This window comes from Anomaloglossus baeobatrachus, chromosome 1, assembly GCF_048569485.1.
Source record: "Anomaloglossus baeobatrachus isolate aAnoBae1 chromosome 1, aAnoBae1.hap1, whole genome shotgun sequence".
Lineage (NCBI taxonomy): Eukaryota > Metazoa > Chordata > Amphibia > Anura > Aromobatidae > Anomaloglossus > Anomaloglossus baeobatrachus.
The window spans coordinates 802,020,804-802,092,892 of record NC_134353.1 but is presented as its reverse complement, the minus strand read 5'-3'; positions in this window follow the sequence as shown (position 1 = coordinate 802,092,892).

Genomic DNA, 72,089 nt, shown 5'->3' with positions numbered 1-72,089 from the left:
GTTGTGCCAGGGTTGTCTATTGATTTGTCTCACTCTGCCATGCACAAGAGGAGCAACTGAATCAATAGCTGATGTGAGAGTGGCGTTGTAGAAAGTGGTGGCACTGTTTGTGTCGTGCACTGAAGATATGGAGGACAGTGGTAGGATAGAGTCAGAAAGGGTATGTATGTTGACGTGTGCGAGGTTTCTGCGAGGATGTGATACGTGCTGGACAGGAGGGGCAGGTGAGGAGGACAGGGCAGAGAAGGTCAATAGATGGTGGTCAGATAAGGGGAGAGGGGAGGTAGTGAGGTTAGATAGAGAGCAGAGACGGGTGAAGATAAGGTCTAATGTGTGTCCATCTTTATGGGTGGCAGAGGTGGACCACTGAGATAGACCAAAAGATGAAGCAAGGGAGAGTAGTTTGGAGGCTGCTGACTGGCGGGTGTCAGTGGGGATGTTGAAGTCACCCATGATAATAGTGGGAATGTCAGCAGAGAGAAAGTGTAGAAGCCAGGCAGAGAACTGGTTGATAAAGGAAGTGGTAGGGCCTGGGGGTCTGTATATGATGGCCACTTGGAGGTTGGAAGGAGAATAGATGCGGACAGAGTGCACTTCAAAGGAAGGCAGGACAAGGGAGGGTAAGGGTGGGATTGGATTAAAGCTGCAGTTGTTAGAAAGAAGGAGGCCCACTCCTCCACCTTGTCTATTGCCAGGGCGAGGAGTATGGGAGAAGTGAAGGCCACCATAGCACAGCGCAGCAGGGGAGGCAGTGTTGGATGGTGTCAGCCATGTTTCAGTGATGCCCAGAAAGGATAGATTGCTAGAGGTAAAGAGGTCGTGAATGAGGTCTTGAGGCCTCTCAGCAAAGGGGGGTACTGTCACGGTCGCCTCTTACTGTCACGGTCGCCTCTTGGTGAGGTTAGTGACAGGCTCAGGGTCTCTGTTATCATCCAAGGCCTTACACATTAAACATACGTTTTTCTTTAGATAGTTCCAGGGTTAATGTCTGTTTTTCTTTCTGGCTGCAAGCTCATTAACTCTGCCCAGGTGATTCCTCTGACAACCACTTACGACCTGGATAAAAATCCTCTGCTCACAGCAGAGGGTGCTGGTTATTCAGTTCAGTCTGAGCCAGGCCTTGAGGTGTGAGGAGGTGGTTTCTGTTGCTGTTACTACTACCACTGTCTATTGCATTGGAGTGTGTGAAGGTAGCTTGAGTTGTTACTACTCCTTTGTGTGTTTCCTCTCCCTGTACACTTTTTGTTGTCTCCTGTTGGTATTAAGTGTGAGTGAGTGTTACGGGGGGCTGTCTGATAATAAAACCTAAAGGAATGTCAGACAGTCAGGGTCCACCGTGCAAAGACTCTGCTGCAGACTATGGCAGAGGATAAGGGGTATATAAGTGTGCCACTGTAAAAACTAATTCCACAAGTGCAGAGTGCAATACCTCTGTTAAACTCACAGAGGAATATAATTAGAAAATAAAGCAATTCCTCCCTCACTTGGAGGGTGTGTGGAATGGTCTCTGTTAAAGATCACAGAGACAAAAGCAGTGAGTGTGAAATGGCCCCTACCTAGGTCCGTTCCTCTAGTGGTGCCAGGAGACGGACAGCAGCATAAGCCGCACAAAGCTCCTACCTGCGTTCGCTCCACTAGTGTGCGAGGACACGAACCACTAGATATGGCACCTGCCTAGGTCCGCTCTTCTAGTGGTGCAAAAGAGACAGACAGCAGCATAAGCCGCACAAAGCTCCTACCTCTGTTCGCTCCCCTAGTGTGCGAGGATACGAACAACTGCCAGACGCAGTATAAGGAACGTTACCCTAGCGGCAACGTCCACCTACGAGTAGAATCACAAGGCCCAGCCGGACCATGTGCCTCAGGCACCTGCCTATGTCCGCTCCACTAAGAGGTATAAGAGGTAAGGATACGGACTGCAGCCGAAGCTGTAAGGTATAAGAACGCTACCCTGCCGGTAGCGCTCACCTAACATAGACAGAGAGATGCCTAGAGGGACGTGCAAAGGGCGTCTACCCTCATGCATGAACCAAGAGGACTGAGCGCCGGGCGGCGTGCGTCAGGGTCTTATATAGACTCTGTGCCTCATCCAAGATGGAGGACACCAGAGCCAATCCGCTGCCAGAATGACAGCAATGACGTCACGCTGGCCTATCACCGAGCAAAGCGTCACAAGCACATGACCAGCGACCAATCAGCATAGAAGGTGTGAGAGACATGTGACCACGTGTCACAAGCACATGACCAGTGGCCAATCAGCTTAGAAGGTGTCAGAGACATGTGACCGCGTGTCAGCGATGATGTCACCCGCACATGTGCAATGGCTCCAAGATAGGACTTAGTCTCCAGCGCTTGCACATGTGCAGTAGCAAGAAATCCGGACATAGTCTTCAGAGCCACAGCAACCGTAACAGTACCTCCCCCTCAAGGGCCCCCCTCCCGGCGACGCAGGTAATCGGCAACTAAGTCGGGAGCATGGACAGCCTCCTCAGGCTCCCAAGAGCGATGTTCCGGGCAATAGCCCTCCCAATCTATCAAGAAGAACCTGCGCCCTCTAACCATCTTAGAACCAACTATGGCTCGTACCTCATAGCTAGAGCGAGAGGAATCAGAGGCAGGAGAGTGCACTTCACGAGCGTGAGGTAAAATAGCCGGCTTTAGCAGTGAAACATGGAATTTGTCATGGATCCTAAGATGGACGGGTAACTTCAATTGGTAGACTACAGGATTTACCTGTCGAAGAACCTCATAAGGACCCAGGAAGCGAGGAGCAAATTTGACAGAGCTCACTCTAAGTTTCACGTGTTTTGCAGAGAGCCACACAAAATCCCCCGGAGAAAAGACAGGAGCCGGGCGACGAAACCGATCGGAACCGTCTTCATACGGTCCTTAGCTGCTTGGATCGACTCTTGAGTCCGATCCCAAACCTCTCTGGCATTAGTTGCCCAGTCGGCCACAAGAGGAGAAGGTCCAGCAGCGGGAAACGGTACCGGTACCCTAGGGTGTTGCCCATTATTGAGTATGAATGGTGTCTGCCCAGTGGCCAAAGCCAGCGAATAGTTAAGGGCAAATTCTGCCCAGGGTAGGAGGGAGGACCAGTTATCGTGGTTCTCAGCAACAAAGTGTCGAAGGTATATAATCATGGATTGATTGGTACGCTCAACCAAACCATTGGTCTCCGGATGGTATGCCGAAGAGAGATTCAACTCAATTTGCAGAAGGCTACAAAGATCTCGCCAGAAACGGGAAGCAAATTGCGGGCCTCTATCACAAATGATACGATCTGGCATCCCGTGAAGCCTAAAGACATGCTTGAGGAATAGTTTGGCTAGTACCCTGGAAGACGGGATTCTCGATAACGGTACGAGATGAACCACCCGGGAGAAATGGTCCGTAATGACCCACACAAATCTATGTCCCTGTGAACATGGAAGATCACCCACAAAGTCCATGCCTACCACCTCCCATGGTCTATCTGGCACTGGTAAAGGATGCAAGAGCCCAGCCGGTCTCTGCCGTAATGGACGGTTGCGAGCACACAAGTAGCAGGAACCGACATATCTCTTGACGTGGCTGGCTAAGTGTGGCCACCAATACCACCTCTCCAGTAACTCTCGTGTCCGCCTAATACCAAAATGCCCACCCACCTTTGAGGTGTGGGCCCACGACAGTATATCATTCTGTCGATCAGGCGGCACAAAGGTCTTGCCCGGTGGGATTTGGTTTAACATCACAGGGGAGAGCGTATGAAAAACCCTGGAGGGAAGGATAAGACGAGGTTCGTCAATCTCTTCCTGGGTAGAAACTATAGAGCGAGACAGAGTGTCTGCCTTGTTATTCTTACTCCCAGACAGATAGTTGATGGAGAAGTGAAAGCGGGAGAAAAACAAGGACCAGCGGGCTTGGCGAGGATTCAGACACTGAGCGGTTTGTAAGTACGTCAGATTCTTATGGTCTATATAGACCTGGAAAGGATGTTTCGCTCCTTCCAGCAAGTGACGCCACTCCTCCAAGGCTAATCTCAGGGCGAGCAGTTCCCTATCCCCAATGGTATAGTTTCTCTCTGCCGGTGAAAAGGTTTTAGCAAAGAAGAAACACGGCCTTTTTCTACCTGCACCGTTCTTTTGATACAAGACCGCACCAGCACCCACTGAAGAGGCATCAACCTCCAAGAGGAAGGGCTTATTCTCATCAGGTCTTTGAAGAACGGGAGCAGTTGAAAAGTTTCTTTTTACTGCCTCAAAAGCCTGGGATGTCTCAGTAGACCAGACTTTTGGATTAGCACCTTTCTTAGTCAAGGCCACCAAAGGGCCACCAAAGTAGAGAAATGGGGTATGAACTGCCTGTAATAATTTATGAATCCTAAGAAGCGTTGCACCGCCTTCAAGGAATGAGGTTCGGACCATTCCAGGACAGCAGAGAGCTTCGCAGGATCCATAGCCAGACCCTCTTGTGAGATAATGTAGCCCAAAAAAGGCAAGGATGACTGCTCAAATACACATTTTTCGAGTTTAGCAAACAAAGAGTGCTACCTTAAACGGGAAAGGACACGAACGACATCCTGATGATGAGTCTCCAGATCAGGAGAAAAAATCAGGATGTCGTCCAGATACACCACGACGGAAGATAACAGTAAATCCCTGAACACATCGTTTATGAAGTCCTGAAATACTGCGGGTGCATTACATAAACCAAAAGGCATGACGAGGTATTCATAGTGATCGTCTCGGGTGTTAAAAGCGGTCTTCCATTCGTCACCCTCTCGAATTCGTACCAAGTTATACGCACCCCGCAGATCCAACTTCGTAAAAACCTGAGCTCCCCTCAGTCTCTCAAAGAGCTCCGAAATTAAAGGTAACGGGTATTTGTTCTTTATTGTAATTGCGTTGAGACCCCTGTAATCTATGCAGGGACGCAAATCACCCTCTTTCTTCCGAACAAAGAAAAACCCAGCTCCTGCGGGAAAGACAGACTTACGAATGAGCCCCTTCTCTAAACTCTCTCTTATATAGGTCGACATGGCCTCCGACTCAGGTATCGACAGGGGGTAAACCCTGCCTTTAGGTGGAACCGAACCTGGGATAAGGTCTATGGCACAGTCATACGGCCTATGGGGTGGAAGAACCTCACGCTCACACTCAGAACACCCTGTTTGGAGAACACGTCAGCGAAATCCAAATAGGGTGTAGGTATGGGAGAGAGATCAGTTGATGCAACCGCAATGACCTTAGGTGGTAAGGGAAGACATCGGGACTGACATTTCGAACCCCAACTAATAACGCTGTCGGACTCCCAGTCAATGTGAGGAGCATGATTCCGAAGCCATGGGAGACCCAGAAGGACGTCGTCTATACCCTCAGGCAAAACAAGAAAAGAAATCTCCTCTATGTGACCTTGAGGCAGGGAAAGGTGCAAGGGAACTGTCCTCAATGTAATGGAGTCAGACAACATAGTCCCATTAACAACACGGACAGGAATAGGCGCCTCTAACATGATAGAGGGAATATTGTGTCTCTTTACAAATCCTGAGGACACAAAAGTCCCGTCAGCTCCGGAATCCACAAAAGCCATAATAAGCCATGTATTCTCAGAGAATGAGAGCTGACCTGGGATACTACACTTAGAGGGTGCAGAATACGTCTCTAGTAACCCCCCTCTAATGGTTACTAGGCCTGGGAGTTTCCCTGATGACTAGAACACTTGTTGGCATAGTGCCCAGCCTGACGACATACGTAACATATAGGAGGACCAGACTTGCGTAGTCTGGAGGACGTATGACCTACCTCCATAGGAGTGGGAGATGTTTCAGATGCTGAGGAAGATGGTAGTGGACCCTCAACAACTGGAATAACCCGATGCTTAGGGCGTGAGGAAGAGACCTCGAGTCTACGTTCCCTATGGCGTACGTCGATCCTCGTTGCTACTGTGATCAAGTCCTCCAGAGAAGCAGGGACCTCACGAGTAGCAAGGGCATCCTTGACATAGCCTGCCAACCCTCTCCAGAAGATAGGAATCAACACCTTCTCTGGCCAATCTAGTTATGCCACCAGAGTTCTAAAAGCAATGGCATAAGAACTAGTGGATAACAAACCCTGAGATAGATCTAAGAGTCTCAGGGCCGCATCATGGGTAACCCGCGGACCCATGAATACTGCTTTAAGAGCATCAAGAAAGTCTTGATGTCTCAGAGTAACCACATCAGAGCGCTCCCATAAGGGAGTCGCCCATTCTAAGGCTTTGTCCTGAAGTAAGGAGATGATAAAGCCTACTCTGGACCTCTCCGTAGAGAAGCGAGAAGAGTTGACCTCTAGGTGTATCTGACACTGACTAATGAAACCACGACATGATCTGGCATTGCCAGAATATCTGTTTGGCAGAGCAAGTCGAGGATCATGTGCAGATGTCACCATGGTCTGAGGTTTATCCTCTATACTCTTGAGCCGCGACTCAAGTACTTGTATGTAATGGTGTAACTGCAGATATTCTGCCATAACTGCCAGACCCTTGGCTCAGTCCTAATGTTACGGGGGGCTGTCTGATAATAAAACCTAAAGGAATGTCAGACAGTCAGGGTCCACCGTGCAAAGACTCTGCTGCAGACTATGGCAGAGGATAAGGGGTATATAAGTGTGCCACTGTAAAAACTAATAGCACAAGTGCAGAGTGCAATACCTCTGTTAAACTCACAGAGGAATATAATTAGAAAATAAAGCAATTCCTCCCTCACTTGGAGGGTGTGTGGAATGGTCTCTGTTAAAGATCACAGAGACAAAAGCAGTGAGTGTGAAATGGCACCTACCTAGGTCTGTTCCTCTAGTGGTGCCAGGAGACGGACAGCAGCGTAAGCCGCACAAAGCTCCTACCTGCGTTCGCTCCACTAGTGTGCGAGGACACGAACCACTAGATATGGCACCTGCCTAGGTCCGCTCTTCTAGTGGTGCAAAAGAGACGGACAGCAGCGTAAGCCGCACAAAGCTCCTACCTGCGTTCGTTCCACTAGTGTGCGAGGACACGAACCACTAGATATGGCACCTGCCTAGGTCCGCTCTTCTAGTGTTGCAAAAGAGCTGGACAGCAGCATAAGCCGCACAAAGCTCCTACCTCTGTTCGCTCCCCTAGTGTGCGAGGATACGAACAACTGCCAGATGCAGTATAAGGAATGTTACCCTAGCGGCAACGTCCACCTACGAGTAGAATCACAAGGCCCAGCCGGACCATGTGCCTCAGGCACCTGCCTATGTCCGCTCCACTAAGAGGTAAGGATACGGACTGCAGCCAAAGCTGTAAGGTATAAGAATGCTACCCTGCCGGTAGCGCTCACCTAACATAGACAGAGAGATGCCTAGAGGGACGTGCACAGGGCGTCTACCCTCATGCATGAACCAAGAAGACTGAGCGCCGGGCGGCGTGTGTCAGGGTCTTATATAGACTTTGTGCCTCATCCAAGATAGAGGACACCAGAGCCAATCCGCTGCCAGAATGACAGCAATGACGTCACGCTGGCCTATCACCGAGCAAAGCATCACAAGCACATGACCAGCGACCAATCGGCATAGAAGGTGTCAGAGACATGTGACCACGTGTCACAAGCACATGACCAGTGGCCAATCAACTTAGAAGGTGTCAGAGACATGTGACCGCGTGTCAGCGATGATGTCACCTGCACATGTGTAATGGCTCCAAGATAGGACTTAGTCTCCAGCGCTTGCACATGTGCAGTAGCAAGAAATCCGGACATAGTCTCCAGAGCCACAGCAACCGTAACAGTGAGTTTTGTTGTACCCCTGTTTGTCAGTTTTGTCTGTGGGGTTTTCCACTTCTGTTCTTGCCTTCCTCCGGGTGGTGGTTTGTGGAGGGGAGCCTTACCATAAGGGACAAGGACAGGAGACAGGGTGACATTGTGGGCCCAGACCTCATTACCATTAATCGTACCCCTGGGTAGAGGGAAAGTCTACGGTACACTTAGTCTTAGGGTCAGCATAGGGTTCCCATCCAGTCGCCCTCCATTCCTTTCACTCAGTGTGACAGTGATACAAGAATGGGAGACACAGCCAGAAGAGAAGTGGTTGAACAGGATGCGAGTGATTGGGTGGAGGGGGAGGGGTAATCAGATCATGACTGGTCAGGAGTAGGGCCAGGAAAGAGATTCAGGCATCTCCACCATCAGCAGTATCCCTGAGATTTGAGATATCATAAGGCCCCCTAGCTTGAGGGACAGCTAAGGAGCCCTGCTTTCCTGCTATTCCTTAGTCATCGTCCCATTATAGCTGACCACCACACTAGGCAATCGAGATGAGTTCCGGGATTGTTGCATCTAATGGATGTGGTAATCCAGGGTGGCTGCAGGCTGCTATTTTTAGCCTGGGGAGGGCCCTAAACCATGGGTCACCCAGCTTGAGAATACCAGCTCTCAGCTGTCAGTTTTATCATGGCTGTGTATCACAACTGAGGGACCTCATGCCATTTTTTAAAAGATATTTATTTAAATATTTATTTATTTATTTACTTATTTTTTTTAAAACCCCCATGCGGTTACTCTTATTTTGTTACACAGCCAAGATACGTCCATGGCTGGAGGCTGCAGCCTGTAGATGTATGCTTTATCTGTTCTGGGTATCATAATATGGGAAGACACTATGCCAATTTTTCCATTTAGTTATCTTTACATCAATCTACACACACACAGCGCTTCTGATTGGTTGCTGTCTCTCAGGCTGGGCGCGCTGTCTGACCGCAACCAATCAGAGATACCGGAACTGCCAGTGGGAGTAGGAAGCAGTGCATATGCATGAAGATAATGAGTGGCCAAGTAGAGTGAAAGGCCTGGAAGCAGTGTACAGCTGCGCAGAGACCGATAAGTATAAAGTACTTACTCTAATTAACCTATCCCATCTACCACCATTTGTAAGCGCCTGATTAGGGTCCCCATAGACTTATAAGGAGACTGGCATCCATCCAGATATCTGGGATCAATTACAGGCCCGTACCAGGGTTTTGGGTTTTTTGTTTAACCCGGTTGGACCCGCTGATCCCGAGTATCTGCAAGTTCGCCCATCACTTTTGACTACAAATCAAAGTTTCCTGTAAAATCTTCTTGTTTTGCCTAATTCAAATTTTCACAGATTTGATCATCTTTATTTATATTCTTAATCTGTTTTTACATGGTCTCAAAAAAAGGAAATGGAGACATGTTCAACACTGTTCCAATTTGTGAATCAAACTTGCTTATTCAAATGAATGGGTGAACATTTCAAACACACAGCACAAGGATACCATCCAAGTTACATCCATGTGCTGTGCATTAGAAACAATCCAGTTAGTAACATGTTTAGATGCACCAAGATTTCAATTAGGATGCAAAGAAAATGCCCAATCCGTTGAAAGGTATAGGTGGTAGAAAAAAGTTTCTCTAAGGTCACAAAATGGCCCACTTAGTATATGCCAAGCAGTATCCAGAGGCACCTCAAAACATCTGGAACAACAACACTTGGACAATGAGTAATTCGGATAATAAATCAGAGTAACCATAAATACTATGTTTGCAGAATAATTTATAAGACTTGAAGAGAAGCATATCAACATCCCTTCAGGGAACCATATGTTTGGATCTCTGCTATTTCAAAGGTGTATGCACTACAGAAACATAAAGAATTTAGTATCAATTGATGGCAGCATGAATACAAAATATTAAAAAAAAAAATAAGGAGGAGAATTCATTATGAAGTACCATTGCACGCTAGAACATGACCATAATCCACAACCTAAAGCCAGGACACTGCTGCATTGTAAAGGATCTGAATTGGTTATTTCATTGAGACTACATTGGCACGACCATATTTTCAGTCCGAGTGCTGTCTGTGGAAAAAACTGACCATACTTAGACCAATGTTATTCAATTGGGCTGTCCACATGACTTATTTTTACTCAGACCTAATGTCAATATGAAAAAGATTGCAGTGGAAGAAATAGAGGAAAATCTTCGGCACTGCTCACACACATTTTTTTGGATCAGTGTATAATAACCCTCCTGACAACTGGTTTCAAGGTGTTCCACTTCATAAAATCATGGAAATGTCCAAAAAGAAAGGAAAATAAAAACAAGTGGCACTCTTCATTCATAAAAGTCCAACTATTTAATGAAAAAATGTTTAAAACAGGCAAAAGGAAGCAGGGCATATCGATACTACAGCCGTTTCGCGCAACAATAAGCTTCAATAGGTCCTGGCTCCATTGAAACGAGTTGTTGTGCGAAACAGCACAAGTCCTGAAATGCCCTGCTCACTCCCATATGTTTTAAACTTTTTCTCATTAAACTATTGGACTTTTACAGATGAAGAGTTCCACTTGTTTTTCTTCTTTCTTGATGGACATTAAAAAAATTTCCATCAAGCAGCTGTTCTCTTCTATATTTTGGATGAAACTTTCCTATTCATATCTATGGGTGCACAAAAAAAAATCAGATCCCATATAGGTCAACCATATCGCATCTGAGAGTTATGGATATATTGCTAATATTAACATAGGAGAATGACCGAACCTAAACTGTAAAGCCGAACAATGAACACAGACTTCCAGCACCCACCCTCTGTGTCCGCGTCTGTGGTTGGTTGCAGTTAGTTTGCTGCATAGCAGTGTAAAAAGAAAGAAAGAAATAGTTAAAACAAATGACGTAGGCTCACGCCATATTTTGATAGCCAGCAGCAGGCTACAGCCCCTACCTGTGGGCCTTACTGTGGCTGTATGCCAAAATAGAGGGGGAAAAGACATAGAGTTCTCTCCATTTTTGATATCCAGCCATGGTAAAGCAGACATGTGGGGGCTGGTATTATCAGCATGGGAGGCACCATGGATATTTGACAACCCGCAGCCTAAGAATATCAGCCTGCAGCCGCCCAGAATTGTTGCATCCAATAGATGCAACAATACAAGGCTTTACATGGCTAACCCCAATTGCCCTGGTGCAGTGGCATTTGGGGTAATATAAGGGGATAGTGACAGCTCACAGCTGCTACTAAGCCCAAGATTAGTAAAGAGAGGCGTCTATGAGACCCCCGCCTTTACTAATCATGTAAGTGAAAAGAAATAAACACAAACACAGAAAAATCCTTCATTTGAAATAATATACACACACCCTCCTTCACCCTTTTATTAACTCACAAAACACCCTTGCAGATTCGACATCATCCACACAAAGTCCCATGATAATTCTGACACTGCTACATCCGGAGCCTGGAGACAGAGAGAAAACATGTCCGCTCTCCACAGGCTTCAGGAAACATTAGCAACAGTGGGTAAGCCTGGGTGTGACCTCCACTGAACTAAGTGACGTTACCAGCCAGCAGGAAACTCAGCTGTGAGCAGGTGACATCACTCAGTTCACCGGAGGTTACATTCGGGCTCCCCCACTCGAATCAAGAATCGAAAATCGAGTTACATCACCTGGAACGGCCTGCCATTTTCTGCATAGAAATTCATGCAGCTGCATTCTGATTTCCAGAGAGCAGCAGGCCATACTGGGTGATACGACTCGATTCTCGCACAAGTCACTCGCAAGTGTGATGCGACAATTCTGGGCAGCTGCAGGCTGGAGCTGTTATTTTTAGGCTGGTTGGGGCCAATATCCATGATGCCTCCCATCCTGATAATACAAGCCTGCATCTGTCTGCTTTACTGTGGCTGGATATAAAAAATGGCAAGGACTCTATGTGTTTTCCCCCCTCTGTTTTGATATGTAGCCACGATAAAGCTCACAGATGGAGCTGCAGACTGCCATTGTTGTTTTGCCCTCACTGGCTATCAAACTATGGTGGGAGCCTACATATTTTTTTTAAATTAATTATTTATTTTTACACTACTATACAGCAAACTGACTGCAACCAATCATAGGGTGGGGGCGTGTATAGCTGTCTGTAACCAATCACAGACACTGGCACAGAGGGTGGGTGGTGGAAGCAGTGAGAATTCAAGAACCTTAATTAGCGGGCCCATAAGAGAGTCTGACTGCAGTGTGATCCTCTGGGAAACACGGTATGTATAACTATCCTGCTATTACTACCATTTAACTTCCACCACAGCCCCCTACTGCTTAGTACGACCATTTTACAGCCCAGAATGTCACGTTCCCATTGACTTGTATGAGCTTTGTTCGTTCAGGGTAAAGTTCAGCGTCAAGTTTCCTCGCCGATCCTGACTTTTCTTTTCTGATGCTTTTTCAGTGAACACGATTATCCATGGGTTCACTCATCACTACTCATATATAATAATGGATGTCATATGAATGACAATACAGATGAAAAATAGTTGTTTTTTTTCTGGATGAAAAGCGGATGATTTTTTTATGCACTTGAAGTGGCCGCGGGTAAGACCGCGGCTGAGTTCCCATAATCTGCGCCAACAAAATCCCCACGCTCAGATTTTATGCAAGGGTACATTTCTTTACTGGTAAACATTTCAATGACACACGCAGCTGGCTTAGCAGCACACATAATCAGGGTTTGCTATCCGAGTCTCTAACTTCGGACACACGGCACAGAACACAAAAAAACAGCAATGATAAACAAGAATTCTGTCCCTGACTTGCCCTATGGGTTACATTACCAGTCCAAAACACAAGGAGGAAGGGCTCCCACGTAGCAGGCCTGGACTCTGGGTAAACGGCGGCGACTCCAAGGAGCAGAGATGGGGAAATCTTCAGCCCTCTCGCCAGAGGACTAGCATACAGTCTCTTGGAATGGAGGAAGGAGACGGTCCGGAGGTCCCTTGAATCCAGTATCACATCTGCAGCAGTTCTGGCAATCCCTCACACTTCAGCGATGAGGGCAGTCCGAGGCAGGTCTGCTCTGATACAGCTCCAGTGGCTCAGTGAGCTTTTTCCCACACTTTTTTCCTGTACAACCAGTGTTTGTGGGAGGGGATCAGATTTTACAGTGTGCGCCCCTCGAGCAATTTCAGCACTTGTCCACAAGGTGGCAGCACCATCCTGTGTAATGTCAGTCTCCATGTCCTTTTCAGACAAAAAACAGTCAGAGCTGTTCGCCTCATTACACACTCATGTGAAGAAATCGAAAAGTTATGACAGGTACCCAAACATGAACCAAAAAACGTAGCTGAAGATTTGTCATCTACTTTATGTAACCTTTGGATTGCGCTAATACTCTAGGAATGGATGAGAACATAGCCTATATTGTGGTGCAATAGGTTCATTATCATTACACAATGGTTTGCATGCTTTCTTTGGTACAATTTACTGCTGTGATGTATTTTCCCAACCTCTTTTGTAGAACACTATTAGCTTAATAGTGTGTGCAATTCAGCAAATAGTATAGAAGCAAATTACTTTTACCTTTAACAGATAAACATGAAAGAACAGCCTTTAAAACTAGGTGAAAAGCTTACATTTCAATTGGAAATTTGTTTTACAGTACTTTCATAAAATGTATTTATTTAACCCCAATCTATTACTGATGACCTCAATCTTAAGTGGAAAGGAAAGGCTTAGTCTAATGCTCATTCCTCCATGTTGTGGGATTTTGGTACTTTTTAGAGCTAATGGTTTCTATTTTTGTACTGCATTGTACATTTCATATTCAAGGAGGAGTTTTGCATGGTTTTGGACCTTCTTAAACAATAGAGGTTGTCGGAAAAATATCTGCAGCATAGCGGAAATCAGTGGATGTGATTACAAGAGACAGTATTACCATGTAATTAGAGTAGGTGGAATGCATGTGCCTACTTGAATGTCTGAAACTTTCCTTAAATGTTTCTCTTGCTTTCTTGTGGTATAAACTAAAAAATAAATTTAACCCTTTTTATTGGGAAGCATTAGAGATCTGCAGTTTGGGTCTATACTTGCCTGCAGAACAGTTGTGAAACCCTCGGTTAGTAGACTTTGATTTCATTTGAAATTATGATTCGCACATGCACTGAAGGTGCAATCACATCTGCCTCATTTTAATCTACAGTAATGTGAAGCCTGTTTCCCCTGATAAATAGTTTAAAAAGAAGGTATTAAAATCAGGACACACATCGTTGAGATATTTTTAAACCTTCTTAGTGATTTTCATTATTTAGTGTTGAACACTTTGCATTTTAATAGCTAGAGATACATTTACAAAGATGATATTACAAATCCTGTATTGGGACAAGAGTTTGTCTGCACAGTCAGGTTTGTATAAAACAGAAAAAACTCTTGATACTAAGTTAAGCCCTTATTAGACTGGCGAAAAATGGGAATAAAATTGCAATGTCGTTCTTAAGATAGCGATAATCACAATGTGTAAGAGCTGCTAGTTATCATTAGATTATCGTAAAATCAAATCTTTCAACTTGCTTAAAAATTATCGCTTGTCAGCATAAAATTTCAACGTGTACTAAAGGGAACCTGTCAGGTGCAATATGCATCCAGAACCATGAGCAGTTATGGTGCATATTGCTAATCCCTGCCTAACTTTCCCTTTATCTAGTAGCAGAGATAAAAAGTTGTTTAGAAAAAGTATTTCTAAAGATCCTTTATAATATGCTAATGAGCACAAGGACTAGTTGCAAGTGGTGTCACATGTTATTCAATGCAGCATCACAAGCGGTGATGTCCGTACATGCATTTGCTGTTCCCACTGATCTAAAGTCCTGGCGCTTCCAGTCATGTGCACTAGACCTCTCTGAAGCCGGGATGCGTACACCTGGCTTCATACTGCGCATTAACGGAAGTGCCAGACGTGCAGATCAGCGGTGACAGCAGACACAGGTATGTGCATCACCACTGGTAATGATGCATTGAATTGCATGACAGCACACCCTTGTGGGCATGATACCCTGCTGTTAGGACCGGGAGGACGGGTAGGCCCAGGAGGTGGATCCACTGGGCTGAACACCTCACCGAGGGCGAGGTGCCCGGTAGCCGGAGCACTATGGGTAGCAGGACAGTCCGTTCAGAGGAGTGGAGTGAAGAAGTCCCTGGGACCACGGAGTCTCTGAAGGCAGTCCGGGTGACGGAGCTCAGGTTCGGAGGCCGAGATGATGGCAGGCAGAATCCGGAACCAACGGAGCAAGGAGGTGGGTCACCACACGGATCCGGAGACGGTAGGGACTGACGAGACGGCGGACAGTCACCGTTCATGGTTCAGGAATCGTCAGGACCGGTTGGCGAGGCAGGAACGACTTTACAAGAGAGATATGTGAGTACGAGGCAAAACACAGGAAGACCTGACTCCTAGCTTAGGAAACACGAAGAACAGGCCCCGCCCACTTGGAAAGGAACCCCCTATATACCCTGCACCTGAATCTTCAATATCCTGTTGGAGGACGCTGGCCCTTTAAGAGAGGGTCAATGACCGCGCGCGCGCCCTAATGCGCATGCGCAAGGCCTGGGTGCCAGAAGCCAGAGCAGGGAGCGGTGCACAGGAGGCAGGAGCGTTCAGCATCGCAGATGGGCGCCGGGACTGAGGATCGGGTTGCCTGGAGGATGCAGGTGAGTATGCATGGAGGCCGCGGAGCGGGGGACGCCTTGCAAAGGAGCCGGGGAGCGTGGCAGGGGAGACGGGGAGCGTGGCCGGGGAGCGTGGAAGGGGAGCCGGTGAGCATGGCAGGGGGGCCGGTGAGCGTGACAGTACCCCCTCCCCCACGCCCCCCTCCCCGCAACCGGGACAGGAAGGCACGAATTAGGGGAGTACCCACATTCTCCCGGGGTTCCCAGGACCTATCCTCAGGACCATACCCAGCCCAGTCCACCAGGAAGAACTGTCGGCCCCGCACGGTCTTCATAGCCACGATATCCCTTACCGCATAGATGTCATCGTCAGCAATAGGAGGAGGAGCAGAACTGGCAGCAGCGGAGAAGGGACCAAGGACAACCGGCTTGAGCAGGGAGACATGGAAGGAGTTGGGTATCCTCATCGTGGCCGGGAGCTGTAGCTTGTAGGAGACCTCATTGATCTTGCCAATGACTTTAAACGGCCCGATGTAGCGAGGACCCAGCTTGTACGATGGTAGCTTCAATCGGACGTACTTGGAAGCAAGCCAGACCAGATCTCCTGGAGAGAAACACGGAGGATCCAGACGCCTCTTGTCTGCGTGTCTCTTCATCCGCAGGGAAGCACGTCCAAGGGACGTCTTGACAGAGTCCCAAATTGTTGAAAAGTCACGGACTACAGCATCAGCAGCAGGGACATCCGAGGAAGAGGATACAGGTAATGGGACGGAAGGCTGAAGTCCGTAAATGACATGGAAGGGAGAGCTGGAGGAGGACTCACTGACGTGGTGGTTATGGGAGAATTCAGCCCAAGGAAGAAGCGTGGACCAGTCGTCGTGATGGGTGTTAACGTAGTGACGTAAGAAGGAGTTGAGTCTGATTGACTCGTTCCACTTGGCCATTCGACTGAGGATGGTAGGCTGAAGAAAAGTCCAGAGTCACTCCCAGATGTTTGCAGAGAGCCCTCCAGAAGCGGGAGGTAAACTGAGTTCCTCTGTCGGACACAATGTGTGATGGAAAGCCATGCAACCAGAAGATGTGCTGTATGTAAGCGTCAGCGAGTTCCTGGGCAGAGGGGAGTCCAGCCATAGGGACGAAATGAGCCATTTTGGAGAAACGGTCCACCACGACCCATATGACCGTATGTCCGGAGGACAAGGGCAAGTCTGTAATAAAGTCCATTGCTATGTGTTGCCACGGAATGGAGGGAATAGGCAGCGGCAGAAGATGACCATATGGCAGGTGTTTGGGTGTCTTGTTCCGGGCACAAGAGGAGCAGGCTGAGACAAAGGACGCGACGTCCGTGCGAAGGGATGGCCACCAATAGTGACGTATAATTGTATTCCATGTTTTCTTCTGACCGGCATGGCCGGCTATTTTCAAGGCATGGCCCCAGTGCAACACTTTTTGTCTGTCAGGTTCTGAGACATAGGTCTTCCCGGGCGGTATCTGGGCCAGAGAGACAGGAGCCACCGGAATGATTTTGGTTGGGCAGATGATGGGTTGGGATGTCTCCTCCTCCTGTTCCATGGGCACGAATGACCTGGACAAGGCATCTGCTCGCACATTCTTATCCGCGGGCCGAAAATGGAGCTGAAAATCGAACCTGGCAAAGAACAAGGACCACCTGGCTTGTCGTGGGTTCAGTCGCTGAGCAGACCGCAGGTATTCCAGGTTCTTGTGGTCCGTGTAAATGATCACGGGGTACACTGCTCCCTCCAGAAGGTAGCGCCATTCCTCCAGAGCCAGTTTGACTGCCAATAGCTCTCGGTCACCGATGGTGTAGTTGCGTTCAGGCGCTGAGAAGCTCTTGGAGAAGAAACTGCAAGTAACCATCTTCCCAGAGGAGGACTTCTGCATGAGTACTGCTCTGGCTCCAGAGGAGGAGGCATCCACCTCCAAGGTGAACTGTCGGTTTAACTCAGGACGGTGGCGGACCGGAGAGGAAGCAAATGCCCGTTTCAGGGAGCCAAAGGCGGCGTCGGCCGCAGGGGACCAGTCCTTTGGATTAGCCCCCTTCTTGGTCAAGGCAGAGAGAGGTGCAGTCAGGGCAGAGAAGCGAGGGATGAACTGACGGTAATAGTTCGCAAATCCAAGAAACCGTTGGATTGTATTCAGCACAATACCACCAAATAGTAAATCACGCCTAAAATGTAACTTTTAATAATATCTCTTTTAAAACTGCCTCTTTAAAATAACATAAAAGACACACATAACAAATAGCACCGCATGTGCCAGCGTATGGGAGGATGGGAAACTCTCAAAGGATAAACCAACCAGAGCTATCACTCATCCACACCCCATATATAGAACAAATGGTCCCGTTTAGTATATCATCACTCAAATCACTTGGGGAAACTGATAATATAGGGTAAGAGCAACCTCCCTTTATCAATATAAATCCCCTACCAAGGTATATTACGGCACCATTTAATAATACAGTGATAATCACCTATATAACAACTTTTATGAGAATATCCATCCCAGCATTCAGGGTGGCGTGGCAACTCACTCAGTCCAAAAATATGTGAAAGGAAAAAAGGAACAGTCTCACCCAATTCCCGTTGCTCAGGGATGATGTTCCTCTTATTACCACTGTTGAAACTCTCAGACAGGTTGGCCTTAACATGAATCCCCCGGATTTGACCAGGTATTTCCACAGGATCCAGACCTTATGCCCCCTTCTGATTCATAACCAAGCTCCACTCTCAACGCGTTTCCTTTGTCATCAGGAGAGCGGTGTATTATGGACCGTGCATGTCCTCACATAGACAGACACATGCTACCGAAAAAAGACCACATAGGTATAATTAGCAAAGCACATATACACTTACCGTTGGATTGCCTTCAGTCCGGAAGAAGGGGGCCAGTTGAGAATGGAAGAGACCTTCTCTGGGTCCATCTGCAGACCGGTATCGGAGATTACGTAACCCAGGAAGGGAAGAGAAGACTGCTCGAAGACACACTTCTCGTACTTGGCGTACAAACGATTCTCTCGCAGTTTTTGCAGTACCAGCTGCACGTTCTCTCTGTGGGTCTGGAGGTCTGGAGAGAAGACCAGGATGTCATCCAGATACACCACCACACAAACGTAGAGAAGGTCCCAGAACACGTCGTTCACTAATTCTTGAAAGACCGCCGGTGCGTTACACAGGCCGAAGGGCATCACACAATACTCGTAGTGCCCATCGGGAGTGTTAAATGCAGTCTTCCATTTGTCCCCAGAGCAGATGCGGACCAGGTTGTAGGCACCCCAAAGATCCAACTTGGTAAACACACGAGCTCCTCTAAGCCGATCAAACAATTCGGGGATGAGCGGCAGGGGGTATTTATTCTTCACGGTGATTTGATTCAATCCCTGGTAGTCAATGCAGGGGCACAGGTCGCCCTCTTTCTTCTTGACGAAGAAGAAGCCTGGCTCCAGCAGGAGAGGAGGATGAATCCCCTTGCCAGGTTCTCAGTGATGTAGGCAGACATGGCCCTTGTTTCAGCAGGGGACAAAGGATATATCCGTCCTCGAGGTGGTGTGGTTCCCGGGAGTAGGTCGATGGCACAGTCATATGGACGATGTGGCGGCAGTACCTCTGACTCCTTTTTATCAAAGACATCCGCGAAGGACCAATAGGCCGAAGGCAGTCCTGGTAGGGACTCCGGAACCGGAGGTCATCGGATGGGCTGTATGGCCCTCAAGCAGTTCTCGTGGCAAGAGGGGCCCCATCGGGTAATTTCGCCAGCGCGCCAGCTGACCGACGGTTCATGTGTCTGTAACCAGGGGAGTCCCAGCAGGATTTGATGAGACATATGCGGGAGGACGTAGAAGGCGATTTTCTCAGTGTGCAGGGCACCGATGCGTAGTACAACAGGCTCGGTGATCCAAGTGATGGTGTCAGAGAGGGGTCTCCCATCTACGGAGGCAATCACGAGGGGTTTGTCGAGTGGAGTAACCGGTACCAGGTACTTGTCCACCGTGGCCTGCTGGATGAAATTGCCTGCTGCCCCGGAATCGAGGTACGCCTCTGCCGTGAACCGCGTCTCTCCTGCTGTCACTTGCACAGTCCACGTAACCGGGTCTGAGAGACTCCCAGCACCTAGGGTGGCCTCTCCTACCAACCCTAGGCTTTGGAGTTTCCCGGCCTCTCTGGACAGGAACGTAGCAGGTGTGTGCCCTCTCCGCAGTAGAAGCAGAGGCCCTTTGCGAGCCGTTCTGCTCGGCGTTGTTCAGACTGCCGCAAACGGTCAATCTGCATGGGCTCATGGACAGAGACACCAGACGACGCTGACTGAAGTACGGCGGGCTTCTGCGGAGGAGAGGAATGCCGTATCGGACGTCTCTCACGGGACACCTCTTTGGATCGTTCCTGGAATCTGAGGTCCACGCGGGTGGCTAGTGCGATCAGGGCATCCAGGGTGGAAGGAACATCGCGGCCTGCCAGCTCGTCCTTAATACAACTGGAGAGTCCTTCCCAGAAGGCGGCGGTGAGGGCTTCATTGTTCCACCCCAATTCTGAGGCCAAGGTGCGAAAGCGGACGGCATATTGGCCCACCGTCGAGGTCCCCTGACGTAGCCTGAGGAGTGATGAGGCGGACGCGGCGGCACGTCCGGGTTCGTCAAAGGTGGTTCTAAACGCCTGCAGGAATTCCTGGATGTTAGCAGTTACAAGGTCCTCCTTCTCCCACAAGGGGTTCATCCAGGCCAGTGCCTCACCCTCTAGATGGGACATCACAAACGCCACCTTGGCTTGGTCGGAGGCAAACAGATGCGGCAGCAGGTTGAAGTGGAGGGAACACTGATTCAAGAATCCTCTGCAGGTCTTAGGATCTCCGGCATATCGGGGTGGAGAGGCCAAGCGGAGGTTAGAGGCTTCCGAGGAAGCTGCCACGGGAACCGCAGCCGTGGACTGTGCTGCAGAAGCCTGGGATGCCCGGGACGTGGCTGTTGCTTGCAGCGTGTTCAGGCGGGTATCCACTGAGGACATAAAGGCCAGCATGCGGGACTGGGTCTCGCGCTGTCGGACGAGTTCCTGCTGCATAACGCCCAGCTGGGACGCTAGTGCTTCGGCGGGATCCATGGCCTGTTCTTACTGTTAGGACCGGGAGGACGGGTAGGCCCAGGAGGTGGATCCACTGGGCTGAACACCTCACCGAGGGCGAGGTGCCCGGTAGCCGGAGCACTATGGGTAGCAGGACAGTCCATTCAGAGGAGTGGAGTGAAGAAGTCCCTGGGACCACGGAGTCTCTGAAGGCAGTCCGGGTGACGGAGCTCAGGTTCGGAGGCCGAGATGATGGCAGGCAGAATCCGGAACCAACGGAGCGAGGAGGTGGGTCACCACACGGATCCGGAGACGGTAGGGACTGACGAGACGGCGGACAGTCACCGTTCGTGGTTCAGGAATCGTCAGGACCGGTTGGCGAGGCAGGAACGTCTCTACAAGTGAGATATGTGAGTACGAGGCAAAACACAGGAAGACCTGACTCCTAGCTTAGGAAACACGAAGAACAGGCCCCGCCCACTTGGAAAGGAACCCCCTATATACCCTGCACCTGAATCTTCAATATCCTGTTGGAGGACGCTGGCCCTTTAAGAGAGGGTCAATGACCGCGCGCGCGCCCTAATGCGCATGCGCGAGGCCCGGGTGCCAGAAGCCAGAGCAGGGAGCGGTGCACAGGAGGCAGGAGTGTTCAGCATCGCAGATGGGCGCCGGGACTGAGGATCGGGTTGCCTGGAGGACGCAGGTGAGTATGCATGGAGGCCGTGGAGCGGGGGACGCCTTGCAAAGGAGCCGGGGAGCGTGGCAGGGGATCCGGGGAGCGTGGCCGGGGAGCCTTGGAGCGTGGAAGGGGAGCCGGTGAGCATGGCAGGGGGGGCGGTGAGCGTGACACCTGCTAAGAGGGCGGAATGAGTGCAGGAACTAATGCCCTTGCGACTAGTCCTCGCACTCAATAGCATATCATAGAGGATCTTTAGAAATACTTTTCCTAAAGATCTCTTTATCTATGCTACTAGATACAGGGACGGTTAGGCAGCGATTAGCAATATACACCCAGAACTGCTCGTGGTTCTGGGTGCATAGAAAACCTGACAGGTTCCCTCTAAGTCGCTAACACCTCATCAACACAATGCATTGGAGAAGTGGATTCACATAAGCACCACCTGTAAGTATTAATATCTTGGTCTGATCTTAGGCTGTAGTACATGCTTTTGTGAATGACTAGCTACTTTCCATTGACCGCTCCATTGATCTTTCGAGAAAACATTTGCTTTTGTAATAATGAGCTTGTTTAGGAACGCGATAAATATTTGCTTGTCAATCGCTATCATTAAAAAATCATACTGCATAATATCACCCTTAGGGATAATTCAGATGAATGTATTATCAGTACATCTGCTGTCTATGCAAAACTATTAACATGGAAGGCACACTGATTAATGCAAGTCAATGTGGTCGTTCACTTGAACGTTCTTACACATGGACCAATGGTCTGCATGGAAAAAAAATTGCAGTATGCCTACTTTCAGGCTGGAGTCACATTAGTGTATGGCAGGCGATGCAAGAGCAATCTATGCGATATGCCAATGACCTCCTGCTCGGGTTCTGAGCAGGAGGTCATGCTGAGCCGAGTGTCATGCAACTGTGACCTGATCTTGCAATCAGATCACAGCTGTAAAGGAGAGGGCGGGTGCTGCAGAGGAGAGGGAGGAGTTAATCCCCCATCTCCTCCATTGTCAGCCTGTGTGTATATTGCACTACAGTTGGATGACATCCAAGTACAGTCCGATGTTTCCCTCGCACTCATTCAATTAAATTGGTGCGAGTGACATGGCTCTCCCATGCTGCGATTTTTTTCATCAGACTGTTTAGAGCTGAGGAAACACACGCAGATCTGAGCTGCAGCATTGTCTTACATGTGGCCGAGTGCAATGCCAGATTTTCTCACATTGCACTCGTGTGAGTCATACCCAAGTGTGACTCCAGCCTAATCCATATTCTGGATCAGACTCACCCATTATAATATTGGGTTCACACGAACATATGCAAAATGATCCATTTTACATCCAGAAAAAATGACAATTTTTCATCTGTTTCATTCATCTGTGTGTTATCTATTTTATACATGAACAATATATCAAATAATAAAAGCAAGTATAATTGTTATGTATCCATAAAAATTGCATGATATATGGATAGTAGTCAATGTGTGATTAGTTTATTGCGCACCTGTTGTCTTATAATGGGCCAGAATATGTAGAAATGAAGTGCATGCTGTAATATTTCTACGTGCAGATCACCAATAGGTAAAACATTCACTGCATATACTTACATTGGTCAGTGTGCTGTTCATATATTAACAGATATAAGATTGCACAAGAACATTTTCAACATTCATCTGAACGACTATGTCAATGGGAGCTTAAAAATGGACCACATAGGAGTTGCCATCTGTATGTCATGCACTTTTCATGGATACATTCCAATTGTAAAGATAGGAAATTGTATATGACTTTTCTAATTTATTAAATTGTTCATATAGAAAACAGATCTCATTCAGATGGACAAAATAGATGTATGGATTGCATACGGACCAAAGGCACAGACACACAGATGACATACAGATTGCATGTAGATATCAATATGGATGAAAGATAATTCTTTTTTTCTAGATGTAAAATGGATAATTTTGCATATGCTTGTATGAACTCAGCCTTAAGGATTGCTCACATCTGCATATCAAAGAAAAAATTGCAACAATTTTCATCCAGAAAAGTGGGATGAGTGAAATCCGTCTGATATTCCATATGTCATGCAAGTACTACACGAGTGTGTGATTTTTTTTTTTCTCAGCAATTATTCTGCAATCATACACTTAAGTATTCTATGCTACAGATTGGTTAAAAAAACGGACGGCATATGGAAGGTCCGTGTGTCGTCCGTTTTTATTTCTTGCACACATAGACTTGCATTAGCGAGTCTGATACAAAGAAGTGACCGCAGTATGCTGTGATTTTTCATAAGGCAAGTAAAATCTGAGGAAAAAAAATCACAGGTCAGCACTGCCTCACAGAATGACATTGGTGAGAGTGCATTACAATATTTTATCGCATTGCACTTGGCATATATATGTTATAGGCAATGTATGAAAACCCGACATTCTATAGAATACCTAGGCAATGTATACAATCCCTGTCGTTTTCAGGCAAGGTATAAAATATCTGCGTTGTTCTATACTTTCCCTAGGCATTACATAAAATGTCTAGGTATTATAAAGAATGACAAGAATTGCTCAGGCAAAGTCTGATATAATGCCCAGATTGGAAAAGTTAGCCATTACATAAAATGTCTAGGTACCCAGATTGGAAAAGTTAGCCATTACTTAATATGTCTAGGTATTATAAAGAATGACAAGAACTGCTCAGGGCAAAGTCTGATATAATGCCCAGATTGGAAAAGTCTTTAGTAACAAACAGTCAAAAAACTAATGAAATAAGTAACAAACAGTCAAAAAACTAATGAAAGAAGAAATCCTACATGAACAACAGGATATCTTTACTGGGAAAAACACAAAGAAACAGAAGTGTCATTCCTATTAGTCTTTAGTAACAAACAGTCAAAAACACGAAAGAAAAAATGCAAAATGGACAACAGGATATCTTTGCTGGGAAAAAAAAAAGGAATCATAAGTGTCATTCCTGACTATTTGTTGCAGCACGGGAGGCTAGAATGGCATTTTAATGCTAAGGGCAACTGAGCCAGTGTCACAGATCTGCTGCTGCCTGCTCTGTCCACCTACTTTTGGATGCTAAGGGCAACTGAGCCAGTTTCACAGATCTGCTGCTGCCTGCTCTGTCCACCTACTTTTGTATGGACCACCCCTGTAGTATTCTACACCCCTCCTGTTTGTCATTTAGGTATTCTAAAGAATGACTAGGAAATGTATGAACATCTGATGTAGTTCACATTTTGACAACCCATTTCCGGCATTTTATACATTGCCTAGGTATTCTATAGAATGCCTGTTTTTACACATTGCCGGTAACATATATACTCAGATGTGAATAAATTCATAAAGCAATAGAGACTGTTTACCCGAATTGCCACAGGGCCCTCAAGCCCAGAGTGTCGGGTTAAGTGCTTCGGTCCAACTGTGATGCATTCACGCATTCGTTATTCTTATCCATGTGTTGTTTCTTTTTTAAATAGTCTGCATGGAAATCCGTGTGTCTGAGCCGTCAAACTGCAGGCATGTCCAACACTGATCTGTTTTTCGGAATCAGAATTACTCCATTAAAGTCTATTGGGATCCAAAACAGATTAAAAATGGAAGACATCGGTTTCGCATTCATTTTTCAACAGGTTTTGTCTAATACATTGCTAATTGTCAATAAAATTAAAAAAAAAAGTTTCAGACAGTTTACATTCTTTATTTATTAAAATGGATAAGAGAAAAACATATGTACAATGGCTGACACATGAGAGGAAATATGGCCACTTTTTATGGATAGAAAAAAGGAAACAAATTATTTTTTTAAATGAAATAAAATAATATCATAAGGAAGGGGCAAAACTCGCAATGTCATTAAAGCCCTTGTGGTGGACACAATCAACTCTCATTATCCATCTTGTTTCTAGCCAATTTGTTCTTAAGATTTCATCCACCTTTGTCTGGTTGTTCACCATCCTCAATGGCTGCTGAGGTATGTATAATGGCATGAACATCTCTCTGACCTGCACTTTTAGATGTCTAAAGGTGAAGCCAATGTAGATGAGCCTGCAGGGACAGGTGGCAAAATAATTCACGCATTCTGGGCTGCAAATGATGTGCTGCGTAATTTTACATTTCTTCAATCTATCACTTGAAGAAAATCCCTCTGAGGGTACAGAGGATATATGCTTCTGAGCCTACATCTTAGTTGGCAGATATTGGTTGAGTTATTTAGCCATCATCATGAGTGGAGGAAGACTCTGCCTGTGGCTGTTAACCTGTTAAATGAAACTCTCAATCAGCGACTTGATCGTGGACTGCCGATTAGTTGCCATGATAGCCAGAATCCTATTGAAGACACCCATGTCTGTCATTATGGCATTCCTGTGAAAGGCAGCCCGTGGCTGTTGTTCATAGAAAACCATGATTGTTGCTATGTACAATTCACCGGCTGTGTGGACAGTGCAATAAAATATAACCTTTATTATTAAATACTATTAAATCATTTTTTATAACAATTCCACACAATTTTGAAGCCTATCTGAAACACATAGTTAGAAATAACCAGGTTCAGATACAAGAATAGCAGGTAGACTGGTAGTTGTTATCTCAGTCAAAGCTGCTACAGTTAATTCTATAAAATATGTCCAGGCCTGAACAATAATTATGCTTATGCAGACTCATATATGCTGCTGCAACACAATAAGGCCACAAGACTTCAAAGCCTGTCCCTTTGGTATAGGGCGAACCATACACACCCCAAACTATACAGTCATGGCCAAAATTTTTGAGAATGACACCAAAATTATATTTTCACATGATCTGTTGCCCTGTGGTTTTTAATTGTGTTTGTCTGATGTTTACATCACATACAGAAATATAATTGCAATCATATTATGAGTACCAAAAGGTTATACTGACAGTTAGATTGAGTTAATGCAGCAAGTCAATATTTGTAGTGTTGACCCTTCTTCTTTAGGACCTCTGCAATTCTCCCTGGCATGCTCTCAATCAACTTCTGGATCAAATCCTGACTGATAGCTGTCCATTCTTGCATAAGCAATGCTTGCATTTTGCCAGAATTTGTTGTTTTTTGTTTGTCCACCCGTCTCTTGATGATTGCCCACAAGTTCTCAATGGGATTAAGATCTGGGGAGTTTCCAGGCCATGGACCCAAAATCTCTATGTTTTGTTCCATGAGCCATTTAGTGATCACCTTTGCTTTATGGCAAGGTGCTCCATCATGCTGGAAAAGGCATTGTTGGGCGCCAAACTGCTCTTGAACAATTGAAAGAAGTTACTCTTGGAGGACATTCTGGTACCATTCTTTATTTATGGCTGTATTTTTAGGCAAGACTGTGAGTGAGCCGATTCCCTTGGCTGAGAAGCAACCCCACACATGAATCGTTTCAGGATGCTTAACAGTTGGCATGAGACAAGACTGGTGGTAGCGCTCACCTCTTCTTCTCCTAATAGGCTGTTTTCCAGATGTCCCAAACAATCGAAAAGGGGATTCATCTGAGAAAATTACTTTACCCCAGTCCTCAGCAGTATAGTTGAGCGCGGTTCGCGGTTCGTGGTTCTCCAGTTCGCGGTTCGAGTGATTTTGGGGGCTGTTCTAGATCGAACTAGAACTGGAGCTTTTTGCTAAAGCTCGATAGTTCTAGTTACGTTTGAGAACGGTTCTAGCAGCAAAAAGCCAAGCTAATTACTAGCTGGCTTTCCGCTGTAATAGTGTAAGTCACTCTTTGACTCACACTATTATGAAATTTGAGCGTGTAGTGTGCGGAAACAGCGCATTCAGACTCTGCACCTTTGCATTGCACACTCAAACTCATTGTTACTAAGCCATTATACTAGCAAACACTGAGTAAACTTAGTGGCATCCTAAAAGTGGCTGTTGGACTTCCATTAGTGTCCCACTAGTGCAAATCTATTTGCAGCACCTCTGCATTGCACACTCAAACTCATTGTTACTAAGCCATTATACTAGCAAACACTGAGTAAACTTAGTGGCATCCTAAAAGTGGCTGTTGGACTTCCATTAATGTCCCACTAGTGCAAATCTATTTGCAGCACCTCTGCATTGCACACTCAAACTCATTGTTACTAAGCCATTATACTAGCAAACACTGAGTAAACTTAGTGGCATCCTAAAAGTGGCTGTTGGACTTCCATTAGTATCCCAATAGTGCAAATCTATTTGCAGCACCTCTGCATTGCACACTCAAACTCATTGTTACTAAGCCATTATACTAGCAAACACTGAGTAAACTTAGTGGCATCCTAAAAGTGGCTGTTGGACTTCCATTAGTGTCCCACTAGTGCAAATCTATTTGCAGCACCTCTGCATTGCACACTCAAACTCATTGTTACTAAGCCACTATACTAGCAAACACTGAGTAAACTTAGTGGCATCCTAAAAGTGGCTGTTGGACTTCCATTAGTGTCCCACTGGTGCAAAGCTATTTGCAGCACCACTGCATTGCACACTCAAACTCATTGTTGCTAAGCCATTATACTAGCAAACACTGAGGAAACTTAGTGGCATCCTAAAAGTGGCTGTTGGACTTCCATTAGTGTCCCACTAGTGCAAATCTATTTGCAGCACCTCTGCATTGCACACTCAAACTCATTGTTACTAAGCCATTATACTAGCAAACTATGCTGCCAGTTTAAGGGCCGTAGTTGCATTGTCAGGGATAGTTATTGTTGTTTATTCTGCTGTTAATAAAGATAGACCACCGCTGCAATCTACACCACCTCTCAATTTTTACTACCACATTTTAAGTGCACAATCTTGTCGCAATCAAAATGAGTGGCAAAATGGCAGATGCTGGTGGAAAGGGGAAGAGGCGTGTTGGAAAAGGAAAAAAAGGGTTTGTCCGTGGGGAAGGTGGCAAAGCTCCATTAACATCTGCTGAAGATAGACCATCTTCCAGCAAAAGTAAGATGTCTACTACTTACCGTGGACAATCCGATATGCTCCCTTTTTTACGGACACGAACAACTGCAACAAAGGTAGATGATGGCCATAAAAAGAAAATGCTTGAATGGATCTCAAGTTGTCCAACAAGTGCCCTCTCCGCCACCTCAACTACCGCATCCAAAAAACACCAGTCCTCTGAGTTGTCATCCCAATCACGGAAGTTAGCAATATACAATAGGAAGATCCACAATGATAAGGTTAAGTAGCTGGACCAATCACTGAACCAATAAAATAATCAGACATAAAACGTAACTTTTACTATTCCATACATAAAAATGAACTGTAGTTCATAGATGAGTTAAAACCAGGGTTCACAGTCGTCACAATGATTTAGACGATCAACCGGGCCAGAATATAGGGATATTGAGATCCTACACAACACGGACTGCCTCAGCTGGTTTGCATTCAAATGGACAATTATGCCAAAAATAAGCACTCTATCCAACTGAGAAAAGAGGTATACACACAAATAGTTTGTCACATTAAGAACCCCAATCATGGGAAACTGTCTCTGTGTGTATTATAGGCAGATTTTATAAACACTGAGGAATTAGAAATAAAAAAGTTTCCTCTCTGATAAGGAATGGTCTTACCAAATCCCAGAATTATAGGCAGGCATTAATTTCAGGTTACCGGCTCAGTCACGGGGGGCTGTTTCTCAGCACATCAGATCCCATACAGCCAGATAACCTCAGTCAGGCAAATTCAATGGTTCCCACTCCCAACGTTTCAAACTGGAACATCAGGGGAGTCCAAGTGGGATATCAACAGTGGACGTCACTAAGCATCACTTTTACATGACCCTCCACAGGTGCCCGATTCACTACAATATCTACCCTACACTACAAAACGCCGGGCGTTTTTCTGATATGTGTTTACTGATATTGTAGTGAATCGGGCACCTGTGGAGGGTCATGTAAAAGCGATGCTTAGTGACGTCCACTGCTGATATCCCACTTGGACTCCCCTGTTGATCCAGTTTGAAACGTTGGGAGTGGGAACCATTGAATTTGCCTGACTGAGGTTATCTGGCTGTATGGGATCTGATGTGCTGAGAAACAGCCCCCCGTGACTGAGCTGGTAACCTGAAATTAATGCCTGCCTATAATTCTGGGATTTGGTAAGACCATTCCTTATCAGAGAGGAATATTTTTTATTTCTAATTCCTCAGTGTTTATAAAATCTGCCTATAATACACACAGAGACAGTTTCCCATGATTGGGGTTCTTAATGTGACAAACTATTTGTGTGTATACCTCTTTTCTCAGTTGGATAGAGTGCTTATTTTTGGCATAATTGTCCATTTGAATGCAAACCAGCTGAGGCAGTCCGTGTTGTGTAGGATCTCAATATCCCTATATTCTGGTCCGGTTGATCGTCTAAATCATTGTGACGACTGTGAACCCTGGTTTTAACTCATCTATGAACTACAGTTCATTTTTATATATGGAATAGTAAAAGTTACATTTTATGTCTGATTATTTTATTCGTTCAGTGATTGGTCCAGCTACTTAACGTCATCCCAATCACACTTGCTTTTTCCCAGCTCTGAAGTCTCCATCCACTCTGCACAGTATGGTGGAACTGAGATGGCTGAGTCTGCAGAGCTGTTCAGTCACACTATAGCCTGGGAATCAGAGGTCTGCTCCCAAGCTACAGGGAGTACAGACCAGGAAATGGTCTGCACTGATGCCCAGAACCTTTGTGCCTCTGATTCAGGCCGTGAGGACCAAGTTTCTGAGCATAATGTTGACCCTGATTCACAAATTGTAACACCTGTTGTTATAGACAATGAGGAACATACTGATGACGATGAGATGCAGATACCAGATTGGGATGACAACTTAAATATTGGTTCATGTCAGGAAGAGGCTCGGTCTAAGGGTGAGGAGAGTGCAAGCACAACGATTGATGAGGAAATTCTAGATCCCACCTACTGTCAACCCACAGTCAGGCACTCGAGGAGGTCAACAGAGGCGGTGGAGGAGGATGCTACTGAGGACGAAGTTACCTTGTGCCTTCCTGGACAGAGGAGTAGTACTGGTAGCACGTCTACAACTGCATCCTCAGCCACCACTCTGCCTCTGAGCACTAGTCGGGGGGGCTCAGCAGGTCGCATGCCCTCTAAGCCTTGCCTAGCCTGGACGTTTTTTGACATAGAAAAAGATCGCCCAAATCATGTGATATGTAAAATTTGTCGTGATTCTGTTAATAGAGGGCAAAACCTCAGGAGTTTGACAACTTCTTCCATGAATTATCACATGAATAAATATCATATGTCCCAGTGGGAAGCTCACCGTGCTGCAATGCGGTCTAGCGGAGCGAACCATCCACCGCCTGCCCCTTTAAGTGCATCTGCGCGCTCTTCATCTTCTAGGACTGTGGGGACAGCTGTCACACCTGGTTTTCCATGCACAACGTCGACCACTGTAACCGCAACAGGCAGTTTGCTTGATAGGTCGTCATTTGGTTTGGAAGGGGAAACAAGTGCGTGTGTACAGCTCTCTCAGACATCGATAGCATCAACGTTGGATGAAGGCAACATCATGTCTACGCCTGCACTTTCCTCACAAACCTGCATTTTTTCACGGACACCCTACTCACCACCGTCTACACACAGCAGCCAGATCTCTGTCCCTCAGATGTGGACAATAAAAGGCCATTTCCTGCGACCCATGACAAAGCTAAGAGGTTGACTTTATCCCTCTGTAAGCTCTTGGCTACCGAAATGCTGCCTTTCCGCCTGGTGGACAAACAGGATTTTAGAGACCTTATGTCTGTCGCTGTGCCCCAGTACCAGATGCCCAGTCGCCACTACTTCTCTAAGAAAGGTGTGCCTGCGCTACAGCAGCATGTCGCACACAACATCACCGCTTCCTTGAGAAACTCTGTGTGTGAACGGGTGCATTTCACCACCGATACTTGGACCAGTATGCATGGACAGGGACGTTACATGTCGCTGACTGGGCACTGGGTAACTATGGTGATAGATGGTGAAGGGTCTGCTGCACAAGTCTTGCCGTCCCCACGACTTGTGTGTCAATCCTCTGTCTGTCCAAGTTCCGCCACTGCTTCTGCCTCCTCCACCTCGTCTGGGTCCTCCACCTCCGCCCCAAGCCTGCTTGGTCAGGCCACCAGCGTTGTAACTGCGCAGAAGGAATCACGCACCCCTCATTACTATGCTGGCAGCAGAGCGCAATGGCATCAGGCGGTCTTTAGCTTGAAATGTCTTGGAAATAAGAGTCACACAGCGGCTGAGTTGTGGGCAGCTCTGGAGACTGAGTTAAATAAATGGTTGTCTCCACTCAACTTGCAGCCTGGTAAGGCCGTGTGCGACAATGCTGCAAACCTGGGTGCGGCCCTTCGCCTGGGCAAGGTGACACACATGCTTTGTATGGCTCACGTGTTGAACTTTGTTGTCCAGCAATTTTTAAAACACTATCCCGGCCTAGATGGCCTTCTGAACAGGGCACGAAAACTGTCTGCTCACTTCCGCCGTTCAACTACCGCTGCTGAGCGACTTGCATCGCTCCAGATGTCTTTCGGCCTGCCGGTTCATCGCCTGAAATGCGATGTGCCGACACGCTGGAATTCGACTCTCCACATGTTACAGCGACTGTGGCAGCACCGTAGAGCCCTGGTGCAATACGTCATGATGTATAGCCTGGGCCAACGACATGCAGAGGTGGGGCAGATCACCCTGATGGAGTGGTCTCAGATCAAGGACCTATGCACCCTTCTGCACAGTTTCGACATGGCGACGAATATGTTTAGCGCTGACAATGCCATTATCAGCATGACAATTCCAGTCATTTACATGCTGGAGCACACGCTAAACACTATTCGGAGTCAGGGGGTGGGACAACAGGAAGGGGAGGAACTACAGGAGGATTCATATGCGCAAGACACAACAACATCACCAAAATCCAGACGTTCATCATCACCAACGCGGCAGGCATGGGACCATGGGGGACAGGGATCAATAAGGGCACATAGTAGCTGGCGAAATGTTGAGGAAGGTGCAGGAGAACATGAAGAAATGGAGGACGAACTGTCCATGGACATGGAAGACTCAGCGGATGAGGGAGACCTTGGTCAAATTTCTGTTGAAAGAGGTTGGGGGGAGATGTCAGAGGAAGAAAGAACGGTTAGCACCTCTATGCCACAAACACAGCGTGGACTTGGTCCGCATGGCTGCGCCAGACACATGAGCGCCTTCTTGCTGCACTACCTCCAACATGACCCTCGTATTGTCAAAATTAGAAGTGATGATGAGTACTGGCTTGCCACACTATTAGATCCCTGGTACAAAATTTTCCCAGTCCAAAATCCCCAGTCCAAATTTTGTAACATAATTCCAGCCATAGAAAGGGACGCACGTAGGCAGGAGTATCAGCAAAAGCTGTTACTCGATCTTAGCTCAGCTTTTCCACCAAACAACCGTGGTGCAGGGAGTGAATCTCCCAGTTGTAACTTGACAAACGTGGGACGGTCTCGTCATCTTCAACAGTCTACCCGTACCAGTAGCACCGTATCTGGTGCTGGTAACAGCAATTTTATTGAATCTTTTCATAATTTTTTTAGACCATCCTTTGCAAGGCCACCAGAGACAACAAGTCTGACACATAGTCAACGGCTGGAGAGGATGATACAGGAGTATCTCCAGATGAACATCGATGCCATGACTTTGCAAATGGAGCCTTGCTCATTTTGGGCTTCAAATCTTGAAAAATGGCCAGAGCTCTCCACTTACGCCTTGGAGATTTTGTCGTGTCCAGCTGCCAGCGTTGTCTCTGAACGTGTCTTCAGTGCTGCTGGGTGTGTGCTGACAGATAAGCGCACGCGTCTGTCCAGTGACAATGTGGATAGACTAACGTTCATCAAAATAAACAAGTCATGGATCCACAAGGAATTTACTACCCCTGTGTCATCCTGGGGAGAGTAAATGCTTGTGGATTTTAAATGTGCTTGATGCAAATCTACCTGTGAAGTGTACAACTGGGGCACAAGTGCTGCCACTGAAGGGGTGGGTGTGTGTGTGTGGTCCAATTTTTGGAAAAAAGGGAGACTCCGCTTCGAGTAACCCTTGCTTGCTGTGTTTTTTAAAAGGAGCCAAGATGAACAAGTCATGGTTCAGCAAAGACTTTGCTACCTACCCCGGGGTCATCCTGGGGACGGTTAAGGATGGCATATTTTTGAATGTGCTTGATGCAAATCTAGCTGTGAAGTGTACAACTGGGGCACAAGTGCTGCCACTGAAGGGGTGGCTGTGTGTGGGGCCCAATTTTTGGAAAAAAGGGAGACTATGCTTGGAGTAACCCTTGCTTGCTGTGTTTTTTAAAAGGAAATAACCAGCAAAGCAAAGGTACTAAACAATTGTGGTCACAATTAAAATGTAACTTTTAATATCCAAGTTAAAATTTTTATATACCACACAACATAAACGGTTGTAAAACCAACCAAAGATTGGAGCTAATATTAGGCTCCTGTCATTACCCAGTTTAAGGACACTGTATATCCGGTAGTAACAACTCCACCGAAATAACACTCGCTGAGACAAAAGAGAAAGCTGTCCCATATATGATGTAAAAGTTAGTAATCCACAGCACAAATGTACATTCGGTAGGAGTCACCCCACCGAAATAACAATAATTAAGACCAGAGTGCAAAAACTGTCTCATAAATAGTGTGTACAATTTATAATCCACAGCGATAAATAACCATAACAAAGGTGTCACTGTAAAGAATGAAGCAAAAATAGTTGTCCAGTAACAGGGGGGGGGGCAATCAGCCTCACAATACCCCTTAGCTGGCAACAATCTGACCTGATACTTTCTTAGACCTCCTGACGCGTTTCTTAATTTAGCTTAATCCTCAGGGGACTGTGGTCAAGAAATTACAGCTGCAAAGATAAACATTATAATCAGATTATTAAACAATGCAAGGATCTACTAAAGAGTAGAGTTGAGCGCGGTTCGTGGTTCGTGGTTCTCCAGTTCGCGGCTCGAGTGATTTTGGGGCATGTTCTAGATCGAACTAGAACTCGAGCTTTTTGCAAAAGCTCGGTAGTTCTAGAAACGTTCGAGAACGGTTCTAGCAGCCAAAAAACAGCTAAATCATAGCTTGGTTTCTGCTGTAATAGTGTAAGTCACTCTGTGAATCAAACTATTATCACATTTCAGTGTATAGTGTGCGTGAACAGCGCCTTCAGATCACTGCTGTTTCTATAATGGCGATCGCCATTTTTTTTTTTTTTTTTCTTGTCTTCCTTCCCTAAGCGCGCGCGTCTTGTGGGGCGGGCCAGCATGTCAGCCAATCCCAGACACACACACAGCTAAGTGGACTTTGAGCCAGAGAAGCAACGGCATGTGTGATAGGATCTGCATGTCACATGTCCCTGCATTATAAAACCGGACATTTTCTTCACGGACGCCATTATCTGCCTTCTGCGTCTTTGGTGTCAGACATCACTGTCGCAGCTCCGTCTTCCTGAGTCCTATAGCCGATACAGCTGTATGCGCTGCATACACAGCGTTAGACAGCTTAGGGAGAGCACTTTATAGCAGTCCTTTTAAGGGCTCCAACCGGCAGGGTCAGAGAGCCATAGGTGACAGGTCCTGCAAACAGCAACAGCGTCTGTGTAGCCCAGGTCAGGGATTTCCTACCTGCATTTCACCATTAGGAGGGAATAGAAAGGCAGGCTTCCATTCCTCTACCCAGAGCACCACAATCCTGCCACTGTACCCTCTTGTCCTCTGCACACTCCAACTGATAACTAAGCCATTATACTAGCAAACACTCAGTGTACCTAGTGGCATCCTATACGTGGCTATTGGACTTTGCTATAGTCCCACTAGTGCAAAGACATTTGCAGAGCGCGTCTGCCTGCATTGCACACTACAACTCATTCTAACCAAGCCATTATACTAGCAAACACTCAGTGTACCTAGTGGCATCCTATACGTGGCTATTGGACTTTGCTATAGTCCCACTAGTGCAAAGACATTTGCAGAGCGCGTCTGCCTGCATTGCACACTACAACTCATTCTAACCAAGCCATTATACTAGCAAACACTCAGTGTACCTAGTGGCATCCTATACGTGGCTATTGGACTTTGCTATAGTCCCACTAGTGCAAAGACATTTGCAGAGCGCGTCTGCCTGCATTGCACACTCCAACTCATTAAAACCAAGCCATTATACTAGCAAACACTCAGTGTACCTAGTGGCATCCTATACGTGGCTATTGGACTTTGCTATAGTCCCACTAGTGCAAAGACATTTGCATAGCGCGTCTGCCGGCATTGCACACTCAAACTCATTTTAACTAAGCCATTATACTAGCAAACACTCAGTGTACCTAGTGGCATCCTATACGTGGCTATTGGACTTTGCTATAGTCCCACTAGTGCAAAGACATTAGCAGAGCACATCTGCCTGCATTGCACACTACAACTCATTCTAACCAAGCCATTATACTAGCAAACACTCAGTGTACCTAGTGGCATCCTATACGTGGCTATTGGACTTTGCTATAGTCCCACTAGTGCAAAGACATTTGCATAGCGCGTCTGCCTGCATTGCACACTCAAACTCATTTTAACTAAGCCATTATACTAGCAAACACTCAGTGTACCTAGTGGCATCCTATACGTGGCTATTGGACTTTGCTATAGTCCCACTAGTGCAAAGACATTAGCAGAGCACATCTGCCTGCATTGCACACTACAACTCATTCTAACCAAGCCATTATACTAGCAAACACTCAGTGTACCTAGTGGCATCCTATACGTGGCTATTGGACTTTGCTATAGTCCCACTAGTGCAAAGACATTTGCAGAGCGCGTCTGCCTGCATTGCACACTCCAACTCATTAAAACCAAGCCATTATACTAGCAAACACTCAGTGTACCTAGTGGCATCCTATACGTGGCTATTGGACTTTGCTATAGTCCCACTAGTGCAAAGACATTTGCATAGCGCGTCTGCCTGCATTGCACACTCAAACTCATTTTAACTAAGCCATTATACTAGCAAACACTCAGTGTACCTAGTGGCATCCTATACGTGGCTATTGGACTTTGCTATAGTCCCACTAGTGCAAAGATATTAGCAGAGCACATCTGCCTGCATTGCACACTCCAACTTTTTTAAACTAAGCAATTTTACTAGCAAACACTCAGTGTACCTAGTGGCATCCTAAACGTGGCTATTGGACTTTGCTATAGTCCCACTAGTGCAAAGACATTTGCAGAGCACGTCTGCCTGCATTGCACACTACAACTCATTGTTACTAAGCCATTATACTAGCAAACACTCAGTGTACCTAGTTGTATCCTAAACGTGGCTATTGTACTTTTGTCTATTCACAGTATTGGAACGATATTTGCAGCACGTCTGCCTGCATTGCACACTCTAACTTTTTTAAACTCAGCCATTTATAGTAGCAAACACTCAGTGTACCTAGTTGTATCCTAAACGTGGCTATTGTACTTTTGTCAATTCACAGTATTGGAACGTTATTTGCAGCACGTCTGCCTGCATTGCACACTCAAACTTTTTTAAACTCAGCCATTTATAGTAGCAAACACTCAGTGTACCTAGTTGTATCCTAAACGTGGCTATTGTACTTTTGTCTATTCACAGTATTGGAACGATATTTGCAGCACGTCTGCCTGCATTGCACACTCTAACTTTTTTAAACTCAGCCATTATACTAGCAAACACTCAGTGTACCTAGTGGCATCCTATACGTGGCTATTGGACTTTGCTATAGTCCCACTAGTGCAAAGACATTAGCAGAGCACATCTGCCTGCATTGCACACTACAACTCATTCTAACCAAGCCATTATACTAGCAAACACTCAGTGTACCTAGTGGCATCCTATACGTGGCTATTGGACTTTGCTATAGTCCCACTAGTGCAAAGACATTTGCAGAGCGCGTCTGCCTGCATTGCACACTCCAACTCATTAAAACCAAGCCATTATACTAGCAAACACTCAGTGTACCTAGTGGCATCCTATACGTGGCTATTGGACTTTGCTATAGTCCCACTAGTGCAAAGACATTTGCATAGCGCGTCTGCCTGCATTGCACACTCAAACTCATTTTAACTAAGCCATTATACTAGCAAACACTCAGTGTACCTAGTGGCATCCTATACGTGGCTATTGGACTTTGCTATAGTCCCACTAGTGCAAAGATATTAGCAGAGCACATCTGCCTGCATTGCACACTCCAACTTTTTTAAACTAAGCAATTTTACTAGCAAACACTCAGTGTACCTAGTGGCATCCTAAACGTGGCTATTGGACTTTGCTATAGTCCCACTAGTGCAAAGACATTTGCAGAGCATGTCTGCCTGCATTGCACACTCCAACTCATTAAAACCAAGCCATTATACTAGCAAACACTCAGTGTACCTAGTGGCATCCTATACGTGGCTATTGGACTTTGCTATAGTCCCACTAGTGCAAAGACATTTGCATAGCGCGTCTGCCGGCATTGCACACTCAAACTCATTTTAACTAAGCCATTATACTAGCAAACACTCAGTGTACCTAGTGGCATCCTATACGTGGCTATTGGACTTTGCTATAGTCCCACTAGTGCAAAGACATTAGCAGAGCACATCTGCCTGCATTGCACACTACAACTCATTCTAACCAAGCCATTATACTAGCAAACACTCAGTGTACCTAGTGGCATCCTATACGTGGCTATTGGACTTTGCTATAGTCCCACTAGTGCAAAGACATTTGCATAGCGCGTCTGCCTGCATTGCACACTCAAACTCATTTTAACTAAGCCATTATACTAGCAAACACTCAGTGTACCTAGTGGCATCCTATACGTGGCTATTGGACTTTGCTATAGTCCCACTAGTGCAAAGACATTAGCAGAGCACATCTGCCTGCATTGCACACTACAACTCATTCTAACCAAGCCATTATACTAGCAAACACTCAGTGTACCTAGTGGCATCCTATACGTGGCTATTGGACTTTGCTATAGTCCCACTAGTGCAAAGACATTTGCAGAGCGCGTCTGCCTGCATTGCACACTCCAACTCATTAAAACCAAGCCATTATACTAGCAAACACTCAGTGTACCTAGTGGCATCCTATACGTGGCTATTGGACTTTGCTATAGTCCCACTAGTGCAAAGACATTTGCATAGCGCGTCTGCCTGCATTGCACACTCAAACTCATTTTAACTAAGCCATTATACTAGCAAACACTCAGTGTACCTAGTGGCATCCTATACGTGGCTATTGGACTTTGCTATAGTCCCACTAGTGCAAAGATATTAGCAGAGCACATCTGCCTGCATTGCACACTCCAACTTTTTTAAACTAAGCAATTTTACTAGCAAACACTCAGTGTACCTAGTGGCATCCTAAACGTGGCTATTGGACTTTGCTATAGTCCCACTAGTGCAAAGACATTTGCAGAGCACGTCTGCCTGCATTGCACACTACAACTCATTGTTACTAAGCCATTATACTAGCAAACACTCAGTGTACCTAGTTGTATCCTAAACGTGGCTATTGTACTTTTGTCTATTCACAGTATTGGAACGATATTTGCAGCACGTCTGCCTGCATTGCACACTCTAACTTTTTTAAACTCAGCCATTTATAGTAGCAAACACTCAGTGTACCTAGTTGTATCCTAAACGTGGCTATTGTACTTTTGTCAATTCACAGTATTGGAACGTTATTTGCAGCACGTCTGCCTGCATTGCACACTCAAACTTTTTTAAACTCAGCCATTTATAGTAGCAAACACTCAGTGTACCTAGTTGTATCCTAAACGTGGCTATTGTACTTTTGTCTATTCACAGTATTGGAACGATATTTGCAGCACGTCTGCCTGCATTGCACACTCTAACTTTTTTAAACTCAGCCATTATACTAGCAAACACTCAGTGTACCTAGTGGCATCCTATACGTGGCTATTGGACTTTGCTATAGTCCCACTAGTGCAAAGACATTAGCAGAGCACATCTGCCTGCATTGCACACTACAACTCATTCTAACCAAGCCATTATACTAGCAAACACTCAGTGTACCTAGTGGCATCCTATACGTGGCTATTGGACTTTGCTATAGTCCCACTAGTGCAAAGACATTTGCAGAGTGCGTCTGCCTGCATTGCACACTCCAACTCATTAAAACCAAGCCATTATACTAGCAAACACTCAGTGTACCTAGTGGCATCCTATACGTGGCTATTGGACTTTGCTATAGTCCCACTAGTGCAAAGACATTTGCATAGCGCGTCTGCCTGCATTGCACACTCAAACTCATTTTAACTAAGCCATTATACTAGCAAACACTCAGTGTACCTAGTGGCATCCTATACGTGGCTATTGGACTTTGCTATAGTCCCACTAGTGCAAAGATATTAGCAGAGCACATCTGCCTGCATTGCACACTCCAACTTTTTTAAACTAAGCAATTTTACTAGCAAACACTCAGTGTACCTAGTGGCATCCTAAACGTGGCTATTGGACTTTGCTATAGTCCCACTAGTGCAAAGACATTTGCAGAGCACGTCTGCCTGCATTGCACACTACAACTCATTGTTACTAAGCCATTATACTAGCAAACACTCAGTGTACCTAGTTGTATCCTAAACGTGGCTATTGTACTTTTGTCTATTCACAGTATTGGAACGATATTTGCAGCACGTCTGCCTGCATTGCACACTCTAACTTTTTTAAACTCAGCCATTTATAGTAGCAAACACTCAGTGTACCTAGTTGTATCCTAAACGTGGCTATTGTACTTTTGTCTATTCACACTATTGTAACGATATTTGCAGCACGTCTGCCTGCATTGCACACTCTAACTTTTTTAAACTCAGCCATTATACTAGCAAACACTCAGTGTACCTAGTTGTATCCTAAACGTGGCTATTGTACTTTTGTCAATTCACAGTATTGGAACGTTATTTGCAGCACGTCTGCCTGCATTGCACACTCAAACTTTTTTAAACTCAGCCATTTATAGTAGCAAACACTCAGTGTACCTAGTTGTATCCTAAACGTGGCTATTGTACTTTTGTCAATTCACAGTATTGGAACGTTATTTGCAGCACGTCTGCCTGCATTGCACACTCAAACTTTTTTAAACTCAGCCATTATACTAGCAAACACTCACTGTACCTAGTTGTATCCTAAACGTGGCTATTGTACTTTTGTCTATTCACACTACTGCAAATCTATGTGCAGCACCTCTGCATGACAACCTCGTGCTCTGTTTTTAATAAGCTATAATGATAGCACAAAATACTGCCATTTTGTGGCATCATAGAACTGGCTGTTGTATTCCATTAGTGCCCCACTGGTGACAAGCTATTTCTAGCACCTCTACATCACACCCTCATGCACATTTAGCTACGCTAATGTTATAGCAAACTCATGGAATTCATTGCTGCATTTCATAATTCGGAGGGATAGAAAGTCAGGCTTCCTTTAGCTTTTCCTTCTGTTCATAGACAGCATCTCCAAGACAAATTTCCCCTCCACGTCTAAGTGTGGAGAGGCAGCTAGTGCGCATGCGTGTGCCGATGTACCCCAGCTGCAGCATAATTACAGTGTTTCGCCTAGTGAGTATGCTCAGCCTGACTGTGCCATTCCTGACGCTAAGTCTTCATTTCGGGATACAGCGCATGCTCCCACACTAAGTGTGAAAAGCCTCTTTGCACAGGTGCTTGCATTCTGTGCCGGGTCTAAGTCCTGTTTTGTGCCTAGACACCGTGCTAAAGCTGATAGTCTTTTTTCAGAGACTGTATTTCATGCTACTGAGCATGCTCAGGCACTTCCTGCATCAGAGACTAGGTCCGGTAATGAACTCTTTGGCCCTGGCCCTGATGTGGGGGTCCCATATAGACCACAGGGCATCAGGTGTCCTCCCAAATGGCTTGCAGAGGCCCACACCTATGACTTGTCACCGCATTATTGATGGTCAGACGATGACTGGTGAGGTGTTTGGGTCATGGCAGCCATGAGGTCATCATTGAAGTTGCGTTTCCAAATAGGACGCTAGTTATGCCACTCATGACGTGTCACTCTGCTTTTGTCTCCAGGAGGTGCATTGTGGTTCACCCTGGTTTGGGGCGGACCCAGGTTATAAAAGGGGCTGGAGCCAACAAGGAGGTGCGCAGTCTTCTATTATGCTCCGAAAGAGCACACCTCCATGTGTTGAACCCATTGCGGCTTTAGGCCAGAGGTAGGCAGGGATAGGGTGGTGGATGCAGGCCACCACCACAGTTGGTAACGCAGAACGGTTAAGACCAGCTCCTGTCCTAACAGTCCTGCTTGTGCAGCCCAGTGGCATTAACAGGCCTGCTGCTGCTGATGCGCCTGCTGTCCACAGGTGTGGCCCCTACGCACACGGTCAGCGTACTCAATGGCCCCTGTGTTGTTAACAGGGAGTTCCTGGGCTGGGTGGGCATGTGGACCCTGTGACGCTAACAGGGCTCACAGTCTCCAGATCCGAATGGCGTCTAACTCGGTTCAGGCTACTATTAGTTTCATAGCCACACAGCTCTGTATCCTCCACCAAACCTTCAAGTTGCCAACCTCTCCTTTTCCAACTGGGAGCACGGTGGACACTGACTGCTGAAGGTGATATATACCTTTCTCTTTCTTTTCTTATTAATTTTTGTTATATAGCGGTCACAGATTATATACCACTTTATCCAAATCTGCCAGTCCCACTGTAACAGATGTTGTTTCTTCAGCAAATGTTACAGTTGTTTAACCACCAAATCCACGGACCAAAATTTTTTTCCCCTTTCCAACACACCTGTTCCCCTTTCCAACAGCATCTGTCCTTTTTCAACTCATTTTGGGATATGACCAAAAGTGCAACTGTGCAGGGACACCGTACTCAACGCCATCTCAGCACAGCAGCCATCCCTCGGTCCCTCCGATGTGGACAAGTAAAAGACCATTTCCTCCTATCCATGACAAAGTGTTGAGATTCACTCTGTGCAGCACTGGTGTTTAGTGGAAAAGTAGATCTAAGATTGCGTACCACATTCTGCAGATACTCCTGTATACGTGCGTCTATTTCTATGGCAGGAATTAGTTCGCCAAATTTTGTCTTGTACCGGGGATCTAACAGTGTGGCAACCCAGTATTCAGGATTACTTCAAATTCATACAATCCGAGGGTCATGTAGGTAGTGCAGCAAGAAGGCGCTCATGTGTCTTGTGCATCCAGGAGGACCAAGTCCTTGGTGTGTTGGTGGCAGAGAGGTGAGAATCGTGCATCCTTCCTCTGCCCTCTACCCACAACCTCGCACAACCGAAATGTGAGCAAGCTCTCACTCATCTGCTGAGTCTTCCATGCCCATCGCCAGTTCGTCCTCCATTTCTTCATGGGCTCCTGCACTTTCATCAACACTTTTTGCTGATACTATGCGCCCTTGTTAATCCCTCTCCCTCACCATGACTGCCGCATAGGTGCCGCTGACCATCTGGACCTCGTAGATCTTGTTATCCCTTCCGCATATGACTCCTCCTGTACTTCCTCCCCTTCCTCTTGTCCCAACACCTGACTCCGAATAATAATTACAGTGTGCTCCATCATGTAGATGACCAGAATTGTCACGCTGAGAATGACATTGCCAGTGCTAAACATCTTCGTCGACATTTCAAAACTGTGTAGCAGGGTGCATAGGTCCTTGATCTGACACCACTCCAGCAGCGTGATCTGCACCACCTCTGGATCAACTTATCCCAGGCTATATGTCTTACCGTATTTCAGCAGGGCTCTGCGGTGCTGCCACACACGCTGCAACATGTGCAGATTCCAATTCCTGCGTGTCGGAACATCGCATTTCCGGCGTTTAACTGCCAGACCCTAAGACTTCCGGAGTGATGAAAGTTGTTGAGCTGCTGTGTGCGCACGATGGAAGTGAGCACATAGCGAGCGTGCCCGCTGCACAAGGCCATGTAGGCCGTGATGGTGTTTTAAAAATTGCTGGAGAATTCGGATCAACACGTGAGCCATAAAAGGCACGTGTGTCACATTGCCCTGAGGATGGCCCGCAGCCAGGTTTGCATCATTGCCGCACACGGCTGTTAAGTCACCAACGGAGTCCGCTCCGTCAATTTGTACTCCGGTCGCCAGGTGACAACGTGTTCCTTTCATGAATAGTGCTGATGATGGGAGAGTAGTCGATGCCAGCGGCGCAGGTGGACGCAGGTTATGCTCACCCACTGGGCTGCATTACCTTGACAGATGCAGAATCTCTGGCTGAATGTAGCTGGTGGGTATCTCACAGATGAAATACCATCATTCAGCTACAACCAATGGGAAGACACCACACCCTTTTTTATGCCCATCCTGTCTGCAGACCACTGCCAGACATAGCTATGAACCTCTGGTTAATTTTACCCCCAGTTCAGTTTTATGATTTTGTGTGCTTGTTACCTGACTACTTTTCCTGCTTGCTGTTTATGTACCTTGTTGGCCGATACGCATTTCACCTCTGCTTGTTTTCTGATTAAGTCCTGGCCGTCCCATTCTGTTCCTGTTCCTCAATTAATGTTTTGACCCTGCCTGACTACTATTCTCTGTAATAGCGGTGTGACTCACATTTCCCATACATTTCAAAGTAAAACTTTGACCGCCTGATGGCATTGAGCTCTGCTGCCAGCATAGTAAGGAGGTGTGTGGTAGTCCTTGTGCGCAGTTGCAAGGAAGGGTGGCCTGACCACACAGGGTTTGCGCAAAGGTAGAGGACCCACACGAGGTTGAAGAGGCAGAAGCAGTGTATTAACTTCTACATACAGAACAAGGATTGAAACAACTCGTGGGGACGGCAAGACTTGTACAGCAGACCCTTCTCCATCTCTCACCATAGTTTGCCAGTGCCCAGTCAGTGACATGTAATGACCCTGTCTATGCTTACTGGTCCAAGTATCTGTGTTGAAATGCACCCTGTCGCACACAGATTTTCTCAAGGAAGTGGTGATGTTGTGTGCGACATGCCGGTGTAGCGCGGGCATGCTTTTCTTGGAGAAGCAGTGGTGATTGGGCATCTGGTACTGGGGCACAGCGACAGACATAAGGTCTGTAAAATCCTGTGTGTCCACTACGCGTAAAGGCAGCATTTCGGTAGCCAACAGCTTACAGAGGGATAGAGTCAACCACTTAGCTTTGTCATGGGTCGCAGTAAGTGGCCTTTTATTTGACCACATCTGAGGGACAGAGATCTGGCTGCTGTCTGTAGACGGTGTTGAGTAGGGTGTCCCTGGAAAAATGCAGGTTTGTGAGAAAAGTGCAGGCGGAGACATGATGTTGGCTTCATCTTGCCTTCAGATCTGTTCATCTTGTATCATTTTTAAAAAACACAGCAAGCAAGGGTTACTCCAAGCGGAGTCTCCCTTTTTTTTCCAAAAATTGGGCCCCACACAGACACCTTATCAGTGGCAGCACTTGTGCCCTAGTTGCAAACAGGATGTTTTGATTTGCATCAAGCACATTCCAAATCCACAAGCATTTACTCTCCCCAGGATGACACAGGGGTAGTAAATTCCTTCTGGATCCATGACTTGTTCATTTTGATGAACGTCAGTCTGTCCACATTGTCACTGGACAGACGCGTGCGCTTATCTGTCAGCACACACCCAGCAGCACTGAAGACACGTTCAGAGACAACGCTGGCAGCTGGACACGACAAAATCTTCGAGGCGTAACTGGAGAGCTCTTGACATTTTTCTAGATTTGAAGCACAAAAGGAGCAAGGCTCCATTTGCAAAGTCATTGCATCGATGTTCATTTGGAGATACTCCTGTATCATCCTCTCCATCCGTTGACTATGTGTCAGACTTGTTGTCTCTGGTGGCCTTGCAAAGGAGGGTCTAAAAAAATTATGAAAAGATTCCATAAAATTGCTGTTACCAGCACCAGATACGGTCCTACTGGTACGGGTAGACTGTTGAAGATGACGAGGCCGTCCCATGTTTGTCAAGTTACAACTGGGAGAATCACTCCCTTCACCTGCACGGTTGTTTGGTGGAAAAGCCGAGCTAAGATCGAGTAACAGCTTCTGCTGATACTCCTGCATACGTGCGTCCCTTTCTATGGGTGGAATTATGTCACAAAATTTGGACTTGTCCCGGGGATCTAATAGTGTGGCAAGCCAGTAGTCATCATCACTTCTAATTTTGACAATACGAGGGTCATGTTGGAGGTAGTGCAACAAGAAGGCACTCATGTGTCTTGCGCAGCCATGCGCACCAAGTCCACGCTGTGTTTGTGGCATAGAGGTGCTAACCGTTCTTTCTTCCTCTGTCATCTCCCCCCAACCTCTTTCAACTGAAATTTGACCAAGGTCCCCCTCATCTGCTGAGTCTTCCATGTCCATGGACAGTTCGTCCTCCATATCTTCATGTCCTCCTGCACCTTCCTCAACATCTCACCTGCTACCATGCGCCCTTGTTGATCCCTGTCCCCCATGGTCCCATGCCTGCCGCGTTGGTGATGATGAACGTCTGGACCTTGGTGATGTTGTTGTGTCTTGCGCATATGAATCCTCCTGTAGTTCCTCCCCTTCCTGTTGTCCCACCCCCTGACTACGAATAGTGTTTAGCGTGTGCTCCAGCATGTAAATGACTGTAATCGTCATGCTGATAATGGCATTGTCAGCGCTAAACATATTCGTCGCCATGTCGAAACTGTGCAGAAGGGTGCATAGGTCCTTGATCTGAGATCACTCCATCAGGGTGATCTGCCCCACTTCTGCATCTCGTTGGCCCAGGCTATACATCATGACGTATTGCACCAGGGCTCGCCGGTGCTGCCACAGTCGCTGTAACATGTGGAGAGTTGAATTCCAGCGTGTCGCCACATCGCATTTCAGGCGATGAACCGGCAGGCCGAAAGACTTCTGGAGCGATGCAAGTCGCTCAGGTGCGGCGGTTGAACGGCGGAAGTGAGCACTGCAGACAGTTTCCGTGCCCTGGTCAGAAGGCCATCTAGGCCGGGATAGTGTGTTAAAAATTGCTGGACAACAAGGTTAAACACGTGAGCCATACAAGGCACGTGTGTCACCTTGCCCAGGCGAAGGGCCGCACCCAGGTTTGCAGCATTGTCGCACACGGCCTTACCAGGCTGCAGGTTGAGTGGAGACAACCATTTATCAAAATCAGTCTCCAGAGCTGCCCACAACTCAGTCGCTGTGTGACTCCTATTTCAAAGACATGTCAAGCTAAAGACCGCCTGATGCCGTTGCGCTCTGCTACCAGCATAGTAATGAGGGGTGCGTGATTCCTTCTGCGCAGTGAGAACGCTGGTGGCCTGACCAGGCAGGCTTGGGGCGGAGGTGGAGGACCCAGATGAGGTGGAGGATGCAGAAGCAGTGGCGGAACTTGGACAGACAGAGGATTGACACACAAGTCGTGGGGACGGCAAGACTTGTGCAGCAGACCCTTCACCATCTATCACCATAGTTACCCAGTGGCCAGTCAGCGACATGTAACGTCCCTGTCCATGCTTACTGGTCCAAGTATCGGTGGTGAAATGCACCCGTTCACACACAGAGTTTCTCAAGGAAGCGGTGATGTTGTGTGCGACATGCTGGTGTAGCGCGGGCACACCTTTCTTAGAGAAGTAGTGGCGACTAGGCATCTGGTACTGGGGCACAGCGACAGACATAAGGTCTCTAAAATCCTGTGTGTCCACTAGGCGGAAAGGCAGCATTTCTGTAGTCAACAGCTTACAGAGGGATAGAGTCAACCTCTTCGCTTTGTCATGGGTCGCAGGAAGTGGCCTTTTATTTGACCACATCTGAGGGACAGAGATCTGGCTGCTGTGTGTAGACGGTGTTGAGTCGGGTGTCCCTGGAAAAATGCAGCTTTGTGAGGAAAGTGCAGGCGGAGACATGATGTTGCCTTCATCCAAAGTTGGTGCTATCGATGTCTGAGAGAGCTGTACACACTCACTTGTTTCCCCTTCCAAACCAACTGACGACCTACCAAGCAAACTGCCTGTTGCGGTTACAGTGGTGGAAGTTGTGGGTGGAAAAACAGGTGTGACAGCTGTCCCCACAGTCCTAGAAGATGACGAGCGCGCGGATGCACTGGAAGGGGCAGGCGGTGGATGGTTCGCTCCGCTAGGCCGCATTGCAGCACGGTGAGCTTCCCATCGGGCCATATGATATTTATTCATGTGACGATTCATGGAAGAAGTTGTCAAACTGCTGAGGTTTTGACCTCTACTAAGAGAACCATGACAAATTTTACAGATCACATAATTTGGGCGATCTTTTTCTATGTCAAAAAAGGACCTGGCTAGGCAAGGCTTAGAGGCCATGCGACCTGTTGATCCACCCCGAATAATGCTCAGAGGCAGAGTGGTGGCTGAGGATGCAGTTGTAGACGTGCTACCAGTGCTCCGACTGTGTCCAGGAAGGCGCCAGGTTACTTCGACGTCGGTTGCATCCTCCTCCACCGCCTCTGTTGACCTCCTCGAGTGTCTGACTGTGGGTTGACAGTAGGTGTGATCTAGAACTTAATCATCAATTGTTGTGTTTGCACTCCCCTACCCCTCAGACCGAGTTTCTTCTTGCCCTGACCGAATATTTAAGTTGTCATCCCAATCGGGTATCTGCGTCTCATCTTCATCAGTATGTTCCTCATTGCCTATAACCACAGTTGTTGGAAAGGCAGCATTTTGGTAGCCAACAGTTTGCATATGATGAAAGTCAACCTCCAAGCCATTTCATGCCCTTCTAAAAGCATGTAAAACACAGCGAGGGGACTCCAACCACAGTCTCCCTCGTTGCCACTAACTGGGCCACACACACCCCACTTGACTGGCATCGGTTGAGCCCCCTTTTGAAAAAGAAAAAGATGCTTTGCATGAAGCACTCTCAAAAATACGCGTGCCTTTCCCGTCCCCTGGCTGACCCAGGGGAAGAAAAGTCCTCTGAGAGCCATGACTTGTTCATCTTGGTTCTTTTAGAGACACAGCGAGGGGACTCCAACCACAGTCTCCCTCGTTGCCACTAACTGGGCCACACACACCCCACTTGACTGGCATCGGTTGAGCCCCCTTTTGAAAAAGAAAAAGATGCTTTGCATGAAGCACTCTCAAAAATACGCGTGCCTTTCCCGTCCCCTGGCTGACCCAGGGGAAGAAAAGTCCTCTGAGAGCCATGACTTGTTCATCTTGGTTCTTTTAGAGACACAGCGAGGGGACTCCAACCACAATCTCCCTCGTTGCCACTAACTGGGCCACACACACCCCACTTGACTGGCATCGGTTGACCCCCCCTTTTGACAAAGAAAAAGATGCTTTGCATGAAGCACTCTCAAAAATACGCGTGCCTTTCCCGTCCCCTGGCTGACCCAGGGGAAGAAAAGTCCTCTGAGAGCCATGACTTGTTCATCTTGGTTCTTTTAGAGACACAGCGAGGGGACTCCAACCACAGTCTCCCTCGTTGCCACTAACTGGGCCACACACACCCCACTTGACTGGCATCGGTTGAGCCCCCTTTTGAAAAAGAAAAAGATGCTTTGCATGAAGCACTCTCAAAAATACGCGTGCCTTTCCCGTCCCCTGGCTGACCCAGGGGAAGAAAAGTCCTCTGAGAGCCATGACTTGTTCATCTTGGTTCTTTTAGAGACACAGCGAGGGGACTCCAACCACAGTCTCCCTCGTTGCCACTAACTGGGCCACACACACCCCACTTGACTGGCATCGGTTGAGCCCCCTTTTGAAAAAGAAAAAGATGCTTTGCATGAAGCACTCTCAAAAATACGCGTGCCTTTCCCGTCCCCTGGCTGACCCAGGGGAAGAAAAGTCCTCTGAGAGCCATGACTTGTTCATCTTGGTTCTTTTAGAGACACAGCGAGGGGACTCCAACCACAGTCTCCCTCGTTGACACTAACTGGGCCACACACACCCCACTTGACTGGCATCGGTTGACCCCCCCTTTTGACAAAGAAAAAGATGCTTTGCATGAAGCACTCTCAAAAATACGCGTGCCTTTCCCGTCCCCTGGCTGACCCAGGGGAAGAAAAGTCCTCTGAGAGCCATGACTTGTTCATCTTGGTTCTTTTAGAGACACAGCGAGGGGACTCCAACCACAGTCTCCCTCGTTGCCACTAACTGGGCCACACACACCCCACTTGACTGGCATCGGTTGACCCCCCCTTTTGACAAAGAAAAAGATGCTTTGCATGAAGCACTCTCAAAAATACGCGTGCCTTTCCCGTCCCCTGGCTGACCCAGGGGAAGAAAAGTCCTCTGAGAGCCATGACTTGTTCATCTTGGTTCTTTTAGAGACACAGCGAGGGGACTCCAACCACAGTCTCCCTCGTTGCCACTAACTGGGCCACACACACCCCACTTGACTGGCATCGGTTGACCCCCCCTTTTGACAAAGAAAAAGATGCTTTGCATGAAGCACTCTCAAAAATACGCGTGCCTTTCCCGTCCCCTGGCTGACCCAGGGGAAGAAAAGTCCTCTGAGAGCCATGACTTGTTCATCTTGGTTCTTTTAGAGACACAGCGAGGGGACTCCAACCACAGTCTCCCTCGTTGCCACTAACTGGGCCACACACACCCCACTTGACTGGCATCGGTTGAGCCCCCTTTTGAAAAAGAAAAAGATGCTTTGCATGAAGCACTCTCAAAAATACGCGTGCCTTTCCCGTCCCCTGGCTGACCCAGGGGAAGAAAAGTCCTCTGAGAGCCATGACTTGTTCATCTTGGTTCTTTTAGAGACACAGCGAGGGGACTCCAACCACAGTCTCCCTCGTTGCCACTAACTGGGCCACACACACCCCACTTGACTGGCATCGGTTGACCCCCCCTTTTGACAAAGAAAAAGATGCTTTGCATGAAGCACTCTCAAAAATACGCGTGCCTTTCCCGTCCCCTGGCTGACCCAGGGGAAGAAAAGTCCTCTGAGAGCCATGACTTGTTCATCTTGGTTCTTTTAGAGACACAGCGAGGGGACTCCAACCACAGTCTCCCTCGTTGCCACTAACTGGGCCACACACACCCCACTTGACTGGCATCGGTTGAGCCCCCTTTTGAAAAAGAAAAAGATGCTTTGCATGAAGCACTCTCAAAAATACGCGTGCCTTTCCCGTCCCCTGGCTGACCCAGGGGAAGAAAAGTCCTCTGAGAGCCATGACTTGTTCATCTTGGTTCTTTTAGAGACACAGCGAGGGGACTCCAACCACAGTCTCCCTCGTTGCCACTAACTGGGCCACACACACCCCACTTGACTGGCATCGGTTGAGCCCCCTTTTGAAAAAGAAAAAGATGCTTTGCATGAAGCACTCTCAAAAATACGCGTGCCTTTCCCGTCCCCTGGCTGACCCAGGGGAAGAAAAGTCCTCTGAGAGCCATGACTTGTTCATCTTGGTTCTTTTAGAGACACAGCGAGGGGACTCCAACCACAGTCTCCCTCGTTGCCACTAACTGGGCCACACACACCCCACTTGACTGGCATCGGTTGAGCCCCCTTTTGAAAAAGAAAAAGATGCTTTGCATGAAGCACTCTCAAAAATACGCGTGCCTTTCCCGTCCCCTGGCTGACCCAGGGGAAGAAAAGTCCTCTGAGAGCCATGACTTGTTCATCTTGGTTCTTTTAGAGACACAGCGAGGGGACTCCAACCACAGTCTCCCTCGTTGCCACTAACTGGGCCACACACACCCCACTTGACTGGCATCGGTTGAGCCCCCCTTTTGACAAAGAAAAAGATGCTTTGCATGAAGCACTCTCAAAAATACGCGTGCCTTTCGCCTCCCCTGGCTGACCCAGGGGAAGAAAAGTCCTCTGAGAGCCAGGTCCACATTGTCAGTGGACAGACACGTGTGCTTATCTGCCAGCAGACCCCCAGCAGCACTGAAGACAGGTTCCGAGAGAACGCTGGCTGCAGGACACGACAAGATCCTCAAGGCGTACGTGGCGAGCTCAGGCAATTTATCCAGATTGGAAGCCTAAAATGAGCAGGGCTCAAGTTGCACAATAATGGAATCGATGTTTCTTTGCATATACTCATATATCTGTGTGTCTCCCTCTTTTTCCTTGTCCAGCTGTTTTGTTTTCACATGAGTATATGTCCTTGTCACTTTCCCATGTGTTTGTGTTATGTTGTGAGTTGTTTGTCACCTTTTGGACACCTTTCAGGGTGTTTTCTAGGTGTTTTACTGTGTTTGTGATTGCCTGCCATTGTTTCCTATGGGCTCGAGTTCGGTTCGTCGAACGTTCGACGAGCCGAACTCGAGCCAGACCCCCCGTTCGGCGAACCGCCTCGAGCCGAACCGGGACCGGTTCGCTCATCTCTACTAAAGAGTTCACAAAAGCATTCTCAAAAAGATCTCCTTCCTACCTTCATTTAGAAGACGGACATCCAGCATACTATGTCCGGGCTGGCATAAAGCACTGAGCTTTCAAACTTGCCGCCCTTAAATATCCTGTGGGCGGAACGCCCCACTTATCATAATAACCGCCCCCAAACTGGAAGGGTGACACCCCCATACCAGAACTGATCAGCCATAGGCAAGTGATCAGAAAGGTGTGCCGCCCACCAGAGCGTCTAACCACAATAAGTGGTGGACGTCACTCAGGCCCCGCCCTTAGAGACCAATCGGCGCCATAAACGGAGAGCCGTCACTAAGTGACGTCCCCACATATGGCGGTCATGTGATCCGTTCATGTGACGTCATGCCGGCGCCACCCATCTTGTCATTACCCATAGTGCCATGTGACCGGAACTGCGCGGAATTACCCGGAGCACATCCGGGCATGTGATGCAGCGCCCTGAGTCAGGATGTCATTAAGGCACCGCCCATTTCCGCATCACATGACCGGTCACAAGGACAGCTATCGCAATGTAAATAGAACGCCCATAGCTATAATAGAACCGGAGCCATGGATATAAATTACGCCCACCTAAACATTATCTGGGCTGAAAAAACGCCCCTAATTACTTGCCATATAAGAATCACTATAATGAGAGGGTGTTTAGAAGATGTTTAAAAAGAGGCATGGCATGTAAACATGAACTTGTTGGCGGGGGGGGGTAAAGGGGGGGTGATGGTACAATAGGTGAGGACAGAGCTGGTTGCGCAGTGGTGTACTGGACTGAGGGCTATTGTAGGTTGTAGGCTTGTTGGAAGAGGTGCGTCTTGAGGTTCCTCTTGAAGCTTTCCACGGTAGGGGAGAGTCTGATATGCTGAGGTAGAGCGTTCTAGAGTATGGGGGAGGCATGGGAGAAATCTTGTACGCGATTGTGGGAAGAGGAGATAAGAGAAGAGTAGAGAAGTAGATCTTGTGAGGATCTGAGGTTGCGTGCAGGTAGGTACTGGGAGACTAGGTCACAGATGTAGGGAGGGGACAGGTTGTGGATAACTTTGTATGTCATGGTTAATGTTTTGAACTGGAGTCGTTGGGCGATGGGAAGCCAGTGAGGGGATTGGCAGAGTCTATATATATATATATATATATATATATATATATATATATATATATATTTATTTTTATGTATATCTATATATATATATATATATATATATAGATGATAGATAGAAATAAAGGTTCAAATCACCCCCTCTTTTCCCCCATTACAAATGAGGATAGTAGGAAAAGAAAAATTACACACATATGTGGTATCTAAGGTCTGTAAACGTCCAATCTAAATATATTAAAGCTGATACCACAATATAATATGGGCTAGTGATGTATAATACTCAATGTAGCTAAGTACCCTAAAGCAAGAGACTAAAATATAACTTTTAATACAAATAATATTAAAATCCTTTAACAAACAACACACATAGTGCCAGTGCTCAAAAAGCAAAGTGCAGGATAAAAGAAAAGATTATTGCAGATCTCACTGAATCATTTTCCTCAGGATTACCAGTCACAATCCACAAGGAAATGAACAGAGTCGGAAATCAGTTAGTACCCTTGGGAAAAAATTATACAATTGTCCCTTGTCATACCCAATGTAGTACTTCCACCCTAAAAGTTTTTTAAGGGCCCTCCTAACGTGTTTCTTCCTTAGTATAAAGGATTCATCAGGGGAGATACATAAATGTCGTCCTGCGGTGGCAGGATAAGCATAAAGCACAAGGTCCGTGCAGACAGATAATACTGCTACTCTCCCCTGATAAATCCTTTACAATAAAAAGAAAACTATTGTCCAGTGAACTATGATGAACTTTTGGGGAGGACCAATTATTTATTAAATAAAAACACATATAAAACATTTCCAAGAGATTTAAAAAGGAACCAAAGGAACCAACTACAATAACCTGGAAAATTCATTCAACAGGTTATTTGCTGTGAAGTTGTAACAATAAAAAAATTTGATCAAGAAAAACCTAACCAAAAATGTGTTTAATTTTTTCTTTATTTTTTTTCTAAATGTATATATACAATAATTCATATGTACTCCTCAACGACACTAAAAAAACAATTTGTCCAGCCAAAACGAAGCCTCAACGATGGCAAAAATATAAAAAAAAAATATGAAAATTCTAAAAATTGACTGGCCCATCCAGGCCTGGTAACTAAGGGGTTAATACCTTACACCATTATAATTAATGTTTTTATCATTTTAAATTGCTTGACATCCCTTGTTCAATTAATTTGGCTTACTATAGCTTATTTAGTTGGAGCCTGATTCTTGTTAACAATAACCAATATACATATTGTATTTGCTCCAAAAAACTCCCTTATTAGTAACACTCGAAGCTCAAAGGATCAAGACAGTTCTCATTTCCAACAAGCAATGAGATATATAATGTGCTTCCTCTGCAATAAATTTCCTGAAACGTTCCTAAAAATATCCCACCTTACGCAAGCAAATTCATCAATGGTGAGTGATCATGGCCTAATTTCCCTTATGGCTCCAGATGGTGGCTGACAGGCAATTTCCAACACTTCAGATGCTACACACCCTCAGCACCACTATCAAGTGATTGGATAAAGATTCATTTAACACATTCGGTAACATGGCTAATAAAGATCGGACAGTCTACTGAACCAGATGGAAAGAAGCCTTGGATGAAAGCATCCATAATATCACTAGACATATGAGGGATGCTGTAAAACTTACATTCAGGGCTGCTGTGAGTTTCATTTCACCTCTGTCTGAAGCTTGTTAAAGAATTGATCATTTACATTCTCGTAAGGTGTAACTGGAAGGTTCCAGCAGCTAATGCTAAGTTCACATCTGTACGTCTGTAGATGTATGGCGTATACAAAAAACATACGCAAGTGTGTGCCATACATTGATCTACGCCTGCCTGAATTTTAGTGCACAAGTCTTCCTGTTTATACATATGATTATTTTTTTCTTTTTTTAAACATTCTTTATTTTTATAATCTTCTCACCCAGCTATTAGTGGCACAGACAGAAAAACATTTGAGACGTATTAAAACCGAATGCTGTATGTTTCAATAAAGATAATCTGAGAATCCAGCTCAAAACATGAGGTTTCTTTATTTATATAAGTGCATAGTAACAGCAAACGTCACATCAACGCGTTTCAAGTGCAAGACGCACTCTTAGTTATGACTATATTTGATTGATTTATGTTTATTTATATATTGAGTTCTAATTACAGGAAATTTGATATCTGCTGAATTAATCGTATTATTTTCTTCTGATCTTCATCCATCATGTTTAAAACTTGAAAGAAAAATACTCTTGCTTTCATTGCAAATTTGGCTTTACACAGCCCACATTGGGAGAATGGACATGCAATAAAGAATTTGTTCCTGGGACTCCGGAGAGATCTTTGATTAATTACAGCTACTGGATTGTGGAGTCTATGGCAGAGGTTCCCAACTCCAGTCCTCAAGGCACACCAACAGTGCATGTTTTCAGGATTTCCTTAGTATTGCACAGGTGATAATTTAATCACCTGCAAAGGTGCTGAATCCAACACCCATGCAATGCTAAAGAAATCCTGAAAACATGCACTGTTGGTGTGCCTTCAGGACTGGAGTTGGGAACCTCTGGTCTATGGCACGCTGCACACTGGCACTTATGCAATGAGCACCTAGTGCTCTTTGATTTAATTGGACTCTAAATTATAAGAGCTTGTTCACATTCTATTTGGTGCTGGCCATTTTTGCTTAGTGGACTGTTTAATCCAATACAGGTGGGAAAAACAGAATGTTAATGTTAGGCTGATTTCACATCAGTGTTTTTTGAAATGCGTCAGGAATCGTTTTTTTGCTGCAAAAACTGATCCGTTTTTCATCCAATGCTTTTTCAATGGAGTTGCAGTAACATGCGTTTGCATGCGTTCGCATGTGTTACTATCCGGATCCGTTGACTTGCAGTTTTTTAACTTTTTTTTAAAAATGCAACATATAGCATTTTTCCCAAATACTGCAGGTCAACAGATCCTGTACATTGTGGCCAATAGTGCACCGCAATGGGTGCCGGATCCTGCTTGTGCACTTGCGTTTGTATCATTTGTGAAGGATCCTGTTTGGTCTACTGAGCATGGCCGGAAACCAGCCTGGCGTGATCACAGAGTCTCTCTCTCTCTCTCCCTCTTTCTCTCTCCCTCTCTCTCTCTCCTTCCTTCCCCCCAGAGCAATTCACTTCAATCCACCCCTAATACAGCTCATTCCCAATCACATGACTCATGTGAACTGCAAATTACAGGATCCTGTAAATAACACTTGCGGTTGCATGCGTTTGTCAATAATTTAAAAGGATCCAGTCATTTCCAGTTTGCGTTTTTTTGCCTGAAGACAAAAAAATGCTGATGTGAAACCAGCCTGTTTCTCTATTTGATGGGAATCATTTAAAATGACCATGCTGAGAGGTTTTAAAATACCTTTTGATAATTCAATAGAGATGGATTAACGCTTAATGTTCTTTTATTTTCTTGCTTGGAAATTAAGCAGGAATCAGGTTTCTCCCTTCTTTTTTTACAGGAAATTTTGTATCATGTGTATATATGATTGTGTAATGCCCGGGTGGTGGATCCTCTGGGCCGTGCACCGGACTCCCCCAGTGAGGCAACACAGAGCTAACCCCTATACAGGGACTGTCCGGTCACCCCACCAGAGGGCCTAGGTGCACGGTTGCCGGAGCACTAAGCGGGATAAGGTCAGAGTCCTTTCCAGAAGCTGGAATGACGAAGTCCCTGGGGACAAAGAGTTCCTGGTGCCAGGTGTGATGATGGTGCCCGGGTACTGATGTCCGGTAGAGGCGTCAGACATGAACAGAGTCCAACCGGTAGAGGAGGCAAAGGTCACCGGGTGAAGCCGAGGGTAGGAGGCAGGTTCAGACTGAAGAAGATTGTGGCGTCTCAGCTGATAGTCCCCGTAGGACCAGTCGGACAGGCTGTGGCCCAGGCCAGGATAACTTGGCAGGACAGTCCCCGCAGGACCTCTCGGACAGGTTGTGGACAGGACCAGGTTAACTTGGTAGAAGTGGTTCTGTGGAAGACACAGTGTTAATGCAAGACACAGCAAGCAGGGCCTGGACTCCTAGCTATAGAACTCGTAGAACAGGCGACACCCTCCAGACAGGAAGCTCCTAATATATCTGACCCTGACTGATGCAATATCCTGTTTAGGGAGTGCTGGGCCTTTAAGAGGAGGTCAGTGACCGCGCGCGCACCCGAATGCGCATGCGCGACGCCCGGGTGCCGGAGGCCAGAGCAGGGAGCGGTGCTGAGGAGGACGTGTGACTGGAGGCAGGAGACCCGGGGACCGGAGCGGTGAGTGAGGAACGACGTCGGGACCCGGGGAGCGTGACAGATTGTATTATATTGTTGAGTGCATAGATTTTGATCTTGACGGATTATATGCAGACTTTGCCTATAAATTGTTCAAATATAGTAAAATTTTATAGGTAATGATATATAAAATGTTTTTAATAATAAAATAAAATCATGACTAAGAGTGTGTTTTGCACTTGAAACGTGTTGATGTGGCATTTGCTGTTATTATGTACTTTATATAAATAAAGAACCCTTGTATGTTTTGAGCTGCATTCTCAGATTATCTTTATTAGCTTGGAAGCCATGGCAAGGCTGGATCCGGAACTCCATACTGAGGATGGATGGGCATGGTGGTAAACTGGACTTTTGTTTTCTTGCAACTGTATGTATCAATACCTATATTTCAATACCTATGTATTGTTTTGTATATGTTTTCATTTTTGGGCAACGATTTTCATACATGCAGAAAAATGGAATACAACATAAATCTGCCAAAATATTTTTTTTACTACATTTTCCGTATTTTAAGCCATGTACTGTATATGTTGCCATGTACGGCTGAAAACAGTTATAAGGGAAGATTCACACCAACGTATAAAAAATCGGTCCAATTTTCATCCAGAAAAGAGGAAGGCTATTTTTCCTCACTTGTCGTCCATATGCAGTCCGTTGATCTTACAGCAGCACCTAATTAATGATTAACAAGATCATTAACAATTTGCTATCTTACAGAATTGCAATGTATCCGTAAAAATAGGTTGCTATAATATGGCATCCTATTTTTTTCTTGCACCTATAAACTTGAGTCTCATCTGATTTCCAGTGGAAAATCGAGGATGCTGCAATGTTTTTCAGACTCAGATTTGGTTAGTGGAAATAAAATCATCTCCATAAGTTGAATAACATTGGTCCAAATGCTGTCCACTTTTTTGAAGAAGAGCAATTGGACTAAAAATACGGTCATGTGACCCTAGCCGTAGAAGTGCCATTCACATTATAATATTCTAGAATATATATTATGTATGCTGGGACCTGGGCTGGCCTCTATCCATAATTACCTCTTTTGCAACATAGAAGCGGCTATATACAGGTTACAGGTATGTGTGCTCCATTATGGTTCTGCTTTTTAACTTCATCTAGGAGGCCGCATGGCACATGAAATACATAATATAGTGTAGGACCCCCCTATTGAGATTTGCCGTGACGTTGGCAGGGGTGGCTCAAAGAATTGATCAATTATTTGCTAAAAATCTCATTTTTTATTGTAGTACAGTTGGAATAAATCTGTGAATTTGCACCTTTTATATGATGCATGCCAATTTCAGATCGTGCTGGCTCCCTTTTTTTCTTTGTTATGACTGTAGTTATGCTACAATTCTCTGGTGGACGACCACCACCATGCTATGCATGCCTGATTTTGGTTTGCAATGTATTCCTCCTGTTGGTAGCTGTTCACATTCAGTTGCCTCGCCCCTTTCCACAGGCAATGCTAATTAAGCACCATACTTGGATCTGGTCCGCCTTTATCAGTGACTGCTGTTTGGCACTGGGAGGGTCAGTTCTGATATAGTCCTGGTATGTGTAGAGCTTGCTCCACATGCTGGAACCTTGGCTGGCCTCTATCCATACTTGCCTCTTTTGCAACATAGAAGCGGCTATATAACGGTTACAGGTATGTGTGCTCCATTATGGTTCTGCTTTTAACTTCATCTAGGAGGCCGCATGGCACATGAAATACATAGTATAGTGTAGGACACCCCTATTGAAATTTGCCGTGACGTTGGCAGGGGTGTTCAGAATTGATCAATTATTTGCTAAAAATTTTTTTATTGTAGTACAGTTGGAATAAATCTGTGAATTTGCACCTTTTATATGATGCATGCCAATTTCAGATCGTGCTGGCTCCCTTTTTTTCTTTTTTCTTTTTTTTTTCTAGAATATATATTGTGTAGATCATCTTTTTCCAAATGTATCGAGCAATTGATATTTAATCAATAATCTTACTTCACAGTGAGCTAGTAATAAGGCCACCAGAAACGTACCTCATTGTCATTCTACTGTGAATGCAGAACCAAAAACCATAATCAGCCCTCGCCTTTATAACCGCATTTGTTCTACAGTTTTATGATAGAAGCTGCAGCACTAGAGAGCTATTAGCAGCATGGATCTTAGTAGAGAGATACACTAACTGGTTCTGTCACTTTCACAGATGTGTCTCTGGATTCCAGCCAAGGATGTGAGCTTCCTTCTGTTTTCCAGCTGCCACATAAATATACATTGTTTTCTATAAGACTCATTCATTCTGTTTTTATTTTATAGTGAGAAAGTGGCAGAATGGTACAAAATAATTAATAAGAAACTTTTAAGATTTTTTATTTATTTATGTGTGATGAATAAAGGTGTAGAAGTTTACTATGAATGTCATGTTATTTAGAGAAATGTATAAAAATGAACTGCTAATATAACCTACTAAATAATGCCATGCTACTTCCACTAGTGATGAGAGAGCACCCTTGTAACAGCTCAATAGTCGATTGAGCATCAAGGTGCTCAGGTACGCTGGTTACTCGTTTGAAAATATCTGAAATTTAGTGAAAATGTTGCACTTTTCAAAATTTTAATGGTTTTAAACCAGAAAGTTATGTCACACAAAATAGTTAATAAATAACATTTCACTGAAAAAGGAAAAAGGCTCGCAAGCCTTTGAAACTAATTGGACTATTTTTTCCTGCAGAGACTTCCATAAGCCTGAGCATTGTGACATCATCTGCTTTCCTGCATCTCTTGTCTGGTATCCAGGAACGCCTTAAGGGGGCTTTACACGCAACAACATCGCTAACGAGATGTCGTTGGGGGTCACGGAATTCGTGATGGACATCCGGCCTCATTGGCGACGTCGTTGCGTATGACACATACGAGCGACCGCTAACGATCAAAAATATTCACCTAATCGTTGATCGTTGACACGTCATTCAAATCTCAAATATCGTTGATGGTGCAGGATGCAGGTTGTTCGTCGTTCCTGAGGCAGCACACATCGCTACGTGTGACACCCCAGGAACAACGAACAACACCGTACCTGCGTCATCCGGCAACGAGGTGGGCGTGACTTTCATTCGGCTGCTCTCCGCCCCTCCGCTTCTATTGCACACCTGCCATATGACGTCGCTGTGACGCCGCACAAGTCGCCCCCTTAGAAAAGAGGCAGTTCGCTGGCCACAGTGACGTCGTTAGGCAGGTGAGTTCGTGTGACGGCTTCTAGCGATATTGTGCGCCACGGGCAGCGATTTGCCCGTGATGCACAAACGACGGGGGTGGGTGCTTTTATGAGTGACATTGCTAGCGATGTCGCTGCGTGTAAAGCAGCCTTTAGGCCGAGGCCCTGGTTACCAATGCGCGCCTCCGCTCTCCACACTACCTCGCTGGTCTGTGTTCTCAGCATCCTGCTGAGACAAGCCAGCGTATTAACTCACCACAGGTACTCACAACTGCATGCCGCCGCAATCGTAGACTTAAATTTTCAAGGAGGCACTTCTACAAAGGCAAGTACTATTCTTTCTATCTCACAATTGTTTTTTTGGGGTTTTTTTGCAGCCTGAAGGGTGCTTTACACGCTGTGACATTTTTAGCGATAGCTAGCGATGTCGTGCGCGATAGCACCTGCCCACGTCGCTGTTTCGTCATGGGGGTGATCGCTGCCATAGCAAACAATATCGCGACGTCGCTGGTGACACCAAACAATCTCTCCTTTAAGGGGGCGGTTCGTTCGGCGTCACAGCGGCGTCACTAAGCGGCCGCCCAATAGCAGAGGAGGGGCGGAGATGAGCGCCCGGAGCATGTCGCCCACCTCCTTCCTTCCTCATTGCCGGTGGATGCAGGTAAGGAGATGTTCGTCGTTCCTGCGGTGTCACACATAGCGATGTGTGATGCCGCAGGAACGACGAACAACCAGCGGCATGCACCACCAACGATATTATGAAAAGGGGCGGCGTGTCAATGATCAACGATTTTTTACATTTCTGCGATCGTTGATCGTCGCTCCTTTTAGTAACACACAACAATATCGCTAACGGCGCAGGATGTGCGTTACGAACACCGTGACCGCGACGATATATCGTTAGCGATATCGTTGTGTGTAAAGTACCCTTAAGGCTATGTGAGCATGTTGCGTAATGTCCAATGTCCATGCTGAAAAATCTGCAGCGATTTGGCAGTGCATGTGCGCTTCAACCAGGAACCAGGATGGTGCACGGGTCAGAAACAGCTGCAGCCAGGCTGTGATAACGTGATTCCAGAGCAAAAAAATCCAGCATCCAAATCCTGTTGTATTTCCTTAAAAAACTTCTTTATTTAGAAAATATTTAAAATTTCATTTTAATGTTCCATAAAAACAGTCATGGCGGTATATTACGCGTTTTGGAAGTGACACGTCCTTAGTCTGAATCATGACTAAGTAAGGACGTGTCACTGACTAAGCACGTGTTACTGAGATAGTAATGGGGGTGTCCAATAGATACATCTCCATTACTTAAAGCAAGGCTTGATGCCGGCTGACACTACACAGCTGACACTACACAGCTGACATTAACCTCATAAACCATTACCCCGATCGCCAATGCACCAAGGCAATCAGGATGAGATGAGGTTAAGTGCCAGAATAGGCTCATCTAATGGAACTTCCATGTCTTATAATATCCCACAGCTGTGTGATTTACTTTTGCTGGTTATCAAAAAAAGGGAGAGCCCACCTCATTTTTTTCTTTTAATTATTTATGTATTTTATTAATAGCTGTAAAATCTATCTATCTATTGTTCATCTTTCATCTTTCTCCATCATCTTAGCACATCTTTAACATTTAATATTAATTCCTTGAATGCATAATTCTGGACCCTTAGACTTCTTTTAGCACTTGTCATCCGTGCTGACAGGAAAGAATAGACATGTCTTTGTGTGGATCAAAAAAACATAGAAGTGTGAAAATCAACACCGAATTTAATGAATATGGGTGTGAATGTGTGACGCCCTGGCCGGGCCAGGTAGCCACAGGTAGGGCCCTGCACTACACCAGTCTCCTAACAAGGTGACAGCAGCCAAACACTTAAAACCCTAGTCACCTCCCTCAGTGCTTGATGGACACACCAGGGGGTGGAGCCAGGCCATTGACCACGCCCACCGATGAGTTCAGAGAGCCTGAGGCAGGAAAAAGCAGTTTAGTACAGTTGACAGTTTGAGTCTGACAGTTCAGTTTGAGAGTTCAGTGGAGGAGGTCAGGCCTGTGTGACAGGCCTGTGGCAGACTGACAGGTGCCAGGGTTGGAGCCCGGGCACCTTTGGCTAGGAGGCAGACGGAGGCCTCTGCCTGCAGGAGCCGGGAAGACAGCTCGGTGGAATCGTGGTGGACCGAGACAGGGTAGTGGCCCACCGGTACCCACCCGGGGAACTGACTAGGAAACTGGAGCACAAAGGGGGGTACTCAGACCCTGAAGCTAGGTCCAGAAGCTACTGGGGGCTAGCTAATTAACTGATTGTGGCCAGGACTATAGGTCCTGTTCCACCCAAAGTCCCGACTGAAGACAACAGCCCAACGAGGGGGATAGAAAGCCACCACCACGGCAGAGAGATCCCATGGGCCAGCGTCTGCGTGCAAAGGGCTCTTCCAACATCCACAAGCCGGGAAGCTGACTCGTGATGCTGTAGGCGCAGGTAGTCCACCATCACACAAAAGGTGCAGGAGAAAGGCAGAGACCACCAACCGGGTGGGGGACCAGACTGCAGCTGGCTGCGGGCACCAACCACCATCACCTTGGTTTACCAGAGACTTGTGTGTGTTACTAATCGTGAGTACATCAGTGCCCTCCAGCCGCTCATCTCCCTGCACTGCCCAACTACTCCCCCAACGGGTCCCGGGGCCACCATCCCTACCCACGGAGGGGTTAACAACTTGCTACGCAACATCTCCCCCGGGTGCCCCATAACTGCAGCGGTGGTGTCCACCTTCACCACAACCCGTGGGTGGCGTCACAAACTCAAACATGGCTCCAGCCATACAACTACGTCCCCCCAAACCGCCAACCCCATTTAGATCAGAGTGACCGTACACCCCCGGGTCCGGAGACCCTCGAGCCACCCACTGAAGGTCCAGACCCGAGCGGCTCGGCTACCGCTGAGCACGGGGCGGCACAAATGTGTCTCCAGTACGTGTGAAAATGGATACAACACTTACTGGACACATGGACATGTGAACGAATCCTAAAACAGTGTATATTTCTTTGGGGGTCTAAAGGTCCCACTACCTAACAAATTTAACAGAATAAGGCCCTCCTTTCTGTCTAATACACTAATACAGGCTGCACCGGAATCCCTCTTCCTTCTACTTTTTGGCAGTCCTTGTTTTGTCCACGTAGGCTTTGTGAATTTCAGAGTCTCTCCTTTCTAAATTAAACAGGATGGGTCTGACCATAAAAAACAATGAAGAAAGGATCAGCTCACCAGGTGCTAAGGTTGATGTGAGTGCAGTTCATGGAAAATCTGGGCCAGCCACCAGGAATGATGATGATGATGATGAAAGGAAGAAAGTCTTACTAGCAGCCACATAAAGAGTATATTGGAAAAGAAAACTTTATTCCAAATCCATAAAAAAAAGAGAAACATCATTAAAACAACGATGTAGACAGACGTCTACGTATGTCAAGCAGAAAACCATTCTTAATCATGACCAAGAGTGGTTTTCCGCTCGAAACATGTAGAGCTCTGTCTACACAACTGTTTTAACAATTTTTCTCTTTATGCAGATGCTGGTAAAACTTTCATCATGTGTCTGACAATGTCACACAGACCACATACCTAGATAAGGAGCAAAATGTTAAATTACATTTACCGGTGACTAACTGTGGGTGTAGTTTTATTTCCCTCTCTACTATGCCATCCACTGTAGTCATAGGCAATGGGAAAATACACTGAGAGTTGGCCCGGCTATTAACCACTTCACCCCCTGGCAATTGTCTGTTGTTTCGGGGGGTTTTTTGCTCCCCTTCTTCCGAGAGCCGTAACTTTTTTATTTTTCCATCAATCTTGCCATATAAGGGCTTGTTTTTTGCAGAATGAGCTATACTATTAAATGAAACCTTAAGTTTTACCATATAGTGTACTGAAAACAGCAAGAAAATTTAAAGTGCGGAAACACTGCAAAAAAAGTGTGATTGCATAATAGTTTTTGGGATATTTTATTCCTCGTGTTCACTATATGGTAAAACTGATGTATTATTGTGATGTCTCAGGTTGGTACGAGTTTGTAGACACCAAACATGTATAGTTTTACTTTTATCTAAGGGGTTTAAAAAAATTCACAAGTTTGTGCAAAAAACGTGTCGCACTTTTTGCTCCATTTTTCGAAACCCGTAGCTTTCACATTTTTCAGGATCTATATGGCTCAGTGATAGCTTATTTTTTGTGTCCTGAGCTGACGTTTTTAACGGTACTATTTTTGTGCAGATGCTACATTTTGATCGCCTGTTACTGCATTTTGCACAAAAAATTGTGGCGACCAAACAACGTAATTTTGGCATTTGGAATTTTTTTAAGCTACGCCATTTACCGATCAGATTAATTGATTTTATATTTTGATAGATCGGGCATTTCTGAATGCAGCGATACCAAATATGTGTAATTTTTTTTAAAAAAAAAATCCTTTAATTGATTAATTAAATTTAATTTTTAATGGGCCTAACAGGGGGGTGATTTGAACTTTTAGTTTTTTTTTATTTTTTTTATTTTTTTAAACCTTTTTTTTATCTTACTAGTACCCCTAGGGGGCTATAAGAATCAGCTGTCTGATTGTTTTTCCATTTTTCCAGATAACAGCTACACAGCTGAGATCCGGAGAAAAGCTGCTTTAGGCTATGTGCGCACGTGTGCGCTCTGCACTGCACCTAAAAGGTGCACTTCAGAGCGCAGCTGAAAAGCTCCGTTCTGAAGCGCATGGTGCCGGCAGAGAACGTGCGCTCTGCCTGCAGCTCCTGCCATAGACAGAGCAGGAGCTGCCGGCAAAGCGCACGGAAGAAGTGACATGTCACTTCTTAGAACGCGCGCTTTGGGCAGCAGCCGAAGCGCTGCGCTCTAAGACGCCACGTGCGCACTGCCCCTGCACAATCTCCATAGATTGTGCAGGGGACGCAGGACGCATGAATTACACACACGTGCGCACATAGCCTTACTCTCACACACGGCAGTCTGCCGGCAGTGAGAGAAAGTGACTCATGATAGCTACAGGAGTCATCACATAACCCTGTGCTACAATGGCAACCACCATAAGTCACGTGATCACGTCAGATGACTTCCGATGGCGCTGGGTAAGTTAATGCTTACGCGCTGTGACATCTAGTTGTCAGATTTTTCCATACTCCTTGGTGTGCATTTATTTTTTTATATGAATAAATTGGTTTTTGCCAGACAGGCTTAGCACCCACTTTGCCCTGGGGTTGCTTCTACTTTTTTCTATTTTCATAATTACCATTGGAGGTTGATTACATCTTTAACAAAATTTGTTTTCTTTTCAACATTGATGTTAATCATCAAGAGCCCGAACTGTTCATGTACATTACAGAAGAAGAGGAGCGAGCAGAGGACCTTTAAAGGAATAGAGGGAAATGCATCATTTCTATGGACACAGTCCTTATCTAACCTTAAATGCAATTATGGTTTTGACATTAGAAGACAAGTCATCTTGCAACTCCATTTGACCACTCTTGGGGAATATTATAAGGCTAAAAGAATAACGAGAGGCATGCTTTCTACTATATGTCCCAACTAAGGATGATTGAATACCTCAACTATTTGGCTTTGCGAATATCCGACGAATAGGTTGCCGCTATGCGAATATTCGATGCGCAATGTAAGTCTATGGGAAGCCCGAATATTTCCGAATAGTTGTTATTCGGGTTTCCCATAGACTTACGTTGCGCATCGAATATTCGCGAGTAGTCGAATAGTAGAGACCTATTCGGCAAATATTCGCAAAGCCGAATATTTAAGGTATTCGATCATCCCTAATCCCAATTTATGCTAAAATAATCTTGACTTTTGTAACAGATTTTCCTCTATATCAAATAAATATTATATGGACATTTTACTTCACATGGATTTTTTACGACATTAATGAATGTCTTTAAATAGTAGTATACAGTATCTGATACTGAATCACAATTGAAACTATTTTTGTCCACCGAGGATTATGATATTTTTAAGGAATCTATTACCAAATGATCTTTAAAGATTCAACAAGAATTGGAAAGTGTTACACATCAAAAATGGCATAGAGGTATTATTGGAATGATCCACAATTGGCAAAAAGAAGAGCAAAAAATAAGAAAGGATAATAAACGTCAATTACCAATGGCTGGACATGCGTCTAATGTTTTTTCTGATGTCCTGATTTTTTTAGACAATCTCACAGGTGTATTGATCGAGGACACAAAAAGAAGAGAGGTGAATAAAGGCATCACCATAGAGAGAAAACACAAGCGCTGGAAGGACAGAGAATATCTCTAGCAATCAATTGCTATGAAGAACAACAATTTTAACTTGTGGTAAATCTTTCTAAAAGGACTTTGGTCCTGTGCGCACTGGGTATATGTGTTTCTTCAGCAAAATACGAACTGTCTGGCAGAATTCCGCACCTGAGTCAAAAAAATGCACCCGAAATCCGCATGCAGTTTTACCGCGGTTTGTTGCGGTTTTGCTGCAGTTTTGGTGCGGTTTTGTAATTGCAGTTTTTAACCATTAACAATAGCAAAACACAGGGGAAAACTGCATGCGGAAAAGAAGTGACATGCTGCTTCTTTTTGCTGCAGAAATTCTGCAGCACAACTGCAGGGAAAAAAAATGCAGTGTGCGCACAGCATTTTGGATTCCTCATAGACTTTGTTGGGGAAGGACTGCATGAACATTATGACCAAAAATCGCACCAATTCTGCAGCAAAAACTATGGCAAATCCATGGCAAAAAAAAGCAGTGTGCGCACAAGGCCTTAATCTGATATTGACATCAAAGTATAATGCAAGAGACTATCTTTCAGTCCTAATACTCATGATTAATGGTGTTATCTTGAAATGGATATATTTACATTCTATAGATCCATTGAGCTTAAGTACTGGTTTGCTCCAAATCCTATGCCTCCTAGAGCTAATGTATCTGAATTATCTTTAACTCAGTTTTCCTTATCTAAAGATAGTAACTTTGTACCAACCATTAATATTTCTGTCATAGATGCCTTTGTTACTGCCATTAATAAAGATATTATGTTTCCCAAAAAAATGTGGCAAGTGTTTTAAACATCTAAATATGACTAGTGCTGAATTCAAGGCACTGTGAGAATTGACCCATGATGGCAAAATTAGGTTCAAGTGGTGCTGTCGCCATCACGAACACTGATGTATACATATCTGAAATTAACAGACAGTAAGCTGATACTAATGTACCCTTAAGGTGAATGGTGATCCAAAAATGTCAATTATTAAAAAATTAAAACTACTTTGGATAAAGCAAAAAACATTATGATAATAGACAATCACTTGTATGAATTTGTATTGATAGATAATTATTAGTGATGAGCGAGTATGCTTGTTACTACTCGGTACTCGCACGAGTATCACTGTACTCGGGCTACTCGGCGGGTACCGAGTAATTTTGCAATACTCGTGCTGTACTTGTGGTCTTCATTTCTGCATGTTGGCGCTCTTTTGAGAGCCAGCTCTCATGCAGGGATTGGCTGGCAGACCACTGCAATGCCACAGCCCTGTTAGTTGTGGAATTGCAGTGATTGGCCGGCCTGCACAGCATGACCGAGCCTTTATACCGGTGGGCGCGCTGTGCTCTGTACACAGCCATCTCATATTCCCTGCTTTCCATGCCCACAGGCGCCTATGATTGGTTGCAGTGAGACACGCCCACACGCTGAGTGACAGGTGTCACACTGCACCCAATCACAGCAGCCGGTGGGCGGGTCTATACTGTGCAGTAAAATAAATAAATAATTAAAAAAAACCGGCGTGCGGTCCCCCCCAATTTTAATACCAGCCAGATAAAGCCATCCAGCTGAAGGCTGGTATTCTCAGGATGGGGAGCCCCACGTTATGGGGAGCCCCCCACCCTAACAATATCAGTCAGCAGCTGCCCAGAATTGCCGCATACATTATATGTGACAGTTCTGGGACTGTACCCGGTTCTTCCCGATTTACCCTAGTGCGTTGGCAAGTCGGGGTAATAAGGAGTTAATGGCAGCCCATAGCTGCCACTAAATCCTAGATTAATCATGTCAGGCGTCTCCCCGAGATTCCTTCCATGATTAATCTGTAAATTACAGTTAAAAAACACACACACCCGAAAAAATCATTTATTAGAAATAAAAAACACTAACAAAGTCCCTCATTACCAATTTATTAACCCTCCATGTCCGGCGTACTCCACAGTCCTCCAGCGTCGCGTCCAGCTCTGCTGCATGGAAGTGACAGGAGCTGCAGAATACACCGCCGCTCCGGTCACCTCCACGCAGCTAATGAAGGGAATAGCGCGATCAGCTGCTGTCAGTCAGGTAACTCCCGGCCACCGCTGGATCCAGCGGTGGCCGCGATTAACCTCAGTGACAGCAGCTGATCGCTATACTCACCTCAGTTGGTGCATGGAGCTGACCGGAGCGGCGGTGAGTAGCACGATCAGCTGAGCTGTCACTGAGGTTACCCGCGGCCACCGCTGCATCCACCGTTGGATCCAGGTAACCTCAGTGACAGCTCAGCTGATCGCTATACTCATCTCATTAGCTGCGTGGAGGTGACCGGAGCAGCGGTGTATTCTGCAGCTCCTGTCACCTCCATGCAGCAGAGCTGGATGCGACGCTGGAGGACTGTGGAGTACGCCGGACATGGAGGGTTTGTCGGGGTTAATAAATTGGTAATGAGGGACTTTGTTAGTGTTTTTTATTTCTAATAAAGGATTTTTCGGGTGTGTGTGTTTCTTTACTGTCACTTACAGATTAATCATGGAAGGAATCTCGGGGAGACGCCTGACATGATTAATCTAGGATTTAGTGGCAGCTATGGGCTGCCATTAACTCCTTATTACCCCGATTTGCCAACGCACTAGGGTAAATCGGGAAGAGCCGGGTACAGCCCCAGAACCGTCGCATATAATGTATGCGGCAATTCTGGGCGGCTGCTGACTGATATTGTTAGGGTGGGGGGCTCCCCATAACGTGGAGCTCCCCATCCTGAGAATACCAGCCTTCAGCCGTATGGCTTTATCTGGCTGGCATTAAAATTGGGAGGACCGCACGCCGTTTTTTTTAATTATTTAATTATTTATTTCACTGCACAGTATACACACGCCCACCGGCTGCTGTGATTGGGTGCAGTGAGACAGCTGTCACTCAGTGTGGGGGCGTGTCTCACTGCAACCAATCATGGGCGCCGAAAAGCAGGAAAGCAGAGAATACGAGATTGATTAATGAGCGGCCGGCTTTTTCAAAAGAGGAAAAGCCGCCGGAGTTTAGTGAACAGCCGTGCAGCGCCGCGCCGGAGATCGGGGAACGGTAAGTAAGAGAGAGGGGGGAGAATGACCGACAGACTGTGAGAGGGGGACAGACAAAACAGAGAGAGACAGACAGAGCGAGACCGACCGACGGGAGATAGAATGAAAAAAAAAATGACTGACATCGCTAGTAAAAAGCACAAAACGTGCGTTTTGGACATCGGAGTGCCACACAATGTTTTACGTAAAATCTTTCATGTATTATTAATCTCCAAAAGTAACATACACCAGCTCTATCTCACTATTGGGTATGTGCCCTTAACATTTCCGCCATGAAAATTCATTTTGGTGTCATTTTGGAAGGTTTTCTGGTGAGTCCGTAAAAATGGCGTAAAACTCAGACAAAATTGTTCACAGCTGTGACTTTTGAGTGATAAATGCTTCAAGGGGTGTTCCCCATGCTGTTGCCATGTCATTTGAGCACTCTTCTGAGACTTTTGTGACATTTTTAGGGTTTCTACATGCTGCCGGGGGTCATTTCACAAAAATACTCGGGTCTCCCATAGGATAACATTGGGCTCGGTGCTCGGGCCGAGTACACGAGTATCTTGGGATGCTCGGCCCGAGCCTCGAGCACCCGAGCTTTTTAGTACTCGTTCATCACTAATAATTATGTATCTCCTGTGCTTTACATACTTCCGAAAATACAGAAGTCGTTAGTTGATACCCATGGAAGGCCTATACTTTTGGGAAGTGGCTCCATATTTATTAATATTGGCATCTTTTTAAATAAAGTTTTGAGTCTACTTGCTAGAAAGGTGACGTCATTTACATTGAACTCCACAGACTTTTTCTGTAGGCTACAGTAAAATGGGATTGTGATATTATTCTTGCTTCATTTGATGTAACCTCATTATACACCTCAGTAAGTCTTACTAAAGGTCTAGCAGTAATATGTGAGTGTTTACGTAAGATAACATTCACATCAAGTAGTATTGAATTTATGATGAATTTACTTGAAATTGTACTTTATAATAATTTTTTCCTATTTGGTGATGATTATTAGGCAAATGAGTATTTTGATCACATGATAATTTTTATACATGTCCTACTCAAAGCTGTATAGGCTTGAAAGCCAACTGCCAATTAAGTAAATAAGGTGATGTGTGTTGAGGAGAGCCATAAGATGAAATACTTAATTAACCTCTTGACAAGGCATTGGGGGAAATGTCGATTTGCCTTACATAATTCAGGTTTCAGATCATATAAATGACACAGATATAAAGATGGCCGCTATTTCCTGTTATCCACACCTTGCCTGGAATGCAAGGAATGTCCAGATGAAAGAAGACCTCCATATAAGGGAAGACTGGTCAAGCTGGAAATCACAGACCAAACCATCAGCATGGATGCACCAGATGACGTCCCTGCCATCGTCATGGTTTCATCCACTGGAGTCAGACCTGCCCATCAACAGCAACACGGATCTCCCCATTGGCTAGCCAATGAACTGTCCCACTAAATGTGCATATCTGAACTTGTGTACGCCCCTAGCCTATATCAAGAGGACGCATGCTTTTCTCTGTCTGCTGTTTGGTGCCATTTTCTACTGTGACCAAGAAGAGATTACACATCCGACTGTGTCTGGTGTGGATTCTTTTATGCATGCACTTGGCCCATATCAATTCGGCCAGGCAGTAGGCAACTAGTGATCTCTGGTTATGAGTTCACCTTAACATTATTGGCGCCCAACGTGGGGCCAGTATAGGAAAAACTCTACAATCTTGAGGACCGGCGATTGGAATGGCAGGACGTGCTGGATACCCTGATCCAAGAGTCTGATCAGCTCTTTATACGAGAACATGGTAAGTCTGCTGATTTTTATAATCTGAAGTCTTACTCGTGTGTCTCAGGGTATGTGGCACTGATTGCCTGACTGTGTCCGGTTTTTGCGATCTCTGTGACGGCAGAAGAGTTTCTCCGCTGCTGGCCATATTAATCTCGGAAGAACCGTCACATATTCAGTTGCCTGCTGCCTGTTGTGTGTATTTGTGAAGAGGAGAAATTAAGAGAGCATGTGGGTTTGTGAGTTCTGTTAGTTGTCGCCTGTGATATGGTTTATGGTTCTAGTGGAAACTTAAGTAGTTAATACGGTTTGGTACAAGACCTAGAGATATAGGTCAGGTTTTAATTGGCCAGGTTAGGCACGTGTTTTTCACGGGCTCTCAAATTTGTTGATATAGTAAAGGATATTGTCTGTGGTATAGTATACGGTTGTCGCCTGTGGTACAGTTTATGGCTCTGTGAGGAAATACGTGGGACTGCTGGTACGTGGTAATCTTGGGGCCTAGCGCAGTGTAGCGTGGAATGGCTGGTACGGATACCATTGGGGCATAGCGTTTACGTTGCGCATTGTGGCTGGTACGTGGTAGTCTTGGGGCCTAACGCTGGACGTGAAATGGCTGGTACGGATACCATTGGGGCTTAGCGCAAGCAGTGGTGATACTAGGTATTTTTTGTATATTACGGAACGCAGAAATCAGACAGGGACCACGTGGCAGTATAAGGAAGGATTTGGAAGTGTGTGCTGCAAACTGCAGGTTTTCTTTAGTGTTTCAGTTATTTGTCATCTCCCCGTCTTTTTGTTTGTCTGTTTTTATCTGGTATGCAT